At 37.1% G+C, this 72089-nt stretch overlaps 1 protein-coding gene, 1 long non-coding RNA gene and 2 pseudogenes across 2 annotated transcripts; 2 read left to right on the top strand and 2 right to left on the bottom strand.

Moving 5' to 3' along the window:
• Nucleotides 1-94, top strand: part of LOC18771892 — a 7017-nt pseudogene extending 6923 nt beyond the window's left edge.
• Nucleotides 32213-44295, top strand: LOC18769944 (annotated as a pseudogene).
• Nucleotides 65024-68866, bottom strand: LOC109950356. The gene is made up of 5 exons (XM_020568923.1): nucleotides 68805-68866; nucleotides 66254-68494; nucleotides 65851-66162; nucleotides 65672-65759; nucleotides 65024-65593 (listed from the first exon to the last, which is right to left on the bottom strand). Exons 2-5 carry the CDS (start codon nucleotides 68488-68490, stop codon nucleotides 65024-65026), a joined length of 3207 nt encoding a protein of 1068 aa, XP_020424512.1. The 5' UTR covers nucleotides 68491-68494; nucleotides 68805-68866.
• LOC109950290 lies at nucleotides 68998-70035 on the bottom strand. The gene is made up of 3 exons (XR_002272603.1): nucleotides 69948-70035; nucleotides 69780-69828; nucleotides 68998-69148 (listed from the first exon to the last, which is right to left on the bottom strand). It is a non-coding gene; the product is annotated as an uncharacterized LOC109950290 (long non-coding RNA).

Genomic DNA, 72089 nt, shown 5'->3' on the forward strand with positions numbered 1-72089 from the left:
GGAAGAGCTTGACCCAAGATTTAGCCACCGGACCCGAAGCAATGTCAGCATTTCTGAGGTGGATTCAGAATTCCCCTCTTATACAAACAACTAGGAGCTAGTGGATGCAAGTGGTACTATTGATATCCCTTTTCATATAAGGTCAATAAAATCTGTTCTATGTGGAATTCATCAATCAAATTACAAAATTACATTTTCATAACACATTCAGTTGCGGAATCCTGGCTGTTTTTTTCCCTCTTTGTCTTAGTTTTTCTCTCATGGCTTGCTTTGCTTCATTTGTATGTAGGGATAAAATTGTTGATTTTCAACAGATGAATGGAATGGAACCACAACAGCAATGAGAGCCAACACAACTAGGACAACAAGAGTAACGATCCTTCCTCCCAATGCAAGTGGCCTCATTATGTACTTTCTTAATACGTTGTTTCGAAGCACCGAGTATTAAGGAAATGAAAAATTACAGTAAAAAAATTTAAACATTATGTGACTATGATGCATCTCATGTTTTCAATAATAGTGGTTACCATGTCCCATTACTTCAACATTATATTAGACCTCTTAAATTGAAATATTTTTCTTTCAGACATGGGCTTAGCCAAGTTGGCTAGAGCGGATGTGCTCCTCCACTTTGCACCTAAGTTCAAATCTCCCTTCCCGTAGTTTAGATTAGATTAAAGTAGAATAATATCTTTTTTATAAAGAATATTGAAATATCTTCTTAAAACGCAACTTATTCATTTGTTCATTAGTGTTTGATCTATAGAAGAAACAACATATTATTGGTGTTGATACACTAATAAAACACTCTATCAATACGAGTGATAAACTAATAAAACTCTTCACTATAACAAAAGCTGGAAGAACTTACAAAGCAAAGCAGCTCAGTACTAATTAAAAAGAAAAAATCAAAAGTAAAGTATGTTTTGAATGCTGTTTTTGGGACCAGTTCTTTTGAAATGAGAGACCTTAGCCTTAATTTCATCAACAGACGAGTCTCGCAATTTTTATTTTTATTTTTACAGAAAAGATAGTATTTAATTAAATTCATAGGAACATTATAAGAATTAACATGTTAATGATGACTTTGTTAAAATCTTCGTGGAGAAACCAAGGGGGGCAAAACCCCAGGGTCAACACAGTTTTTACTTTCTTTTTGCTTTCTAGCAAACACCTCATAAGGAATAAGGTCTCACATTCCACAAAATTCTCCGAATTTGACAATATATTCCTTTAACTTTTTCTTCTATTTTCAGTTGAGCTATTGATGATCATTTCTATTTTCAGTTAGCTTATCAAACAGTACTATACTGTTTGATAAGTTACATTTCCTATCACTTACCCTTTGTACACTGATCTGGATAACCAGCCTCAGTGAGCCCCAGAAAAAAAAAGCCATATTGTCGCAATACATAGTATTTTTTCCTAAATATATACATATTAAAAAAAACACCAATAGCAAAAAAAAAAACAAGAATTTTATTGGCCGATATTCCAGTGCCCACTATCGTTCTTTTCAACATTAATTGAACCAATGAAAACATTGACTGGAGGAACAATGAACATGTAATTTGGGAACAAACAAAGAATTTCCTAATGTTCAATCTGTACAGCGCATGTAAACCTTTTATTCATAATGAACCACCGTATGCCTCTAGCACAAATATGCATGATGAACCAATAGTACAGGTTAAAGACACAACACCTCAAAAAAAAATAAAATTTTATTTTTTTATTTTCCATAGTTCAAATCTCCTTCATTCTTCTACGCCCCTGCCTCGGCCTCTGCTCTTTCAATTGTCTACGCCGCCTCCTCCTCCTCCTCCTCCTTGGCTTTTCTCTTCGGCTATCGGCTATTTCTATTAGGCCTGTTCCTCTTGCCTTGAACTTACATTGCCTAGTAAGAACATGCTTACCTAATCCTCCCTATGTTTGAGTATAAAAAAGAAAGTCACAGATCTATTTAAGCTAATCTTCCTATGCTTACCTAATCTCCTTGAACTTTATCAAAGCCTTTGTTTCCTCCTATATATCTATTTAAGTTAGCTTTTGTTTGAAAACTATATCTTTGCTCTCATTCTTTTGTTCTTTGAATCTTTTGCATGTATGAATTTAATTCTGAGCTGCGTCTACTTGTTTGAGTTTCTGTCTGTGGTGGCAGAGTTCTATAGTTGCCAAAAACTGACATTAGATTGTTGTTTTGTTCCCCTGGTCATCACAGTTTTCACGATACAGAGCTGAGTTAAAGATGGCGGTTATTGGAAGTGCAAAATTGCACACAAATATAAAGCTAAAGCTAAGGTAACTTCAGAGCTGTCATATAGGAATGGAGCAAGAATTTTATTATGATCCCCTCATTGAGAATAATGTAGATCATGGCATTATTGATACCATATTGCCGCATCCGACCAATGGTCTGTATGGAGGGATAATTTGGCTACTAAGATGTGTAATGAGTGGATGGCAAATAGAGCAACATAACATAAGTATTTGTTGATCATTTGAATGTACTTAAAAGAATTTTCGTGTTATTACTAATTTTGTGAATTTTTGGAATATTTTTATGGTATCTTCATGTGATTTCTTATTTTTAATTTTGCTTGCATGTTTTTTTTATTAAATTTAATCAATTCTGATATTAAATAATTTTAATAAATTTTAAATTTTGTTTGAAGTCCAATGCAGTCCAGCCCATACTTGTACCAAATAACGGACTGAATTTTAGTCCAGTGCAGTCTAGCCCAACTTAATGTACTAAACAACTTATTAAAGTCCATTCCAATCCAAGCCAAACTAGTCCAACACTCCAAGCCCAATCCTAACCAGTCCAATCTAGCCCACCAAACAGGGCCTTTATTCATACTAGCCTCCTTGCACGTGCGAGAGGCTTTTTTTCATCACACGCGCTATGCGCGACTTCCAAAGTTTCATAAATATTTTTTCGCAATTGTATTTATATAGATGTCCATTTCAAAAATTTCGTATTTTAATCGCGCACATATGATAAATCGTCGTCTTAAAAGTTTTCCTCTATTGCCCGTATTTTTCTAGAAGTCCATCGTAGCAATTTCTTTTTATTTTTTATTTTTTTATTTTTACATATTCGGTGAAACATTCAAAATACCAGAACATACCCTTGGTTAATTCAAACATTAAGAATTGAAATTATTAATTAAATGAGGATAATATGGTAAATTCACATTTTTTTCATATTAAAAAAATTAAAATTAAAAACAAAATCAGATAATAGATCCTACTTTTATGAAACATAACTACCTATGTTATCTTTTCTTAATTCTAAAAATAAAATTTAAAAAAAAAAAGAAAAAAGAAAACCAATTGGCAGGGGCTAGTATATATAGAAGATGAACCACCGTATGCCTCTAGCACAAATATGCATCATGAACCAAAAGTACAGGTTAAAGACACAACACCTCAAAAAAAAAAAATATTTTATTTTATTTTTTATTTTTTATTTCCATAGGTCAGATAATGAATCCACCAAAAACATTCTGGCTTAGTACAATAAAACACTGATTCATATAATCTTTTGTTTAGTTAACGTGCAACGAAGCATAATTGTCTTCTTTATTGCTCAAGTCACACCATTTTTAATGGTGTGGTTTGAAATCGGCAGAGTCTCCCTTGAAAAATGGACATTTCCAAAATTTTCAACCTGTTAAAACATATTTATCCATCTCAGCAAGCAGCATGCACAAGATAACATCATGTAATTAACATCAATGGCCTCTGGCCTTACAATCAAACCCTAACAGGGGCGACATCAGAGCATATCTAACAGAATTCAGTTTACAAACGTAAATAACGTTCAACATAAGAGAGATGATTCGTAAGTTTAAACTCGTCTCGAGGTTCATGACTGCTACAGCCATTTGATTTGAGGATAATCTACTGCCCGGGGGTGCAAAACTGAAAAGCGTGAGTGGCAAAAATAAGGTTTAGTTCACATTGAAAAGAACATAATGTAACCCCCACTGTTTAGAAAATGATGCCGAAAATCATATGCATTCAAAACCGATATAGTCATATGTATATATATATAGTTGAGTCAAATCTATAATAAAATCCAAAATCCCGTAATGATAGTTTATTACTCATCACATTCAAAACTTTCTCCATTATTCCCAAACTAGTCTCTAGAAAAGCGTGCCCATTGGCACAGCAAGCGGGGAAGTATTCTCACTGATAAATAAGAATGAACGAATAGATATATATATATATGTGTGTGTATATAGTATATATGTATATATATATTTATATACATATATAAATATCTATAAGTATGACACTATCAAGTTTGTACCGGCAAAACAATCTAACTGAGGGATTGTTTGACATGAAAGAATCCTCAATTGACCATGTGGCTAGGGAACTAACTGTCTAACTGTAACTAAGCTCACCAACACGTACATCAGAATTCTCAATACACATACTGTAATAACCAGATCCTAAATAAATATTTAATTAATAAAATATTCAAAGAAAAGAAAATTTTACCCCGGGAATATTTTAATAAGTTAAAAGTTGACTTTTTGTTCGGGAAAGATTTTGGGGAATTCAAGGGTACTATTGCGTAAATCATGTTGAGATTAGTCCATAGGCACGTAGTGGGCTCAAATCGAAGTTATAACAAAGAAGATACGATCAAAAGAAACCTAGTGAAAAAACCGTAATTATTTCAAAAAGGATTTTTAATACCCCATAATTTTTTTTTTATCTCTCTCTCTCTCTCGTGTGACAGAACCCCTTCCCCCATTTTGTTTTTCCAGTTCAACCGGTGGCTTCAAAGAGCCACCCTCTCTCTCTCTCTCTCTCTCTCTCTCTCTCTCTCTCTCTCTCTCTCTCTCTCGACTGAACCCCTTTGCCCTTTTTTTTTCATTTCAGCTGGGGGCTTCAAAGAGCCACCGCTAGCCCAACAGGCCACGATTGGCCATGGGATTTCACCCAAAATGACCTCCTCCTCTTCCTCTTCCATCCAGGCCTCATCCCAACCTTAATACACAATGCCGGTCACCGGAACACGCTAGGAAACCGGGCCATTTTTTCCAGATTTTTACAGAGCTCATTTGACATCCCTCTCAAAGGTGTCCTTGTGCTTGTTTATGTATGAGAAATTTATGTGTTTTGGTAGTCACAATAAGCGATATAAGTTTGGCCTATTTTCGACCTCCTATTCCGACCACTTCCCGTCGACTTTTTGGGGTAGGTCCAAGAACAAAAATTGCTCCACTCTGTGTGCTCTTCGTGTAAATATAAGTCTTGATTGGCAATTTAGAGTTTTTCCAATTGCCGAAAATTGATTTGGACACCCACATCGCGTGGGCAACAAATGGACCACTTTGTGGCTAGTTCGTGAACCCTAAAATGATCCCCTTGTCATGCCGAACACGACGGTATGCTCGGATATGAAATTGGTTATCGTTTAACCGTCGATCGGGTATTGCATATTAGGCATTATCCAGGTTCGATATGTTCGGACCGTTGGATCGACTCTATTCCAATTTATGTTGATCTAGACATCCCTAGAATCGTGTAGGAAGTCGTGGATCGTGAATTGTTGCCCCGGATGTTCCGATTCAATAACTTAAAGTTTGCGTTAAACGATAATCGTTTGAGCATGCGATCGCAAGTGATCCGACCGTCTGATTAGGGCCAAACTTGCAAGACGTGTATCCTAAACCTTGTGGAACTCTTAGGATTTTTCGGATCGTAAAATTGAGGTCGTGGGTCCTGTGGGCCTGGTTGACCCAATTTAGAAAGTTTGACTCTTGGTTGATCGTGAGTCTTTCGAGGTAGTTTCACCTTTGAGAAGTGCTAGACGACCGTATAAACAAGGCTTGACTATTTGTGGACTATTTTGATTAAGTTTGGATTATGAGTTTTTATTATAGTATTTTATGGTATTCCTGAGTGTTATTTTGATATTCAAAGGTTATTTTTCTATTTATTTATTTATTAATGTTATTGTGATTGTTATTAAAAAAGTACCTAACTGAGTGTTTTTGGATGAATTAATGCTTATGAGTTACTATGTAATCGTTTTTACATTCTAAGGATATATTATATTGTGATTAGTTGTTAAGAGTTGGAAATGGTTTGATAATCGGATTTCGACGTGAATAATTAATTAATTAAGCATCTAAGTACATGTCTATGTTTAATATATGTACTCTGTAGTTTAAAAAAATGATTGATTATGGACACTGGTTCTCAACAGTATACTCATTTATGTACTCTTTTTACTTAGGTTTTGTAAGAGAATTAGATTTAAAAAGGGCTTATTAATTTACTTTTCTGATTTTCAGCTTTTCTGCACTCTTAGAAGCTTTTTAAGGGAAAATCAACTTTTCGAAGGAATTTTGGTGCAAGGCCAATTGGAGATGAAAGCTAACATCTTGAAGTTCAATATGTGATTTTTCTAGAATTTTCCATTGAGCCAACTGGTACAGTATTACAAGTAAAGTTAGCCCACGTGCAGACAGGACAGTTTCATACATGTTACGTGAATATGAAGAAACGGATGTTTTTCCGAATTTTTCAAGTTACGTGCTATATATGGTTGGAAAGATAATGTATCTTTCTAAAATATATTTTTACTGATTTTTCTAGGAGGCCGAAGATCCCCAAATCGTGTGACAATTGGGCTGAGCTGTATTTCCCTATGGAGTTAGGAATTGTGATTTTTACTTTCCTATTTGGATTCCTTGTTTACCAAGACTTCTTGGACGACTTTTCAGTCAATTTTAGGGTTTATAACTTTGATATAAGTGATATAAAAGGCCAGCCAAGCCCCCATACAAAGGATTCACGTCCTAAAGAGATCAACCGCGCAAGAGGAGAAAGCTGCCAACGAGTTCTTTCTTTTCCTTCCTTCTTTTAATTTTCAGTTCTTATGTATTTATTTTTGAGTTCATCCAAGACCATGAGTAACTAATTTCTTGTTAGTTAGGGCTTAATCTTGAAGCCCTAGACATGATTTCAATTTTATAAACAAGTTTAATGAATTTTTAGTTTCTACAAGCGTGATGATTTTGGTTTCTCTATGTTATGTGAATTCTGATATTTTGTTTCTTTGAGTAGCTAACTTGGAAGCATGTATTGGAATTAAATTGTTGTAGAACATAGGTCAATTGCCATCTTGAATGTGTTCTTGTTTGCAACGAATAATTGGGTTAAGAACTAGTTATGAGAAATCGATTCTTGAATTCCTAATAACAAATGCCATATTTTAGGATTTTTGTGACCCTCATATTCTCTTTGATCTTAATGGATTCTTGTTGTTAATTTGAGTAAATGCCATACTAGATTTCAATTAAGAATACACGTATTGATGTAAATGCCATACACTTTACATACACTTAAGAGAGAATCATACAACTCGAGTCAAATGCCATGATCTTGTTGTGAGTGTCGTCATCATATGCTTGCTAGAAATTGATTATCCATTATTGTTTATAGATTGATTGATTGTTTGGAGGTGGATAGTAAGTCCTAGCTATTGTTCTTGATTGATTTTAAACCAATTTCTCTTAAACTCCAATTTAAATTCTGTTTTGTTTTCTTTTCCTTATTTTGTTTTATTCAGAAAATCAAATCAAAACCCCCTTGGTGTTGGTGTGTGTTTGGAAGTCCTTTGTTTTAATTTTCATTGTGTGACATTGATAAACATCTCTTTAGATCACAATCTCCATGGGATCGACCCTTGCTTGCTTACTATACTATCATTTGATTTGTGCACTTGCAAGGTTTTAATATTGTTGTTAAAATTTACCAACATAAGTCCAAAGGTAATTGAGAACTGATTTGATATACAAATTTGTGGAATAAGGGAAAATTTTATGACAAGTTTCAGATTATTGTTTCCAAACCCACCATAGGAGTGCCCCACAGTTGCCTTTGACATAGTTTTTTCATTTAAGATAATGCCCCACGAGTTTTGGGGACGTGTGAACCGTGTGGTGCGAAGATATGTGTTCTCGGGCTGACTACACAACTTGTCAATAAAACAAAGAGAAAGAAATATGTATGGCTTCATCTCTTGTTAAGGGTACGTAGGCAACCTAGAGTTGCTAGGTGCAGCCGTGAGACCAAGTGATTGAACAGCTGTCAGTTAAGTTATTTTGAAATATGTTAATGTATTTATGTTGTTCTAAAAGCTGGCATCAATTTCAGTTGGCAGAATGATTTATTTGATTTAAGGAGGCCTAATACCTTATGGATTTGATGTTCGGTTGCATGAATTCTATTTTTGTGCATACTGAACGGTTGTGGATATTTAATTTGCTTGTTGTACAAGTGAAAATATTGGGAAAAGAGCGAATTATAGGGAAGACTCTGCTTGAATTTTTGGCAGAAGTCAAATGTTAAAAGAAGTTTGAGTCAAAGTTAGAAGGGTAATTTGGTCAAGCGTGCCCAGCACCGGTACCTACCAGGTGTTGGACACGCACGGGATTCAGCTTAGATTCCAAAGTGGAATTTGAGTTAGGTCCTGTTAACTTGGTATCAAGGCGTTGGGTTAAATTCATGTAGACTCGGTACCTCGTGTGCATCTTTATTCTATTGAAGTGTTTGACGTGTCATTAAGTTATTTTGCTTTCTCAACATGGCTGATTTTAAGGCATCAAGAAGGGTCTGAAAAATTTGTTGAGGTTTCATATAAAAAAATATAGTATACACATTGAAAATAAACAGTTCGGGAGGAATTATAACTAGAGACAAAAAAAATATTATGTTGAAGATATTGGAGAAAGGTGTTTTTCATTGCAAAATTCTGCTTCTACTAAAACATTCATGATATTATTTACTTTGTTCATGACTAAGTGGATGATATCACATAATTCTGTTCAATTCAGGTAGGCATCCCCTTTTTGTTCAAACAAAAGGGCAAGCATCTCTTTTATGTGTAAAGTATGTGATCTTAGGTGGTTCTTTTTGTGGAAATTAAGTGCTTATAAGAATACTGTTTTATGATTACTCTTTTTTTGGTTGAAACTGTTGTATGATAACTAATCACTAATAATTGGTTAGTCTTCTAATTGATACCAGTTCTTCTAAGTATCACTGATAATTTTTAGTAGATCATGAACTAGACAGTGTTATTTCTATATTCTAATAGATGACTAATTTACTCTGATATATGATCTCCCTTACTAATTTTTGCCTCTTGAGAAAATAAGTGAAGGCACTACTACAAAAAGTGAAAAAGACGACCAGAAAACAACGACGGTCTAAGTGAAAACCGTCGTGGTTTTTAAAAAGACGACGGTTCTAAAAACACCGTCGTGTAATACCACCTTAGACAACTAAAAAATGGAGATTCAAATGGCTGTTCAAAAACAACGACGTACCTAATTAAACAACCGACGTCTATTTGAAACAGATTTCCGCAGTGTAAAATCAAAGCCAACAAAGAACGGCAGAAGTTATGAATCGACCTACGTAGAAAGTAAAGACGACGATTTCAATAAAAGCCGCCGTTTTTACTCATAAAATAACACGACGAGGTTTTCGTATAAGACGCCGTATAATTACAAACAAATCCACGGCTTTAAAATACAAAATATCGCCGTATTAAATTAATGTACAACGATGGAAAATATAAATATATCGATGTCATTCTCGTATAGTTCTACGACGTTATCTTTAAATCGTACTATAAAATTTAACGTCGTATTTATTCATTTTATACGTCGTACCTTTAATTTAAACCGTCGTCTTAATAAGAATTTTTGTTAACAATTTTTTTCTTTGATTTTCTTATCCTACGTCGGTAGATCTACTTAATGACAAGAATTGAAATAACCACGACGGTTTATATAGAAAACCGCCGACATAATCAGATTTTTCTGAGATCCCAAGGGTTACGAAATCTTACCAGATGGAACTCTGTTCCACATCATAATCTTAACAGATGACACAGATTTGCAATCAGAGAGACAATTTTTTGGAAGTTGATGATGTGTGTGCGTTTGTGTATCTACAAATATTATACCTAACGTCGTTGCAAATTTGCAATCAGAGAGACAATTTTCAACGACGGTTATATTATACCTAACGACGTTTAAAAAACAAATCAACGTCGCTCAACAAATATATTACGTCGTCTTAGTCTTACTTAAGACGACGAAAAACGACGACAGTAATACAAAAACAGTCGTTGTTTTTATATTCTTATTTTATTTAAATCTGTCATCCAAAAAAGAAACTTTACATATTCCAGAACATTAATTTCCTTCATTTTAAATTTCCTCCGGAAAAAAAACTCTATTTATAACGCACTGTAATTGAAAAATAAACTAAAAGGTCACGGGAAAAAAAATTCTATTCATAATTTAAAAATTCAAATCCACGTCGGTTATATTAAACCTAACGACGTTAAATGAAAAGATTCCACGTCGCAAAACAAATATTGCGTCGTGTTAGTTAAAAACGACGGCATAACAAAAAACCGTCGTTGTTTCAAACTGAATTAATTTAAAATTTCTTCGGGAAAGCAAAATCTATTTATAATTTCCTCGGGTTAGTAATATTGCGTCGTGTTAGTTTACAAATTCTAGAACATTAATTTCCCTCATTTTAAATTTCCTCGGGAAAGAAAAATCTATTTATCACGCTTTGTAATTGAAAACTAAAACTGAAAGAATTCGGGGAAAAAAACTCTATTTATAATTTAAAAATAAAATCCACGTCGGTTGTATTACACTTAACGACGTTTAACAAAATAATCTACGTCGGTAATTATAAATCTACCGCCATCTTACCTTAATATAGACGACGAGAAAAGACGACGGTAGAACAGAAAACCGTCGTTGTTTCAATTTCTTTAACAGTTTGGTCCTTTATCTTTCTGCAGGACTTGTATAGTTCAAAGCATTGACAATGTCTTCATCATATCTCCCAGCAACTACTGATTCGATTGCTCATGCTTTAGAGGGCATCTGAAGCCATTTCTATTCTTTATCGCATTCTTGAAACCCATCTTCTTCTTCTGAAGCTCTACGGATAAAGGAAGAGGCTATCACAAATCTGACGGATCTTCTTAGCCAAGAAAATCAAGCAGAGGATCAGGCACATCTGATCTTCAGATTTCCCTGAGAAGCGAACTTTCCTTCGACAGCGAGTGGAGGCTAGGCTTGCATCTCTTTTGATGGAAAGCAAGGAGTTTTCAGAAGCACTAAATGTCCTATCAGGCTTGATCAAGGAAGTGAGAAGGCTAGTTGACAAGCTTCTTCTTGTGGACATAGATTTGATACGAGTAAGCTCAATTTCTCTTTGAGAAAGACATCCAAATTATTGTCTTTGAGATGTGAGAGACAATGTCTCTGAGAGAGGAAGAACTTGGAACCCTAAATGTAAACCGAAAATGAATGAAAGCGACAAATTTATAGAATAAATTTTTAAAACCAACGGCGGTCCTTACAAAAAAACCGCCGTTTAAATTGTAAAATCAACGTCGGTATGACCGACGTATATTACAGAAATCCAAGTCGGTACATTAATAAAAACGACGTGTTAAATAATCTACCATGACGCGAGTTATTACTTATGTACTTTAATTTTTTAGTTTACTACGACGGTACCTACAACACTACTGTCGTATTTATTTACCACGTCCGAAGTTAAATGTACCGTCGTATTTTGTAATTTATACCTCGTAGTTATATGTAACCGCCGTATTATTTTTTTGAAATGGTTTTATATGTAAGCAACTTTTCGTCTACCTGACTTACACATGCACTGTTTCCAAACCCGATTAAAAATTTCAATCTCCCAGAGAAAATTTTTTGTCTTTTTTCCTTGTCAGAGCACTGTCAGAGTATCTCATCGTCTTCCTCTCGTCTTCTTCGTCGTCTCTGAACTTAAACATCGTCTTCCTCTTGCTTTCATTGCACGCAAAAGGTAAGCTTTCATTTTCACTATTTTGGTTGCTGTTTTGCATGCTCATACGTTTTTTGTTTGAAAAATCTTTTTACCTTTTTTCTGGCCAAAATCATTTTACTTCTTTCCAAGTTTGATAAAATATACAGACAAAGAGGGAAAGTTTCCAACTTTGAAGACAACTACCTCAACTAAATAAGACAACGGTAGCTTCTTATTTACGTGGTTAAATATATAGACCACGACGGTTCGTCAGTCGTTCTAGCGTCGTCTGAAAATTGACAAGGTTGTTTTTAAAATTATAGTCTTTTTTTTATTTGCTTGTTTAATTGCAGGTTTGATTTCTCTGAACAATGGTTTTTGTTTTTCCCTAATTTGATAAAATATAAAGAAAAAGAAAGTAGGGTTGGTATCTAATATAGACGACAGTATCTTATTGTTTTACGTCGTGTGAATGTTAATACCACGACGTCATATTAAAATACCGTCGTCTATATAAGATTCCAAAACTTTCTTTCTTGGCCTTGTATTTATCAAATTAGAAAACAAAAAACATGGTTCAGAAAAATCAAATCTGCAATCAAACATTCACAGAGAAAGAAAAAAGGGTTTTGGATCCTTATATAGACGACGGTATATTACTATTGACGTCGTGTGAACATCAATACCACGACGTTATATAAATATTTCGTCGTTTATAGTTAATTATCACGTCGTCCGGTAAATATCGACGTAATAAGTTATTATTACGTCTTATTTTATATTATTTCGTCGTTGTTTAATTACCTTGGTTTTAAATATTTATTACCTCTGAGATTATTTCATTGCGTCGTTTAAAATCATATCATACGTCGTATTTTATTAATAACCGTCGTTTGTGTTCTTAATCTTTTCCTGAAATATTTTCACTTGCAGTTTTGTCTGCAAAAATGGTTTCTCAAGACCAAAGTAAGGACTCTGGCTCCAAGAAAAATGGAGGTAAGGAGCTTGGAATGGTAACTCCTCAAGAGAAGTCTTCGAAGAAGATGAAGTTTGCTTCATCATCTGCTGAGACAGAACCAACCAGCACGACAACAATCTCTGATGATTCAAAGTCTGGTCGAGGTATGAGCACAATGCCTCGTGTTGTGAAGAGAAAACTTCAGAAACTCAGGCCAATTGTTGAGTACAATAAAAGGGGGAAAGGAATTGGCCAAGCACATAGTGAGATGCAGTCCTACATTGGTGTGTTGGCACGCTCCAGAGTTCCACTTGTGGACATGAAATGGGCTCAAATCCCCAAGGATATAAAGGAGCAGATTTGGGAAGCAGTTGACATTGCTTTTGTGGTAGGTCAAGGGGGCAAGAACTCTGTGTTAGCTTCTGCTGCCAAGAAATGGAAGGATTTTAAGTCTACACTAACGAGGCATTATATCCTTCCATACACCAATGACAGGGAGAGATTAAGCCAACCCCCTGAAACATATAAATTCATAGAGAAAGCACAATGGGATGCCTTTGTAGCTTCAAGGTTATCCAAAGATTTTGAGTCTGTGCATTCTCAACATGCACAGATTAGGGAGAAACTTGAGTACAATCATCGATTGTCTCGAAAAGGATATGCTGGTTTGGAGGATCAATTGGAGGAAACCATGCCTGGGGTAGAAATTGATCGATCTACCTTATGGAAGAGAGCTAGACAGGACAAACATGGTAACATCCCGGATTCAAAGGTGGCAGAGAAAGCAAAATTAATTGTAAGCCTACTCACTCTGTTTTAAATTTTTATTAAACCGTGAATAATTCTTATTACGTCTTATGTTATATTTTGCGTCGTGTGAATGATATTACCACGTCGAAATTTTTTAAAAAACGTCGTTAAAGGTCTAAATCAGGAATCACTACTCTGTTTTCTGTAATTATAGCATAAGATGTTGGTGGTTCATTTTCGCGTCATTTGTATTAAATTACTACGTCGAAATGTTTTAAACAAGGTCGTTAAAGGTGTGAATATTGAATCATCCCTCTGTTATCTGTAAATAAAGCATAAGACGTCGGTGGTTTATTCATTTCGTCATTTTAAAAAACTAACCACGTCGGTATAACTACCGTCGTGATAAATTATAATAACGTCGATTTATATGTTATTGCGTCGTGTGAAATTATATAATACGTCGTTTGTATATAAATAACCGTCGTGTGTTTTTTGTTCTTACTTTTTTATATATCTTTGTTTTAGGATGAATTGCAAAAACAAGTCTCGGAAGGCAAAGTCAGTGTATCTGGCAGCAATGATGTGCTGACCATGGCTTTGGGCCCCGAGCATCCAGGCAGAGTGAGAGGTGTAGGTGCTGGGATTTCCCCAAGGCAATATTTCAATTTACCCAAACCACAGAGGATGAGCTTTGACGACCGTTTAAAGGACAGTTTAAGAGTTCTCCTTCAAGAAGAGAATAAAAAGATGGAAGCTAAGGCAAGGGAAGAGGCTTTAAGGATGGAGGCTAGAACCAAACAATTGGTAGAGGCTGAGAGGGAGCATTTCCTGAGTCAGCTTTCCCAATTAATTCCCAATTTTGATCCAAGCATGCTTAAACCAAGAATTAGCCAAAGTCCCAAAAATCCAATGTCTGACAAAGCAAGCTGCTCTGGAGGTGATGTGAGATCCCTACATTTTGAGGATGATACTGCCAAAAATGGGAAACATCAGGAAGAAAAGGTAACATATCTGAACTTTGAATTCTCTGTTTTTTTAAAAACTATTAGACGTCGTTATTATTAATAAAACCGTCGTTTGAAATACATACCACGACGAGTTTAAAAATAAACCGTCGTTTGTATTTCAATACCACGTCGTATTTAGTTTACTTGTTTTACACGCCATTAAACGTCGTTATTTTTAAAACTTTGTGGTTTTTAGACGACGGTGTTAGTCATTCCCGACGTAATATATAAATCCCACGACGTTACTATTTACCATCGTTTAATAATTTAAGACGTCCATAATTCTTACATACTGTCTTGTGTTTTGTCTTACCACGACGTTTGAATTTAATTTTTTTACTTTCTCTACATTCTTTATTACTTAAAACAGAAAAATGAAGGAAATCAAGATGAAGAGAAGAATGAAGAAAAAAAAGATGAAGAGAAGGAAGAAGAAAAAAAAGATGAAGAGAAGAAAGAAGAAAAACAAGATGAAAAGGAGAAAGAAGATGAAGAAAAGCATGACGACCAGGTATGTTCACATAACTTTGCCTTTTTTATTTGTTTTTCAAAATTTTAGACGTCGATATTTTTCTTTAAACCGTCGTTTGTTTACAACTTAGACGGCGGAATTTTTTTCTAAGACGTAATAAATTATTCACCACGACGGTTTTTTTACCGTCGTTTAAATTCTTTTCAGACGACGTTTTATTCCTTAAACCGTCGTTTTTATTGAATTACCACGTCATTTTTTTTATTTCTTTAAACAGGTTATTAAAGTTGTTGATTATACAAATATGGAGGCGCCATCTTCTTTAAAATCCCTTTGTCGTTATGTGGAAACGACACTCGTGCCTCAGGATAAGACACTGAACTTTACAATTGATAAGGAGGTGTTTGGTCTAGAACGCGATACCTTCGTCCTGCTTGAAGATATTACACAATTTGCAGGCATGGAAGAAATAGGAGCTACTGTGGTTGCTGTATATATGAGGTTTGTCATTCTAAAATAATACGTCGTTGGTTTATTTATTGCGTCGTCTTAACTAACTAACCATGTCGTTAGTATGTACCGTCATGATAAATATATTATAACGTCGTTGTCTATTTCAGTACGTCGTGTGAAATTTTATAATACGTCGTTTTGTTATACATAACCGTCGTGTGTTTTTTTGTGCTGACTTGTTTATATTATTTTATATATTTAGGTACTTACATGATCTTTTGAAACAGGCAAATATGTGCAACATGGTTGGCTTTATCGACCCTGCTACAGTTAGTGCCAACTCTGGGACAGTAGCTGACAGATCACGATTGGTAGCAGCTCGACTTCAGAAGACTGATGGTGAACAGATTTTCATGATGCCTTACAATCCAGGGTTAGTCTCCTTAACAGGATTTTGTTTTTATGATTTTCAATAAATGACAGCGTATAAACTAACCACGTCGGTGTTTTATTTTATTGAGTCGTTTGAAACTACTAACCACGTCGGTAGTTATTTATCGTCGTGATAAATATATAATGTCGTCGATCGCTACTTTATTTCGTCGTGTGAAATATTATAATACGTCGTTTTTGTAAATAACCGTCGTTTTTATATTAATTTTGTGCAGCCGTCATTGGATCTTGCTGATTGTGAGAGCAAAGAGGGAAACCGTCTATTTTCTGGATCCTTTGCCCAGAAATCGTGTGGTCGATGAAGAGGGCAAAAACATCATGAACAGTGCTATAAAAATATATCATTCTCACATAGCCAGAGCAGGCCGTAAAGCAGTAATTTGAAAAACTCTATCAGGCACACCAAAGCAACCCAGCAGTGTCGAATGCGGGTATTATGTGATGCGCTTCATGAGGGACATCATCATGGATCCTTCCTTGGCGTTTGAGAAGAAGGTAAGAAGAAATTACCTTCATACATTTTACGTCGTTTTTTGTATTATCAACGAAGGTCATGTAAAATTACCGTCGTTGAATAGATATACTACGTCGGTTATGAAAAATATCGTCGTCTGTGATTGAATTTCTTTTTATTTATAAACCCTAATAGTCATTGTTTATGCAGTATGCCAAGGGAAAACAGGAAGCGCCATACCCCCAAGAAGCAATTGATGAAGTCCGGAATGAATGGGCAGAGTTTGTTTGCCTTCACATGGAATAGGGGAATTATTGAACACTTGATATTTATGTATAATGTACAAATTTTGTCTATAATATATAATGTAAAAATTTGTTGAGGTTTTCTTAAATTAAAAAAAAAACAAACATACAAATTGCGTAACCGACGTGTAATACTTTTCCAACGACCTAATAAAGTCAAAAACCGTCGTTTTTTGTTGTTTCGTTTTAAACAAATCCGACGTAAAAGGATATTTAGACGACGTTCTTTGAACAATTGAGTCGTTTATGGTTTACAACGTCTTCAATTTCTTAAGGGTTCAGGGTAGTACTTTGTAACGACAGCGGTTAAGTCGTGGAATATATATTTTACGTCGGATAGTTAAATATCCGACATGGTTTCTCATTTAAACGACGTCATTTTAACAACTTAGTCGTCTATTACAATTTACAACGTCTACAATTTATTAACACCGACGTGGTTTGTTGTTGTGATAAGAATATTTTATTATTTTTATATCAAAATATTCAAAATAAATTTAAAATAAATCAGAAAAATGCAAAGTCAACTCCTATGAAGTCATTGATATATTTTCTTCCCCCTAAACCTTGAAAAAATTCATTTTGAATAACAAAAATTTAAAATGACCATCCAAAACAAAATTGTTTTGATGAGTCATAAAATCACTTCTAGTTTTATGGTTTAGGGTTTAGAGTCTAGGGTTTAGAGATTGGGGTTGTTATTTATTGGGGTTTATTTTTAAAGTATAATTTTTGGGTAGTATAGGGTATATATTAGGCTGTAAAACCATAAATCCTTTTATAAACTTAAAATTTTAAATTATATAATTTAGTTTTAAGGGTTTAGGGTATTAATTTTTAACGACGGTGGTTGAGTCGTGGAATACATATGTTACGTCGTGCTGTAAAATATCCGACATGGTTTCTACTTTAAACGACGTCATTTTAATATGTAAGTCGTCTATTATAATTTACAACGTCTTCAATTTCTTAACCCCGACGTGGTTTGTTATTGTGATAAGAATATTTTATTATTTTTATATCAAAATATTCAAAATAAATTTAAAATAAATCAGAAAAATGCAAAGTCAACTCCTATGAAGTCATTGATATATTTTCTTCCCCCTAAACCTTGAAAAAATTCATTTTGAATAACAAAAAATTAAAATGACCATCCAAAACAAAATTATTTTGATGAGTCATAAAATCACTTCTAATTTTATGGTTTAGGGTTTAGAGTCTAGGGTTTAGAGATTAGGGTTGTTATTTATTGGGGTTTATTTTTAAAGTATAATTTTTGGGTAGTCTAGGGTATATATTAGGCTGTAAAACCATAAACCCTTTTATAAACTTAATTTTTTAAATTATATAATTTAGTTTTAAGGGTTTAGGGTATTAATTTTTAACGACGGTGGTTGAGTCGTGGAATACATATGTTACGTCGTGCAGTAAAATATCCGACATGGTTTCTACTTTAAACGACGTCATTTTAATATGTAAGTCGTCTATTATAATTTACAACGTCTTCAATTTCTTAACCCCGACGTGGTTTTTCAGTCGTCTTTATATCAAAATATTCAAAATAAATTTAAAATTAATCCGAAAAATGAAGCGTCAAAATAAACGGCGATACGTTCAGTGTTTCCGTCGTGGAATATTACATTTACGTCGGTTCTTGTAGAACTTTCGCCATGGTTTTTCTTTCGACGTTTTAAAGAGCGCGCTCTCTAAAAATTTTCGCGCGACCTAAATTTTTTAGATTTGGCTCTTATTCTTATACTTCTAACCCTGAACCCTAAAATTTTCAGATTTCGCACAACATAACATTTCGCTCTCTCACTTCTGCTCTAATTAAAAGTTGCACTCTCCAGGCTCCGTCGAATCTGTGAGCTCGTCCAACCTGTAAGTACAAACCCTATCTTCCCCTTGTAAATTCATTGAATGATATTAGGTTGTTTTGTTAAAGGGTTTTAGGTATATGCTTTGCGATCTGTTAATAATGTGCTTATAAGTATGGGTTCATGGATTTTCTGTTTAATGGGTTCATGGATTACATTATCTGTTATGTTGAATTGGGAATGGATTTAATTTTGTCGGATCTTTTAATCACCCTATGTTATGTTGAATTGGGAATGGATTTATTGTTTTCATGCTTGGTTTCATGTATATGTTGGTTTCGTGCTTGGTTTCATATATATGTTGTGTTCTTAATGGGTTTTGGGTTCTTGAAAATAAACTGAGACACGACGCCTTTTTAGGTATACGACGACGATTACACGACTTTTTTTTTAAACTACCGTCGTTGTATTACTTATACACGACGGTTTTTTCATAAATCGTCGTTTGTATTACTTATATTAGACGACGTCTGTTGAAAATCCGTCGTCTATATATGCCAAATACGTCTGTTTTTGTTTAAAACCCGTCGTCTCTGTTGTGTATTACTTGCTATTAGATCTTTGTATAATCTGCTATAGTGATGGTCATTACCTGTATTTTCACTTTATTATAGATAATAGGTTATAGTGTCGGAGATGGATAAGTCATGGATGCACTCGGATAGAAGATCGAAGGCATATGAGTTTGGGGTGGAAGCATTTTTGAACTTTGCTGTAGAAAATCTTCTAACTACAACACATATCCGTTGTCCATGTGTTAAATGTGTTAATTTGAAGTTGTTTGGGGTTGGAATTATAAGGGATCACGTATACTTTAATGGAGTTGACCAAAACTATAAGAATTGGACATTTCACGGAGAACCTTGGGAAGCAATACTAATGCTAGTAGAAATGTTGAAGAAGACGATGGCCATAGTAGGTACAGTTGGAGTGCCTTCAAGCCAAAAGATGGGAGTTTCAAAGCCATTATCATGTTGCACAGTGAGCGTAGTTGATCAGGACCTGTTGAATCAAGCACATCTATATGTCTTGGAGAATACGGAGGAAGTCCTACCTTATATCGAGTACGTATGAGTTTTATTCTTTAAGTTTCCATTTTAAATTATTTCTTATGTTTATCTTATATATTTGGGACCGTAATGCTTGAATTTTTCGTGTCATGTAGGCAACATATGATCCACATCAAGACTGCTTATCAAAAATTTAGAAAGAGAACAAAGTGGCTGCAGGATAAGCACAATAACACTTTCATTCAATGGCTACGCTTCAAGGTATATGTTGTTGAATAACATATTTCTCTTTTAATTTTCTTCTTATTTCTATGTTAGATTGAATTAAGATATGATTAATTTGCAGGTTCAAAGTGAACTTGAGGAAGACAATCATGGCGTATCAGAAAATTTAAGATGGCTAGCAGCTGGTCCAAACATGGCAGTGTCATTATATAGGAGCTATCTTATTAAAGGTATTAAATTCAATATCAAGGCACAAGATGATGTGCGGACAACTCAAAATAGTGGAGTTTATTTACTTGCACATACCATGCAAGTTGCTAGTGCCAAGGATAAAAACCCAATTCTCTCAAATATGGGTTTCTATGGTGTCATTCAAGAAATTTGGGACCTTGACTACCAAAAAAGTTTACAATCCCAGTCTTTAGGTGTGATTGGATAGATAGTTCTGGTCTTGTAGTCGACGAACTTGGATTTACCCTTGTAGATTTGAGTAAAATTGGACATAGGAATGACCAATTTATTTTGGCTTCTCAAGTCAAACAAATATTTTTTGTTGACGACCCGATGCATCGTGGTTGGTCGATAGTGTTATCAATGCCTAATAGAGAATATAATGATGTTATTGGTGATGAAGTCTTAGGTGATGTGATAATTGAGTGTGAGCCATTTACTAGAGGGATGCCAAATGTTGACATATTTGATGAACTGGTGGGTGAGTTAGGTGGTCAAAATATTCGAGATGGGTGTGAAGATATATGGATTGAATGATGCTTATGTAATTGGCAGTGTATGACATTAATTTTGTAATATATTGTAATGTGATTTCTTCACTTTCATTATACAGGTTTTGGCCACAAAACAATCAGTGCAAAAAATACTGGTTCCAGATTACATCATTATATTCTGCATAAAAAACGACGTCTGTTCAAATAAAACACGACGTTATTGTGAACCAGTTAGTCAGCATATTTTCCAATGTCTTAAAACAACGTAACAATGAAGAACCACGACGCTATTGTGAAGCAATTATTCAGGATATCACGTCGGGGAAGGATTAAGAACCGCCATGTAATTCAAAATAACACGACTCCATTCCCATAATACCGACGTCTAAAAAACGAGATATATAATCTGAACGTTAAAAAATACGACGTCATCATACATTTTCCACGTCGCAAGTTCTTTTATAAACGAAGAGGAACGAAATGAATTCCGACAGTAATTCATTATAATCGCCGTCTAATATCAATTAAATGACGTTATTTGTAATACGGCTCTCATCATAATCAACGCCGTCTATATGTTCTGTAATACGGCTCTCATTTATTTAGAACCGACGTTGTTTAGAAGTTCAACGTCGTCTATATTAATAAGTGCGTCGTGAGTAATGAATACATATAAATACAACGTCGACTATATAAATGCCACCGACGTTGTTTCGCATTTCAACGTCAACTATATAAATACATACGTCGTAAATAATGACAATGACAACTATTTCCACGTCATCTTTTTTAGAAAAATCGAAGTGGAAAATTTATTTCACGACGGTTGTTTGTAAATAAGAGACGTAGTAGATTTCAATAACGTCGTCTTCTCATGTATTTAAAGACGTCATATTTTTTCTTGTCGTGAAAATTATATTTAACGGCGTAGTGTTTTAGTTGTCGTCGTTGTATGTCTATCTTGCGGCCTTGTTCTTTTAATATGTGTCATATTTTTCCTTTTTAACGACGGTGATTTGTTTGAGTTGGTCGTCTATTCTCATCCTTGACTATTTTTTAGAACTTTAGCAGACAAAACACGTCTGTTTTTATTTGTTTTCGACGTTGTTTTATTTAACAACGTCTAATATTTATTGTCGTTGTTTGTTTCTGAAAATAGGACGTATAAATTTTGTAATATGACTCTCATATATTTGTAACCGACGTTGTTTCGTTGTTCAACGTCTACTCTATAAATACATACGTCATAAATAATGACACTGACAACTATTTCCACGTCATCTTTTATAGAAAAATCGAAGTGGAAAATTTATTTTACGACGGCTGTTTTTATATAGGCGACGTAGTAGGTATCAATAACGTCGTCTTCTAATGTATTTAAAGACGTCATATTTTTTATTGTCGTGAAAATGATATTTAACGGCGTCTTATTTTAATTTTCGTCGTTGTATGTCTATCTTGCGGCCTTGTTCTGTTAATATGTGTCATATTTTTCCTTTTTAACGACGGTTTTTTTAGAGAGTTGGTCGTCTATTCTCATCCTCGACTGCTTTTTTAGATCTTTTGCAGTACAAAGACGTCGTTTTGTATTTGTTGATGACGTTGTATATTTTAACAACGACGGTGATTTAGCGTCGTGGTTTATGAGGAAAAAGATGACGGTGGATTCCACGACCATTGAAAAACCGAATACACTACGGTGATTTACCGTCGTCTTTTTGCTTTTTTGTAGTAGTGAGGATGACTTTGCATTGAATTGGACTTGTCATTGTACATTGACTATTGATGTATGATCAAATAAGCATGCCCTTGATCCGTTTTCTTGGCGGGTTTTAAAAGATTAAACATCAGCAGAATGTAAAGAATGTGATAGAAACTTGCTGTAGTGAGGCTTCTTGCCTAGGTGCATATGATTGTAAATTTGTCAGTGTACGTAATTAGAAGGGATGAAGTTTGTTATTTCCATATTTGTAAGGGGGGAGTTCATAAGTTCTTATAGAGTGCCCATTTCCCATGCATATCTTCAAACCATTAAATACTGACTTTGATCTGTTGATGTGTAACCGTTCAGCTGAAATCGTTGGAGCTAAAAGTCAAAGTTTTGAATTTTATTTTTTATGTTTTGATTTCTGGTTGTAATGAGAGTCGTTGGATCATAGTCCAAGTGGCCTAGGATATAATTGTCAGATTAAGACAAGTGTAATCATCTCATAGGGTGATAGGATCAAACGCTAGGATTTAATCCCTATAAAGAAGTTAGAGAAGCTTCTTACTTCTCTCTTCTCATATGCAAATATACTATGAACAGTAAGGACAAGCTTTCTATATTTAAGAGCAACGTTCTCTTTCTCATACTCTCTCTGTGATCTCTTTCTTCCTCCCAAAACATCCAAAACACTAGAAACCAATTACTGAAACTATGAATTCTAACATGGTATCAGAGCCAGGTTCGATTGCTTAAACTGGGTGTGAATCTGTGAATAAGGAATCGGACTCGATTCGAGCTGTGTTGAGCTAAAATCCGACGATTGAAGCTATGATTTCTTGAATCCAATGTCTAACATGGCAGGATCGGGAACAGCTGAGCTTCGCACACCAGTTTTCAATGGAGAAAACTATGAGTTCTGGAGCATTAGGATGAAAACCATTATGAAATCTCATGGATTGTGGGATCTGGTCGAGAATGGGTTCGATGATTTAGATCTAAAGAATGAGAAAGATGAGGCTAAGGTTACTGAGAAGTCTACGACGGCTTAGATTCTGATGAAGGATGCTTGCGCACTTAGATTGATTCAAAGTGCTGTCTTAGATCAGCTCTTCCCCAGAATTGTGAACGAGAAGACCTCAAAGGGTGCTTGGGACATTCTGAAGCTGGAATTCAGAGGAGATAAACAGGTAAGAAATGTAAAATTACAAGGATTACGTAGAGATTTTGAATATACCCGCATGAAAGATAGTGAATCCCTATCTGTATATCTAGTTAGATTGTTTGATATAATGAATCAAATGAAGAGTTATGGTGAGGAATTATCTAGAGAGAGAGTTGTGCAAAAATTATTGTTTAGTTTGCCAAAATCGTATGATTCTATCTGCTCTGGGATTGAACATTCTAAGGATCTTAAGACTCTTGAAATTCAAGAGGTGGTTGCCTCTCTGAAGAGCTTTGAGCTCAAATTGGATCGATATACTGAGAATTCTACAGAAAGGGCTTTTACTAGTCTGAATATTGAGGAAAAAAAATCCTAAGAGTGGAAGTTTTTCTGGAGGTCAAAAATCTCAGAAAAATTGGAAGTCTAATGATGGAAACAAAACAGCCTGTAAACACTGTGATAAGCTGCATTATGGCAAATGTTGGTTTGAAGGGAAGCCTAAATGCAATGGGTGTGGGAAATTTGGGCATATGCTTAGAGATTGCAATGGAAATAAGGTTGAAGAAACTGGTACCTTGTTCTATGCTTGCAATGTTGCAACAGATGTGAAGGTGAATCACTCATGGTACATTGACAGTGGTTGTAGTAATCACATGACAGGAGATGAAAGACTCTTAGTCAATATTCAAAGGAACCTAACCTCTAAAGTAAAGATGGAAACTGGAGAAATAGTTCCAGTTGCAGGAAAAGGAACTCTTGTGATAGAAACCAAGTTGGGTAGGAAGCACATTCAAGAAGTAATGCTTGTACCTGGTCTTGAAGAAAATCTACTTAGTGTTGGACAAATGATGGAGCATGGGTACTATCTTATGTTTGGAGGGAATGTGGTGAATATCTATGATAATTGGTCACTAGACAATCTCATTGTTAGAGCTCAAATGATAGCTAACATATGCTTTCCTCTTATAATGATACCTGCAAGTGATTTGGCTTTAAAGGCAAGTGTTACACACAGCTTGCTGATATGGCATAAGAGATTGGGGCACTTGAATGAAAGGAGCATTAAAATGCTTGAGAATCAAGGAATGGTTCATGGTTTGCCACACTTGGAGCAGATTTCAGTCGTGTGTGAAGGCTGCATGCTAGGAAAACAACACCGAGATTCTTTTCCCTCATAATCCACTTGGAGAGCTAAGTGTCCACTAGAATTGGTTCACACAGACATCTGTGGACCAATGCAGACTGAATCTATCTCAGGAAACAAGTATTTTCTGCTATTTACAGATGATTGCACTAGAATGTCATGGGTGTATTTCATCAGAAACAAGTCAAGTGCATTTGAATGTTTTAGAAAGTTCAAGGCTATGACTGAGCTGGAAAGTGGATATAAGATAAAAGGCTTGAGGAGTGATAGGGGTGGAGAGTTTTTATCAAGCGAATTTAACAAGTATTGTGAAGAATTTGGAATTCAAAGGCAGCTAACTGTGGATACTCCCCTCAGCAAAACGGAGTAGCCGAGAGAAAGAACAGAACAGTGGTGGAAATGGCAAAATCCATGCTGCATGAGAAGGGTATTCCGTATGAGTTTTGGGCAGAGACTGTAAACACAGCAGTCTATCTACTAAATAGATGTCCTTCTAAGTCTCTCAAGAAGGTAACACCATTTGAAGCTTATACTGGCAGAAAACCAGGTATTGCACACTTAAATATTTTTGGATCACCTTGCCATGTGCACATCCCTTCAGCATTAAGGCATAAACTTGAAGAAAATAGCCACAAGTGTATCTTTGTGGGTTATGGACTCTGTGAAAAAGGGTACAGGCTATTTGATCCAAGAACTAGAAAGGTTATTCTGTCTAGAGATGTGCAGTTTGATGAGAATGGCTCATGGAAGTGGGAGAATGCAAGTACAGGGGAAATGACAGCCCCTGTGCCTATTGAGAATCAAAACCGTGATCCAAGTCAAAGCTTAGATACACCAACGCAACCGGATGAAGGAATCACAGTACATGATGAACCAAGTCAAAACTTGGATACACCAACTCAAATGGATGAAGTTATTACACTGCAAGATGAAGGAATAAGTGAAAGTCCTCAAGCTATTGATCACACACCAAAGAAATGGAGGAGTGTTAACGAAATCATGGCTCAGTGCAATATGTGCATTGTGGAACCTGAAAGTTTTGAAGAAGCTGATCTTGATGAGTCATGGAGAAATACAATGAAGGCTGAGCTGGAAATGATTGAGAAAAATAATACATGGAAGCTAGTGGACAGACCATTTGGCAAGCCAATCATTGGTGTCAAGTGGGTCTATAAAACGAAGCCAAATCTTGTTGGATCTGTGCAGAAAAACAAGGCCAGACTTGTGGCAAAGGCTACTTTCAGAAGCCTGGAATAGACTATAATGAGACGTTTGCCCCAGTAGCAAGATTGGATACTATTAGAACCTTGATAGCAGTTGCTGCACAGAAGAAATGGAATCTATACCAACTGGATGTAAAATCTGCTTTTGTGAATGGAGTTTTAAAGGAAGAGGTTTATGTTGAGTAGCCACAAGGTTTTGTGAAGGAAAATGAAGATATCATAGTGTATAAGTTGAATAAGGCCTTGTATGGACTAAAGCAAGCCCCAAGAGCCTGGTATGATAAGATAGACTCTTACTTCAACAAGGCAGGATTCAAGAAAAGTACTAGTGAAGCAACACTCTGTGTCAAAACTAGTGAAGCTTCAGGTATTCTTATCGTTTCACTCTATGTGGATGATATTGTCTATACTAGAAGCTGCCCAAAGTTACTTGAAGAGTTCAAAAATGATATGACGCAACATTATGAAATGATTGATCTGGGACTACTCTACCATTTTCTTGGCATGGGAGTAGTACAAACAGATAAACACATCTTTCTTCATAAGAAGATATATGCTTTGAAGGTTATTGAAAAGTTTGGATTGAAGGATTGCAAGTCTGTGGTAACTCCACTAGTTGCAAATGAGAGGCTGTGCAAGGAAGATGGCAGTGAGGCAGCAAATGAGAGCGAATACAGACAGATTGTAGGTATCCTGCTATATCTGACAGCTACAAGACCAGACATAATATTTGCCTCTAGCTTGCTTGCTAGATTCATGCATAATCCTACTAGAAAACACATGGGAATAGCCAAGAGGGTATTGAGTACATTCAGGGCACACTTGATTTTGGAATTGAATTTATAAAAGGGAAGAAAGCTACCTTAATAGGGTATTGTGACAGTGATTGGGAAGGAAGTGAAGATGATAGAAGAAGTACTTTAGGATATGCATTCACACTAGGATTTGGTATGTTCTCATGGGCATCAATTAAACAGAACACAGTGGCCTTGTCCACTGCAGAGGCAGAATATGTTAGTGCTGCTGAAGCAACATCACAAGCTAAACGGCTAAGGTTTGTACTTGAAGATTTTGGAGAGCAGCAAGTGGAAGGCACACCAATTTTGTGTGATAACACCTCTGCCATAGCAATGGCAAAGAATCCAGTTTTCCTCCAGAAAACCAGACACATTAGTCGAAAGTTTCACTTCATTAGAGAAGCTATTCAAGCAAAAGAGATTGAACTAATCTACTTCAAAACAGAAGATCAGATCGCAGACATTCTAACCAAGGCTTTATCCAAGAATTGTTTTGTGTATCTAAGAGATCTACTTGGTGTGAAATCAGTCAAAGGGTTAGAAGGGAGTGTTGATGTGTAACCCTTCAACTGAAATCCTTGGATCTAAAAGTCAAAGTTTTGAATTTTATTTTATATGTTTTGATTTCTGGTTGTAATGAGAGCTGTTGGATCATAGTCCAAGTGGCCTAGGATGTAATTGTCAGATTAAGACAAGTGTAATCATCTCATAGGGTGATAGGATCAAAGGCTAGCTTTATGTTTATATTACTTGTGGGCTCTAATGTTGCGATCAACAAGAGTGGAAATTAGAATCATCCATTTACTAGGTTGCGATCAACAGGAGTGGAAATTAGAATCATCTCATTGAAGCTCAAATAACTTCATTTACTAGGTTTACTTGCCAAAAACCTATGAATCTGAGTTGAAAACGAAGGATGCAATGGAATAGCATCATCCAATTCAATGGTCATTGTCATATGAACTTACTAAATTGTATTTACTTTATTGTTGGATGAATATTAAACTCAATAGTCGCTATATAGGGTCACAAGAACAATTGTTTTACAGGACTTTCTAGGAAAGTGAATCAATGACCTAGGTTGCGTAGGTTCAATAGCTTTCCATTCGTTTAGAGGAAACTTTTGCTTGAAGCATGAACTTTCCACACTCAATGTGAAGATTACCTTGCTTCTGTGAGCATGCAATCTATTTGACCAAAAAGAAAAGAGAGCGAAAAAGAAAAGGACTTCTAAAGCTTATCACTAGTCATCCGATCGCATGCAATAATAAATCAATTTATTGGAACGTTGAACACATCCCGGAAAATTATATCACCTTTTGGAGAGGGTGAGAGTGGAAGGTCTACTCCTTAGAGGGTTTGAGCGAGGTACTAAACTATCGCTTCTATTGTAAATAATCTTCAAACTCTTATAACTGCAAATAGTGAATAGTCTCCTTCCCTTGGTTCCACTATGCCAAATTTCACTTTCCGCAACACTACATAGGCATCGGTGAAAATGAAATACCGATGCTGTTAGTATATTAGGCATCGGTTTTGTAAATAATAAGACTAAAAGTATATAAAGGCATTAGCACAAATATTTGGTTTTTCCTACCGATGCCATTGATTATACTTAGCATCTATGATAGAAATATACTGATGTGTAAAATTGTTGGGCGAAAAATAAATTTAAGCGCCAATTAGCTCCGATGCCAAAAGCCTATAGTTGACCGCTACAGTGATTTTTCCCTAAAAAATTTCAGTCCCTTGTGAATATTTCACATTCCCCCTTCTCACCAAAAATTTCCCTCTTTCTCTCGATACCCACACAGAGAGTGAGGTTTGGTGTTGGTACGTGTTGCCTTGGGGTCATTATTGTGTAAATCTTATGCGGTCAATTTATGCTACTTAAATTCTATAAGATTCGATTATTAGAATTTCAGGTGTTTTATTGGTTTAATTCAATATGTCTTTGTTGGGTAAAAGTGCTTATAAACATGGTGAGGTGGATGATGATTACAAATCGATAAAAGGATCCTTTCTGGCATTACTCTAAAAAGAAAAACATAATTTCCATTTTTTCTGTCAATTCTAAAGAAAGGGGAAAATAATAGGTTGATGGGGATAACTGAGCCAATAGGAATTCTGGAAAAAAATGAAGTTTGTGTTATCCTTAACAGCGAACAAATGTCGGGAGAGGTACTAGAGTCTCGGCGTTTAAGTTTGCATTTTGGTGATATTCATGCTTTAAAGGCCAGCTTTTGGAATGTGAGTGAACCTCGGATCGCTTCATCTTGTGGAGTTTCGGGAAACATGGAAAGTTGAGTTCCAGTCATGTCAAGTTGAGGAGGATGCTACTTGGGAACTCGAGGAGAGGTTGCGGGCCCCGTACCCATATTCCTTTGAATGATAGGTACGAAATTTCAACGACGAAATTTTTATAAGAGGCGTAGATTGTAATAACTTGAACCTAAATAAATATTTAATTAATAAAATATTCAATGAAAAGACAATTTTATCCAGAGAATATTTTAATAGGTTGAAAGTTGACTTTTTGTTGGGAAACGATTTTGGAGAATCGAAGGGTACTACTGTGTAAATCATGTCGAGATGAGTTCGTAGACACATTGTGGGCTCAAATCGGAGTTGTAACGAAAAAGATACGATCAAAAGAAACCCAATGACAAAATCGTAATTATTTGAAAAAGGGGTTTTAAAACCCAGAAATTTTTTCCCTCTCTCTCTCTCTCTCTCTCTCTCTCTCTCTCTCTCTCTCTCTCTCTCGCGACAGAATCTCCTCCCCCATTTTTTTTCCAGTTCAGCAGGTGGCTTCCAAGAGCCACCGCTGCCACCAAAAGCCACATTTGGCCACGGTTGGCTAAGGGATCAGGCCCAAAGTGACCTCCTTCTCTTCCTCTTCCAGCCCCACCTCATCCCAGACTCGATGCACCGCTGCCGTCACTAGAAATCGCTAAGAAAAATGCCTGTTTTTAGCAAATTTTCAAGGAGCTCGTCCGGACACCTTCGACCTCCATTTTCTTTGAATTTGGTATGCTTTCTCATCATATCGAGGTGTTCTAACTGCTTGTTGTGTTATTTAGGAGAAAGTCATGCGTTTTGGTAGTCAAATAAGCGATAGAATTTTTGGTTGGTGTCAGCATCCAATTCCGGCCACTTCTGTCGACTTTTTGGGGTAGGTCTAAGAACTGGAGTTTTTCCGATCACCGAAAATTGAGATGGACAGCCACGCACTGCCAGTGCGTGGGCCTCTTTGTGGCCAGTCCTTGAACCCTAAAATGATCCTCTTATTGTCACGAGCACGACAATATGCTCGGATATGAAATTGGTTATTGTTTAACCGTCGATCGAATATCGCATATTAAGCGTTATCTGAGTTCGATATGTTCGGACAGTTGGATCGACCCCATTCCAATTTATGTTGATCTAGACATCCCTTGGATCATGTAGGAAGTCTCTGATCGTGAATCGGAGCCCTGGATGTGTTGATACAATAACTTAAAGTTTGCGTTAAACGATAATCGTGCGATCTTGTGATCGCGAGCGATCTAACCGTCCAATTTGGACCAAACTTGTTGGACGTGTATCCTAAACCTTGTGGAACCCTTAGGATTTTTTTGGATCATAAAACGGAGGTCGTGGGTCCTGTGGGCCCGATTGATCCAATTTAGAAAGTTTGACCATCGGTTGACCGCAAGTCTTTTGAGGTAGTTTCACCTTCGGGAAGTGCTAGACGACCGTATAAACGAGGCTTGACTATTTGTGGACTATTTTGATTATGTTTTGATTATGAGTTTTTGTTATAGTGTTTTATTGTATTCCTGAGTGTTATTTTCAGATTCGAACGTTATTTTGCTATTTATTTATTTATTAATGTTATTGTGATTGTTATTAAAAAAGAACCTGACTGAGTGTTATTGGATTATTTAATGCTTAAGCTATATAAAATAAGCTATTTAATACTATATAAATAAATGCAAGATAAAGATAAATAAACATAATAAAATAAAATAAAGTAAGTTAAAGATTTATAAGCTCCGAACACCCTTGTATCAAACTCACGTAAAATCCATAAATAAATATATATATATATATATATATCAACAACTTAATTAGAATCCATATATATTTTCATCTATCGCTTGTAAAACAAAAGTGACGCTTAGGAAAATAATGATAACCATATAAAATCCTTAATTTAGTTTAAAAGCATCTCATAACTTAAATTCTCTCCACCTAGGCGTACCCCCATTTCTGATCCGTCAATTCCTTTAATACTGTCAATTCCATCCTCACAAGTCTCGGAAACATAAAGTTAACCGACCCGCATTCCTCGCAGGTGTCAGAATAACACTTCAATCTGAGCCGCAATCCTCGCAGGTCTCAGAGATAACACTTCAATCTGAGCCGCAATTCTCGCAGGTCTCGGAGAGACCACTTCAATCTGAGCTGCAATCCTCGCAGGTCTCAGCAATAACACTTCAATTTGAGCCGCATTCCTCGCACCACACGGTTCAGGCGTCCCCGAAACTCGTGGGGCATTATCAAAATAACCAAACTGTTTCAAAGTAACTAGGGGCACCCTTGTGGTGGGTTTGAAAACCATAACCCTTCATTTATATCAACTTTCAATAAACTTTTTCTTAACTATTCTTAAAATATATATACATTTATATGCCACAATCTGATGAAAGCCAAGTGCTATGATTCATCCTTTTCAACTACTGACTATATACATTAAATACTTAACTAGTTTGTTCACCATATCGCTCACTGATTAACATACCATTCAAATACTACATTTACAATCTTACAACACAATTAGTTATATGAATATATAAACAGGTGGTAAATAAACAGATAAATAAATACCCATACTCTTAGGGGTTTCCTCAGCTTCATTTAAGTATTAATACCAAACACTGAAATAACCCTTAGATATACCCTCGCATAGTGGAATATGCTTCCAATTATGTGTGCCCGCTTTTCCCAAGGTTTAAAGCGGTCTAAAAGTGCCTCGGGACTTAAAAGCGATAAAGTCCTCAAAAAGTCAAGCCGGGTCCCATCGGGTCCACGACCTCAAAATTCCGATCTGAAAGTCCCTAAAGGTTCCAATATGCCTAGGACACATGTCCTGAAAGTTTGGTGTCGATCGGACAGTCGAATTGATCATGATCGCATGATTGGAAGGTTTCTATAACCCTAGCCCTAGGGCTGGCCTTTTCGGAGTATCCGGGACTCCGGTTCACGATCCTTCAATTTCTACATGATCCTGGAATTATCTAGATTGACATATACGAGGATAACTACGATCCAACGGTTCAAATGTATCGAACCCGGAAATTGCACAATATGCGAGATCCGATCGGGGCTCAAACGTTGTCCGAATTGAGATCCGCGAATTCCTACACGCTCCTGACAGCTAGGAGATCATTTTAGGACAGAAAATAACTCACCCACGAGCCTCAACACGCGCAGGCAGTGCGTGGGTATCCAAAGCGATACCACTTGCCGGAAAATCTCAAAATCAAGGGCCAAACTTCCTACCCTAGGTTCAGGACATCAAATGGAGCCATTTTTGTTCTTGGACATACCCCAAAAAGTCGATGGAAGTGGCCGGAATCGGAGGTGAAAAACCAGCCAAACTTCCATTGCTTAAAGAACTACCAAAATGCGGAAATTTCAAAACTAATGCAACTAGCAGGAAAAACAACTCGAGAGGTTTAAAATCCATACCTGGTTCATAAAAAATGGTGGTCGAAAACGCTCAAAAGAGCATCGGAAATTTTCTACAAATTCCAGCACGTTTTCTGCTTTTTCCGGTGACTAGGGGCAGTGGCTGCGGCTGGGAACGGTAGGGAAAGGAAGAGGAGGCGACAGCGGATCTAACGTGACCAGTCTCGTGGCCGATGGTTGAGGGTGGTGGTGGCTGTGGCTCAAAGAGCCAACCAGCTGTGCAGTGGGGGAGGGTTGCGCGTGACCGGGAGCGAGAGAGAGAGAGAGAGAGAGAGAGAGAGAGAGAGAGAGAGAGAGAGAAAATTGGTCTTTTTTAAAAACTAGTTTTGCAAAATTACAATTTTGACCCTACTTGAATTTTGACCGTGTCTGTCTCATTACAACTCGGATTCGGGCCCACTACGTGTTTATGAACTCGTTACAATGCAGTCTACGCAACGGTGTAAACAAAATCTTCAAATTCCTCCCCGGTCAAAAAGTCAACTTTTATACTAATAAAATATTCCAGTGCAAAATAGTCTTGTACCTGAATAAATTAATAATTAAAAATTTATTTAGGACCGGGATGTTACAAGTGGAACATAAGTAGGAAAGCCACTAAGATTACACAAGATATTCGTCATCTCCAAAAGAAAGAACATTCAATAATAATGTTGCCCATCGTGCACCTTCACCGATGATATGGTCAACATTCAAAGAAGGTTTTAAGGATTTTAAATCCAAAATGACATGTGTGAATAGCGTGATAGAGGTTTTGAAGAATGAAGAAGTTAAAATAATTGGGATTTGTGGTATGGGGGGTGTGGATAAAACCACAGTGGTGAAAGAAATCATCATAAGATTGGCAGGATTGAAAGTATCCGATAATGTTGTGATGGCAGTTGTGTCCCAAAGCCAAAGCATTCGGAAGATTCAATCCGAAATTGCAGACGAGTTGGGATTTACATATGACAGGGAGGATAGCGAAACTAGAAGAGCATTAAGGCTCTACTTAAGACTCAAGCAAATAAATAAGATCCTGATTCTATTAGATGATGTGTGGACAGAGCTCGATTTTAAGGCTATTGGACTTCCTTATGGACCTCATAAAGAGTGCAAAGTTCTGTTGACCTCGCGAAACTTGGAAGTGTGCAATGCAATGGAAAGTCAACAAATTTTTACAATCCCAGTTTTAACACCAAAGGAATCATGGGAACTCTTCCGTGAAATCATAGGTAAACCCTTGGACTATCCTGATTTGGCCAAACGAGTCACAAAGAAGTGTGCAGGTTTACCTATTGCTATTTTAACTGTTGCGAAAGCACTAGAAAATAAGAGGAAGTATGAATGAGATGATGCCCTCAAACAGCTACAAATTTTAGCTCATGGAAGCATCTCTTCGATGAATGACAAAGTTTATTCAAGCATACAATGGAGTTATGATAGATTGGAGAGTGATGATGCGAAGAATTGCCTTTTGCTTTGTCCTTTATTTCTTGAAGATTATGATATTCCAATTGAGTATTTGGTTAGATATGAATAGGGTCGAGGGTATTTTGGTAACACTGATTCAGTGGAAGAAGCAAGAAATAGAGTGCATTATTTGGTTGACAAACTTCAAAGAAGGTTTTTGTTGCTAGATAGCAAATTGAAAGACCATACCAAGATGCATGACATAGTTCGTGATGTTGCCATACAAATTGCCTCAAGAGATCCACATAGATTTCTAATAAGATGTGACGCTGAAAAGAAAGGGTGGCCAAAGATGGGGTTACTTGATCCTCGCCTTAATTAGGGATTCGGTTAAATCCCTAATCCCTAAATGCACCAACCACACCAACCTCACCAACTAAACCAACCACACCAACCTCACCAACTATACCAACCACACCAACCTCACCAACTACACCAACCCCACCAACCTCACCAACTACACCAACCCCACCAACCTCTCCAAGGCCACTATAAATACTCGGTCACGCACAAGGATGAGGTACGTCAGAACTACTGCTAAAACCTGCCAACGATACAAGCCGGTCCCTAACCTGCCTGCTGAAGTCTACCATCCGCAAAACAGTCCATGGCCATTCATGTAATGGGCCATCGACTTAGTGGGTCCTTTGCCACCGGCACCTGCAAAGAAAGAAATGATGATCGTCGCCACCGATTACTTTACTAAATGGATCGAGGCCGAAGCTCTATCCTCTACTAAAGAAGCCGATGTGGAGCGATTCATCTGGAAAAACATCATTTGCCGGTTTGGCTGCCCACAGTCGTTGGTTACAGACAATGGCTCGCAGTTCATTGGCAAGCAGATCACCACCTTCTTTGCGAAATACAAGATCAAGCAACACCTCTCTACCCCGAGGTATCCACAAGGAAATGGGTAGGTCGAGGCGTCTAACAAAGTCATATTGGACTGCTTGAAGAAAAGGCTAGAAGGCGCTGAAGGGAAATGGGTGGATGAACTCCCCGGAGTACTATGGACTTATCGCACCACCAAGCGAAGATCGACTGGCGAAACCCCATTCTCTTTCGCCTATGGGGCAGAAGCGATCATCCCCCCTCACATCACAGTCCCCTCCATAAGCCTTTAGGTGGGCATTGTTGATTAGAACTCCGAGCAGATGAGGCTCAACCTTGACTTACTTAAGGGCGAGCGTGAGAAGACCATTATTCAGGTCGCCTCATATTAGCAGCAACTGAAGTCTTACTACGACAAAAGAGCCAAGGTCAGACAGTTTCAACCAGGCGACCTCGTGCTAAGGAAGGCTTTCATCACTGCACAAAGGCAAGGGTCAAAAAAGATGAATCCCAACTGAGACGGCCCTTATGTGATCAGCCGGGCCTGGGGCAGAGGAAGCTACACACTGGATACCGTGGATGGAAAGGAAATACCACGACAATAGAATGCTCACCATTTCCAAAAGTATTATCCGTAATGCTTCCTCCCGGCTGCTAGAAGTTCTAAATTTTTGTACCCAGTTCTTTCCATTTTCGAATAAAAGGACTGTAATCTTACGAATATCAATATAAGTTCAACTTCTCATTCCAAAATGTCTCATCTGTCTACAAAACACAACAGTTGCACATAAGGAGCGTCCTAAGGGAGACGCAGGGCGGCGACTAAAAGCATCCGTTTGGAGATGCAGCCCGCTAAGAAGCGTCCTCAGGGAAACGCAGGGTGTGCTAGGAATTTCCTATGGGAGATATCCAAGTTCCTATCCGTTTCCTAAGGGAGGCAGGATAGACACACAGTTGCCCATAAGGAGCATCCTAAGAGAGACGCAGGGCGACGACTAGAAGCGTCCGTTTGGAGACGCAGCCCGCTAAAAAAGCGTCCTAAGGGAGACGCAGGGTGCGCCAGGAGTTTCTTAAAAGGAGGTCTTCATGCTCTATGCGGGAAATATCCAGGTTCCTATCCGTTTCCTAAGGGAGGCAGGATAGACACATAGTTGCCCATAAGGAGTGTCCTAAGGGAGATGCAGGGCGACGACTAGAAGCGTCCGTTTGGAGACGCAAGCCGCTAAAAAAAGTCCTAAGGGAGACGCAGGGCGCGCCAGAAATTTCTTAAAAGGAGGTCTCCCTGCTTCCTGCGGGAAATATCCAGGTTCCTATCTGTTTCCTAAGGGAGGCAGGATAGACACACAGTTGCCCATAAGGAGCGTCCTAAGGGAGAAGAAAGGCAACGACTAAAAGCGTCTTTCGGGAGACGCAGAACAACGATCAAGGCATCCTACGGGATGTGCAGAACATGTCCGGAGTCCCTTAAGGGGGACCCTGACACTCGCAAACTTCCTAAGAGAAACCATCCTACGGGACATGCAGAGCACACCCGGAGTCCCTTAAGGGGGACCCTAGCACTCACAAATCCCCAAAAGGAAATGTGCAATCAAACCACAGGCTGGTTACTCAAGCAGTTCACAAGTCAAGTATGCAAATTGAAGTTGGAAAATATAACTGAAATTTTCATAACAAGCAGACCAACCGGCCAAGTTCAACAAAAAGAAGATGGTTAAACAAGACCAATTATTCTAAACCAAAAAAAAAACAATAAATTAGTCTTCATTTACTCCAAGACGCCAGCAGGAGACCTCTGATCCGCAGCCACCTCGGCATCCGCCTGATCAGCTACGCCTTCAGCAACTCCATCCGCCTGCTCTGCGACATCTGTCATCAACTCATCCATTGCATCCTCATCTGCTCCATCCTCTCTGGCTGCTGCATGAAATAAGTCAAGACAGAGCATCTCAATGTCTACATCGTCAATCGCATAAAGGGAGTAGTCCCATTTGCACAGTGCAGGTAGCCCAACTTGTACGCATCTATGGTGGCTTCAGACTTGGATTTTCCAGCAGACTTATAGTAGGCACGAAATTTGGCCAGGAGCTTGTCATAGTTAAGAGAGACGTCAGCATTTTTGCGCCCAAGATGAAAGAAGGCATCTTTTCGACTAGCCAAGTCAACAGCAGCTGAGCTGAGCTCGGAATCCTTCTCTGTAAGAGAGCTTTTCAGCTCAGTTATCATCGCCCTCAAATCAGACGTCTTCTTCTCATAACGGGCCTGCTCGACAAAAAGTTTGCAGCCCAACTCAGCATTCTTCTTCTCCAGCTTGCTGAGCTGGGCAGAAGAAGGGCCAACAGCAGACGAGTTCCGGATAATCTCAGCCGCAAAAACCAATCCCTTTTGAATCAGATGGAATGTTGCTTCCCTTTGCTTTTCTAAGGAAAGGCTCGAAAAAGTGTCAAGATCACCAGCTTGACGGATGTGATCGACCAACTCAGCACATGAGGACGGGTTTGATAGGAAATTTGTCTTGAGCAGGTCAGACACGCGTGTATCCCCTGCAGGGCAGGACCTATTCACCTTGGGATCAACCGCCGATGCTAAAGAAGAACCCTTCGCCCGAGCAGACGACTCTCTCATCTTCTTAGTCTTAGCCAACCTCACCTCCAAAGGAGTCAGTGATGCTGAATCAACTCCAAGTTTGATTGCCCGTGACTCAACAACCGGATCATGAACAGACTTCCTGCTTCGATTGCCCGACTGATGTAGACGACTCGGACTCTGAAGAGAAATATCTACGTCTCTTTGGGGCTCGGCAGAGCAAGAAGGAACTATCTCATGAAGTAGGTCATGATTGTCAAGCTCGACAGTAGGAACTTGAGTCTTCTCAGCAGAATGGGACTTTGGTTTCTTCCTCGATGGAGACCCATTCTTTGCGTGCGAAGAAGTAGCTTCATCTCTCGAAGATTTGGCAGCAACCTTTCTCTTTGAAGTGGATTCAGCCAAGCACTTCCCTTGCCTAGCAGGTAAATCATCAGGGTCAGGACCGTTCTGCTTCCACCATTCGACATCCTCGGCAGGGGGCAAACCACCGTCTTCCTCCCGATACTCACTCAATAGCCAACGCCACTCGCGAAACCCTAGAGGGATGTTCAAAGCACGACGGACCTTAGCCATATTCGGTCCAAGCTCCAATTGCTTGCTGATGTCACTCACTACAAGCGGAAGACAAAAGTTAGTTAGCCACGCTTCAAGAAATTCAAATAAAAATGAGTAGATCAAAAACCGCAAAAAGACATACCATCGCAGTAGGTGATGGGAACAAGTGGGCCATCACCAACGTCGCCTTCCCACCGTCCGCTGACTTCTAACACATCGTCATGCCAAGCGTGATCTCCTTGACTAAGACTGTCGAACAGCTTGGCCTTGTAAATGCGAACTTGGGCATACTCATCGAAGTGCCTCACTTCGAAAAAATAGAAGAACTCCCGCACCGTCAGCTCCAGCATGAAGAAACGGCTCAAATTTTCAAAACATATGACAGCCCGGTAAATATTCGGAGTACACTGACTCGGAGCACATCCCATGGCGCAAAACACCTCCTTGAAAAACTTTGACATCGGGAACTTGAAACCCAAGGAGAAGTAAAAGGGATGGAACGTGATAACTCTAGCATTTGGAAAGTTCGCATCCACGCAAGGCACGGCGTTAGTCAAAGGCTTCACCAACTTGACATGCACATCGTCAGGAATCGCAGAAGCATAAGCAGCTCGCCACCTCTGGAGTTGACCTACATTCATAACCCGGTGTAGGGTGGCCACAAACCTTTTCTCGTGCACCTCGGAACCTCCCCACAAATACAAAGGCGCCTGAGAGCTTGGAGCCTTGCTACCATCTCCAGAAGACATGATAGGTCAACGGGGAGCTGCAAAAAGAAAAAATTCTACAAGTTAGAATACAAGGAAAAAAAAAAGACAGCAGCAAAAATTAAAAAGATAAAATAAAAAATAATTGAGCTACTGGGATCAGCCCAAGCCAAAGGAAGCCAGCCCAGCAGTCACCACAGGCCCGAGCAGCACACCAGGCCCGCCTAGCCCTTCTGGCCCTCTAGCTCCAGCGCCTGCATGCGCAAGCCCACGCCAAGTGAAAAGCCCACACCTCCTTGCACGGGCTCCAGCTCAACACACCTAGCACGAGCCCACGTCTCGCCAAGCCCAGTGCTGCCTCTCCTAGCGTGAGCCCATTCCGCGCACCAGGTCTGGTGCCTCCAGACTGCCAGTTCGAAGCCCAGCGCACACCTGCTCGAGCCCACCAGCCTCCAGACTTCCATGCTCGAGCCCAATGAGCACAACCTCAAAACTACCAGCCTCCCAAGGTCCCTAGCTATGCTCCAACCCGCGAACACGCATCACCAAACATGCTCAGTGCCTCACAACTCCAATGACCAGCTAGAAGGCATGGTCCAAGCTGCCAAAAATCGAAACAAAAGGGAAAAATATGAACAGCCCAAGTTAAATTACCTTGGGTGTGCAGAGAGGGCAAAGTCTCAAGCACGTTAAAAAAAAATCTCCAAAGTTCTCTCTCTCACTGGCGAAGTTGGAAGAATGGATTTTTTATGTGAAGAATAAATTGGAGGAGCCCTACATTTATAAGGAGCAAAATCCCTTGACCTACAATGAATCTCAAAACCTTTCCAAAATGGGAGTTCATAAAATTAGCAATTCGAACACCTCCTCCGCTCGGGAGCCCAGATCCACGAAGGAAGCCCAGTTACAGCCCAACAGACAGTTTACATCTCCTACACGCCACCACGCGACATGCAGAAGCTGGGGGGCATTTGTGGGAACCAAATTAAACCTAAACCCTAGGTCAAATGATTAGGCCAATCAATTTGGGAATTATTTGACCTAATTAGGAGTTACCTAACCTAATTGGGAATTACCTAGTCAAATTGGGGGTTACTTGATCCTCACCTTAATTAGGGATTCGATTAAATCCCTAATCCCTAAATACACCAACCTCACCAACCACACCAACCTCACCAAGTACACCAACCACACCAACCTCACCAACTACACCAACCCCACCAACCTCACCAACTACACCAACCCCACCAACCTCTCCAAGGCCACTATAAATACTTGGTCACGCACAAGGATAAGGTACGTCTGAACTAGTGCTAAAACCTCTATAGAGATCTTTTCTCACAGAGCCTAGCTACCTCCTCTCTCTCTCTCTCTTTCTCTCTCTTACATAAGGCTCCGGCCACCCGGTTTATATTATAAACATATCTCCGTATCCTATTAGCTATTGTTTCCTATACGATTCAATTGAACTAATTTAGGCATCGGAGGGCCCTTGGCCAACAATCCCCGGGTGTGGTCCCTGTATTTGTTCTATTTTGCAGGGAGAAAGAGGCGGCAAAGAAGAAAGGGGAATCTTTCGAACCGAATATTCTCGTAGGGAAATTTGCTCCCACAGTTGTCTTTTAACAAATATATCTTATGTTATTGGAAGATTGGAAAATTTAGAGATCCTCAGCTTTCGTAATTGAGTTAACATCTCAGAGTTGTCGAGGGAAATTGGACTTCTTAAACATTTAAGGTTGTTAGATATCACGGATTGTAATTGTCTTGAGAAGATTCCACATGGTCTCTTATCGAGCTTATCTAGTCTTGAAGGGTTGTATATGGAAAATAGTTTTTGCAAATGGGAACAATCAGCAGCAGAAAGCGAAGATAAGAGGATGGCAAGCCTTGTTGAGGTGATGTCTTTGTCTAATCATTTGAAGGTTTTAGTCTTAGAGATACCCGATTTCAACTTCTTTCCAAAAGACTTTTCTTGACAATCCAGACAACAATAAGATTCCACATATCCAACAGAAAGTTTCAACCATTGTTTATTGGAGGTAGACTTCCATCAACGAGTAATGGTTGTTATGCATTCGAAAATAAGTTGGATATTGTTAAAAGTGATGCAACGGAATTTATGGATATTCAAATTGTTCGACTCTTATTTAAGAAATGTGAAGATTTAATCCTGGGTGAAATTAAGAATTTAAGGTATGTCCTCAATGAATTAGACCAAGAGGGATTGCAACACTTCAAAATTTGAACAATTTCGGGCTGCCCTGAGATAGAATACCTTGTAAATGGAGCAAGTTGGACTCAACAAACAGCCTTCCCTCTCATCAAATCAATCCAACTCGAGGGGATGCCCAAGCTAAAAGCAATATGCCACGACCAACTTCCACAGAGCTCTTTTATCAACTTAAGATCTCTTTGATTATATGATTGCCCTGTTTTAAAATGTCTTTTCTCTATCAGTAGCAAGCAACTTGGTTCAACTCCAAAGCTTACTTGTTTATGATTGTTCCCAAATGAAAGAAATCGTCTCAAAGGAGTGGAGGGAACATGAGACGGCATCGGATATCATAGCTTTCCCTAAATTAACAAATTTGATACTCCAATATCTATCTGTGGAATTCGTTGATTTCTACGAAGCCAACAAGCTACATTCCAACCATGAGGTATGTAGAATAGTATAATTGTTTTGTTATTATTTCGATGCTATATAACTTATTAATTCGATGCTTGAATAGTATAATTGTTTTGTTAATTGTTTGTGCCTCAATTTAGTTTGACTGTTTTAGGCTTAAACCTTACAACTATTCTGAACTTAACTCATTTTCTTCCTAAAAACTAATAAATGAGGAATTTAGTTTACCAAAAATTAAAAAATAAAAATAAATAATTGAGCCAATATTGGCCCACGTGCAGACCACAAAGAAAATCATCATTATCCATTCCATAGATTCCTCTATACATTCCCCCAGCTTGTTATTAAATGTTTCTTTAAATATTAATAATTATGAATCTTTTTAGGTAACAACGCCCAAGGATGAAAATGTGGTAGGAACTTCTAGAATCTTTGAAAGAGCGGTATTTCCATCAAAGTGCATTTTATGGTTACAAAATCTAGAAGTGAAACTAGCATTTGGTTATTATGGATAGGCCATATGGTTACGGATGGGCCAGCATTTTTTCATTTACGAAAATTGGACATATGGTATTCTCCATGTCAACACCTTTGGAAGAACATTCCGCTTGGATTCCAGGGCTTCCAAAACTTCAGACATTTAAAAATGAATTATGGTCGTGATCACCAATATTTGTTCCCACATTCAATTGCCAGGCTACTTGTGAATCTTGAAGAGCTCAACATAGCGAAATGCTAGAAAATGGAAACTATAGTCAGATCCACAGATGAAAATGAAAAAGAGGATCAGACGGGCATGACTTTGTTTCCCAGACCTGCTTCCGACTCTTGAGAGTCTTTGTCCTGATGCTTCTACTACTTTATGGTCAGCCGCCAAAGTTATGTCTGTGAAAAGATGCAACAAACTGAAGACATTGGCTTCAGTAATTCCACAAATAAAAACGTTGGAGAAAGATTCAACAGCTCATCACAAAGATAAAGACAAAGGTATTTTCATCAGGAACTTGTGGATGTACACCTTATTCATGTGGCCCAATGACCAAACCTACTTCAAGAACAAATATTGTTCAAATATTGCCACGTCCAGTCAATCAAGAGGTAAGCATTTCAATTTATTTCTATGAACCTCTACCCTAGAGCTACAATTGAGAATGACAATGATATTGCTATATTGAAATTATATAAATTATATACAGTTGCTCAATTGATGTTTGATTTTCTAGGTTACACCAACAAATCTTGATCAAGACTCAAATGATTACGATAATCTAGAACGTCTTTGTGTACTATCTTGTGAGTCATTGGAAGTTGTTTTCCAACTCAAGGGACCAAAGGCTGTGGAAAACCATAATGTTGAAGCATTCAATAAGTTGTGTTACTTGTCGTTATACGAATTGCCAAGTTTAATGCACGTATGGGAAATGGGCGGTTCACAACATATCACAGGCTTCGGAAACTTGACATTCTTAAGTGTATCCCACTGGCAGTTTGCGATATTTGTTCTTGTCAACTGTAGCCAAGCTCCTTGTCAGTTTAAAGGACTTAAAAGTTGGGAATTGTGAGAAGATTGAAGACGTTATTGCAAAAGTAGACACTGAATGTGCTGATCAGGAAATTACATTTCCTCGACTGAATTCCATGACGCTTGAAGATCTACCAAACCTCATTTGTTTTTCTACTGAAGCTTATACTTTGAAGTTGCCATCTCTGATGGAATTGAAGGTTATAAGATGTCCATATTTAAGAACATTTACTTTGAAGGTTGTCAACACACATTCTGTAATTCAAGTGTACACAGAGTTGGGAAAGTCTGAGTGGATGGGGGACCTCAATAGCACTATAGGGAACATTCACGAAAAAAGGTATGCTCCTGAATGCTTACTGGTGTTTAGTCAATAATAGAACAATTAAAGTGTTTCTTTTTCAAACCTGATTGCATCTCAATGATACACATTCTTTTTTCTTGAATACAGGGAAACGAGGTAGGTGACCGAATTCTAATGAGATAGTAGAGATATGATGTTAACACAGAGAAGTACAGAGGTGAGTATATATATGTTGCCATCTCCAACTTCTATATTAAGTAAATCTTATTGCTAAAAACAATATGCCATATTATGTCATATTAAGGAAAGAATTAAATTGAGTTAGCATGATCAAATTAGATTCTAATGATATGAACAAAAAAAAATTACGTGTGAAGATTGTTTAAGCTTTGATTTGACAAGAATTTACAATCTATCATTGCGATATAGTAGACGAAAACAAAACAAATAACCTAATTTTGATGTGGTATCTCTTTAGAGAATCTCCAAACGGCTCCTCCCTAAATGAGATTCTAAGTTAAAATTTAGAGTGAATGTCAGGAACCCAACTCCAAAAATGCTCCTGTCTTGATCCTAAAACAAGGAGACCCATGGGTGCTCTAAAATATGAGGGAGAAATATACACTTATATTTGTACATCGTTTTCTTCACCCCCTCTCTTTTGTTGAACAAAATACTTCCTCTTGCAAGCCAAATCACACAAAGGAAATCATTAAGAAGGGATTTCTAGAAGGCTAGGATTTACTTTAACTGGGTTTCTGACAGGTTTCTTTAATGTATTTTGCATCTCCATCTAATGATATATAGGAATTGAAGGAACTTTTCTGTTTTTAGTGATATGATCATGTTTTTGTTTTGTTAAATTATACTGATAGGAATACTGGTCAGCATGGTCACATTCTTTACTGATAGGATTCTCACATTTACTGCATTGGATGAACACTTTCAATGTGGTGTAACTTATTGTGTTTAGAAGTTCATGCATCCATCTCTTTAGCTCTAGAGTGTTTTCTATATTGCCTCTTTTTTTTCAGTTGACAAAATTTCGTATTGAGACTGGGCAACATTTGTCACTTTCCATTTTAGTATAAGCTATGAGTATTGTTTTTCTGGTTTAATATTGTTTCCCTATTTTCAGCACATTGATGAGGAGGTTGAGTTCTGTTCTGAAGAATTTTATGAGGATGTGCATATAGAGTTAGTTCTTAAGTTTGGAATAGCAAGTTGCAATTCCACATCTCAAACCTCATCAATTCTTGAGAAACAATCCCATTTCAATTCCAAGTGTGTTGAAGTGTATTATAATTCATGTACTGGATTTCATTTGTGTATCATTCAAATGTTTGAGCAGATCTGATGGTTAAAGCATAAGTTCATGTATTTTTTAGAGTTATCAAGGATTGATGTTAAATTGTCTCTTCAAATAAGCAGTTCTTGAAGATCCCTCTGCTGCAAATTTTTCGACTTTTTAGCCGAATACAACATCAAAATTTCATACTCCTACGTATCTTTCATTACTACTCAAAGTTACTAATCAAAATAATTTCATCCCTTGTGATAGCGCATCTTCAGCCTACTGGGATGATTGCTGGAAGTTGTAAATACCCACTAATTAATTTCTGCTCAGTTAAGGGTTCCAATTGATTCACGAGAAGCTGCACTGCACGAAAGCAAATGTAGGTTTTAAATGCAGAGATATAAAACAATTAGAAAGAGATAGGACAAAAATGAATACATTATGCCCCCATGGTATTCAAATTTTAATTTTGAAATTTGATGACACATTCTATAAGTTGAAAGTTCAGCACTCAAGAATTTCATTACTTGCAATCATGGAATAAATGTATTGTTCATACCATGGACACGATTTTAAGGGCATAGCCAAGTGACTCACCACATCGAATTTGCATGCGATGTAGGACGTTACAGGTTCTGATTTTGTGGGGGCATTGATGGAGGGGAGGATGGAGAAGACGTTTTGTGCAGGAAGCATGGACAACGGTGGCCAGACGACGTTTGATCACCAGGAAATCAAACGTTCATAAATGGTTATTGTAAGGACAGACTTAGGGATTTCAAACTGGAGTGGGCTAAATTTACCTTACGCACACACCTGTTAAACTTGACAGTACGAATAAATTTCATTGATAACAAAAAAATACACCTAATCAGACTGACATAAAGAGTTTTTCCACTCAAAACACATCTACTACATATCACTTTTCTATTTTCTACGTGCAGGGGTGTGTAAAGTGAAGAGGGGTTATAAGCTACCAAAAAAATAAAATAAGTGGGGTTGTTTTCGATCAAAACATAAAAGAAGCAGCGATTGTTTGTACAGTGCAGGGCTGTCCATTGGGTGGGTTAGTTATATTAGTTTAGGCTTGAAAAGACAAAGTCACCTGGACTATAGCCTAGGTTAGTCAAAGGGTAAGTCCGTCCCCGGTAGCAACTAGCCCAAGTTAGTCAAAGGGTAAGTCCATCCCCGATAGCAGCTGAAGAACATGAGAGAGCAAGAGAGAGGAAGAAGAAGAAGAAGAAGGGCGCACTATTTAAATCAATTTTTTCCAAAATACAAAAAATGCCATGTAGCTCTGCTAACCATAGTTTTTTCATTAAGACTCCGATTCGAACCTAGTAGAGGTTTGTAAGCAATTAATGCATCTAATTCTCTTTCACTTTGTACTTTGCATCAAGTTCTCCTTCACTTTCCATTGCCTTGCCATGCAGGCACACTTGGTATCATTCTCGCTTTTTATATTTTATATTTTATTTTAACATTAGTAGTATTGGAGAGGGGAAAATCGAACATATGACCTCAGATGTAACTTGTAAGGATAATTACTCTTAACCACTTGAGCTTCAACAAGTCCCTTGTCACTTTTTATTCTTAGGCATATGTCCCATACTAGTTTTTTTTTTTTTTTTGGTGTGTGGAAAGTATCATAAAATTTGAAGGACTAGCATTTTGATTATCCAAATTAGTCAAATTTTTTTGCAGAATTTGAATTTGTCTAATTTCTAGATACATCTTGGACTTAATTATTAGCATTTCCAGCACATATATAAATCTTAGTAGTAATTTGGCTTATGGATAATGTAACAAGGAAATTCAGGTTTGCTTTTAAGTCATTATTTATTCATTATTCTTTTAAAAATATATGTCTTACTTGGAATCACCTCCTCTTGAAGTAATGCTCGATCTTTATATTTCCCTTCTCTATATATAACTTTCTCCATTTGAGTTCTCTGCTTCCATTTCTCATAATTAAGTTTTTTGTATAGTCTTCTCATTGATTGCCTCAGTTCTCTTGATTTTTCATTCAACATTTCTCCTAATAGTTGATCTTCGCTGTAGAATCTCTGGTTGACTTATATTAGAGGTACGTACATCTTGGAAACTTTCCTCTTTGCACTATGGGCGTTGGTTTTATTCTGGTCCAAAAGAAGAAACACGCGCGCACACAAAGTAGATAAGTTATGTTTGCATAAAGTATTCAAATCTATGGTTTGGTTAATAATTCATCTTCTCAGCATAAAAGTATATATATGCATATATATTTGCATTATGGGCTTTGTTTGCTTGAAGCCACTCTCCATTATAAGAACTAACAAAAAATTATCTCACTTAGTATGATTAGGTTGATGAAACTTTTGCTCAAAATATGCTTTTCCTCCAATACCATAGAAACCAGCAATATATAGGGATGGGATCCACTGTCTCCATTTTTCACGTCCCTTCGTGTCTTTTTTATAATTTTTTTAAATGTGTCCAATCACTTAGCTCCAATTAACTTGAATGAAATTTAAAAACTAAATTTTAAAAATTAAAAAAAATTGCAAAAACAACCCTTGCAGCCACCAACATCAACAACCCACCCAACTCGTGACAATCACCTACCCCCATCTCACCAGGCGGCACTCACCTCTCCTCCTCATCACTGGCCAACCTGATAGGACTACACCAACCAAAACTCTATTCCAAGTCAATCCGCATGGCCCAATCACCATTATTGGTGGGGCATGCTGTGATTAGAAAATAAGTCAATGGACTGGGCCGGTCCACGGCCTAATATGGGTTATGTTTGGCCTGAGCTTACCGGTCTATGTTTGGCCTGAGCTTGGTTCAAACCCGAACCAGCCCACTTAACTTTTTTTTTTTTGCTGTCAAGGCCCACTTTACATAAACTATCTCTTAACCTCCTTCCCCTCTTGATATCTACATGTATGGACTTTTTGGTGGCTTCTTCTTCCAACAAATCATATATTTTCGTATTAAATAAATATTACAATAAATCCTGAATTTTTAGTCCTATATTAAATCCTCAATAAATAAATACTACAATAAATCCTCAATTTTTAGTCTCATATTACATATAAAAATGTATAAACATATGATTTTTTTTCTTTTTTTGTATAAATTTAAATGGGCCGAGCATGGGCACTACCCAAGCATGGCACAGGCACGACTCAAGCATGGCACGAGCACGGGCCTATTTAATGTGGACTTAGGCTTGGAGCCAAGTCGAGATAAATGGTTTTGATAAATGGACTAGCATGGCACAATCCGCTTAATTAAATGGGTTGGGCCAACTCAGCCTGAATAACATAATAACACGAAATTAAATGAGCCGACACAGCAGGCCCATTTGACATCTCTACTCTTATATATAATAGTTTTTTTTTTTGGGTCAACTTATATATAGTAGTTGTATTTATTGACCAATAGGTAATCTTTTTGGACCAGTGAATGAATGAAAACAATTTCCCTTTCTGCATATTCTTCTTTACTTTTGAGTACTCTACCAAATCTGGCATCAGAGCCATTCCCTACTCATGGGCAAAAACAAAAACTCCGCCACTGATCTCGCTGCCTCAAGCCAAAAGTTGGACCCTACCTATTAGCGTTGGTAATAGGTCGTGTCGGGTTCGTGTCATGTAAGGATCATATACATGTTAAAAGAATACTTAATTCTAAACCGATTCATTTAATAAATATGTTGTGTCGGATTGACTATCTAAGTGGTAGCAACTAAAAACAATTATAAAAATTAAGAAAAATTAAGAATAAACAAAGAAACAGATTGGCGGGTTGGCGGGTTACCTAGGTATTTTAGCGGTTGGCAGATTCACCCATTTATTTCGCGGCTAGCCAAATTCAAGATGCCCAAGAATGGATTTCCTCCATCCGAGGGTAAGAAGAAACTTATCAATCCTCATTAGCTCATCTCCCAAAAACCATGGATTCCTTGGCTGCCCACTATGCCTCCGTTAATACCCAAACCTGCACCATCGAAACCACCCTCCTTGACGAAATATGACAACTGCGCCTGAATCACATTCCGCCACCAATCCCACGTTCCGCTACCACTACCCCAGCTGCTTCCTCGACCCCTCCTTCCTCCCACCCCCAACTAACATTTGGACACCTCTGTGATCCTCTAACATCATCACCACTATCCCTAACGCGCCCACACACCGCCGCCATCCCAACCACATCTATACTTTCCCCACCCACTAATCGACCCAACTATACTACCCTCCCTTTTCCTTCAACTTCCTTTTCCCCTCCACACTTACATATATACCTGCATCCACAGTCACATCCACCTTTCCACCACTCTCCCATGAAAGCCCTAAAACTCAACCTTGACCAGTTTGACGATATTGAACTGTATGGATGGATAGCCTCTGTCGAACACTTCTTGGACTATTATGAAGTTCTTCCTGCCGATAGAGTCTCGGTTGCCGCTGTTCACCTCACTGGAGGTGCCTCTTTATGGATGTGTTTGTTTGAACAACGATATCCCAAAGACCCAAGGCAACTTTTTGTTGATATTTTTCTTCAACATTTCGGCATTGGAGATTCTTCAGACTTTGAAGCAGCTCTGACCCACCATACTCACACAGGCTCCTTGGAAGACTACCATAGCCAATTTATTAAATTGTCTTGCCAAGTCCACGGGTGGTCAGACCTGTAACTCAAAAATTTCTTTGTTCGAGGTCTCAAGCACATGATTTTGGACTAAGGAGAAGTCTATATCATAGAAATGGATCCACATTGGTAATTCAAAGACTAATTCTTTAAATATAGGCCCTTACAACTCTTATATCCTAAACATAAACCCACCTATATTTAAATATGCAACTAAAACCCAAATTTAAAATAGGTTGTCCTGTAAGATAGATATGCCCAAGTATTATTAACTAAATTACTCTATATGTCATCTACCTTTATATTTTGAAGCATGTCATTAAGTCCTTGATTTCTAATTAATATTCCTTGATTTCTAGCATATCAATATTTATAAAATCCCTAAAATTTCGACACAAAAAATACATAAATGATTTTATAATAGATCATCCCTACAAATTTTAAGCTTGAGTTAATAAAGTTGACTTAAAGGAACATTATTTATATATTTTTAAAATAGGTAGATTATTCACACACAAAAAATGGTATGCATATTATAGGTAGATTATTCATATATATAAAAAATAGGTAGATTATTCACAAAAGATAGGTAGAATATTCATTAAAAATGTAGGTACAATATTTAGGTAACAAAAAAATAGGTATGTTATTTATAGGTACACAAAATAGGTACAATTACAAAAGATATGTATACTATTAAAAAAAAAATATAGGTACAAAAAATAGGTATATTATTCATAATAAATAGGTAGAAAATAGGTACAAATAATAGGTACATTAGTTTATGCTAAAACATGATAGGTATATTAAATGTTTCTTCATAAATGTGACATTAGGGTTTATAAATAAAAAGAAATTCAATCACAGACGACGATATTTTTCATAACCGACGTAGTATATCCATTCAACGACGTTAATTTTACATGACCGTCGTTGATAATACAAAAAACGACGTGAAATGTATGAAGGTAATTTCTTCTTACCTTATTCTCAAACCCCAAGGAAGGATCCATGATGATGTCCCTCATGAAGCGCATCACATAATACCCGCATTCGACATTGCTGGGTTGCTTTGGTGTGCCTGAGAGAGTTTTCCAAATTACATTTTTACGTCCTGCTCGGCCTATGTGGGTATTATATATTTTTAAAGCACTGTTCACGATGTTTTTCGCCTCTTCGTCGACCACACGATGACCTGGCAGAGGATCCAGAAAATAGACGGTCTCCTTCTTTGCTCTTACAATCAGCAAGATCCAATGACGGCTGCACAAAATTAATATAAAAACGACGGTTATTTACAAAAACGACGTATTATAGTATTTCACACGACGAAATAAAGTAGATAACGACGACATTATATATTTATCACGACGACAAATAAATACCGACGTGGTTAGTAGTTTCAAACGACTAAATAAAATAAAACACCGACGTGGTTAGTTTATAAGCTGTCATTTATTGAAAATCATAAAAACAAAATCCTAAGGAGACTAACCCTGGATTGTAAGGCATCATGAAAAGCTATTCACCGTCTGTCTTCTGAAGTCGAGCTGCTACCAGTCGTGATCTTTCAGTTATTGTGCCAGAGTTGGCACTAACTGTAGCAGGGTCAATAAAGCCAACCATGCTGCACATATTGGCTTGTTTCAAAACATCGTGTAAGTACCTAAATACATAAAATAATATAAACAAGTCAGCAAAAACAAACACGACGGTTATGTATAAAAAAACGACGTATTATAATATTTCACACGACGTACTGAAATAGATAAGGACGTTATAATATATTTATCACGACGGTAGTTAGTTAAGACGACGTGGTTAGTTAGTTAAGACGACGCAATATATAAACCAACGAGTTATTATCTTAGAAGTACAAACCTCATATATACAGCCAATACAGTAGCTCCAATTTCTTCCATGCCTGCAAATTGTGTAATATCTTCAGGCAGGAGGAAGGTATCGCGCTCACCACCAAACACCTCCTTATCAATTGTAAATTGGAGTGTCTTATCCTCAGGCAGGAGTGTCGTTTCCACAAAACGACAAAGGGTTTTTAAAGAAGATGGCGCCTCCATATTTGAATAAGCACCAACTTCAATAACCTGTTTAAAGAAATAAAAAAAATGACGTGGTAATTCAATAAAGACGACGGTTTAAGGAATAAAACGTCGTCTTAAAAGGATTTAAACGACGGTGAAAAAACTGTCGTGGTAATTCAATAAAGACGACGGTTTTATTAATAAAGCATCGTCTGAAACCATTTAAACGACGGTGCAAAAACCGTCGTTTAAATATTTTATTACGTCTTAAAAAAAGTCCGCCGTCTAAGTTTTAAACAAACGACGGATTAAATAAAAATATCGACGTCTGAAATTTTGAAAAACAAATAAAAAAGGCAAAGTTATGTGAACATACCTTGTCGTCATGCTTTTCTTCATCTTCTTTCTCCTTTTCTTCTTCCTTCTCTTCATCTCTTTTTTCTTCTTCCTTCTCTTCATCTGGCTGATGTTTCCCCATTTTGGCAGTATCATCCTCCAAATGTAGGGATCTCACATCACCTCCAGAGCAGCTAGCTTTGTCAGACATTGGATTTTTGGGGCTTTGGCTAATTCTTGGTTTAAGCATGCTTGGATCAATATTGGGAATTAATTGGGAAAGCTGACTCAGGAAATGCTCCCTCTCAGCCTCTACCAATTGTTTTGTCCTAGCCTCCATCCTTAAGGCCTCTTCCCTTGCCTTAGCCTCCATCTTTTTAGTCTCTTCTTGAAGGAGAACTCTTAAACTGTCCTTCAAACGGTCGTCAAAGCTCACCCTCTGTGGTTTGGGCAAATTGAAATATTGCCTTGGGGAAACACCAGCACCAACTCCCCTCAGTCTGCCTGGATGCTCGGGGACCAAAGCCATGGTCAGCACATCATTGCTGCCATCTACTCTGACTTTGCCTTCCGAGACTTGTTTCTGCAATTCATCCTAAAAAAAGATAAACAAAAAAACACACGACGGTTATTTATGTACAAACGACGTATTATATAATTTCACACGACGCAATAACGTATAAACCGACGTTATTATAACTTATCACGACGGTAGTAATACCGACGTGGTTATTTATTTAAAACGACGAAATGAATAAACAACCGACGTCTTATGCTATAATTAAAGATAACAGAGTAGTGATTCCTATTTAGACCGTTAACGACGTTTTTAAAAAAGTTTCGACGTGGTAATATCATTCACACGACGCGAAAATGAACCACCGACGTCTTATGCTATAATTACAGAAAACATAGTAGTGATTCCTATTTAGACCTTTAACGACGTTTTTAAAAACTTTTCGACGTGGTAATATCATTCACACGACGAAAAATATAACATACGACGTAATAAGAATAATTCACAGTTTAATAAAAATTTAAACAGAGTGATAGTAGGCTTACAATTAATTTTGCTTTCTCTGCCACCTTTGGATTAGGGATGTTACCATGTTTGTCCTGTCTAGCTCTCTTCCATAAGGTAGATCGATCAATTTCTACCCCAGGCATGGTTTCCTCCAATTGATCCTCCAATCCAGCATATCCTTTTCGAGACAATCGATGATTGTACTCGAGTTTCTCCCTAATCTGTGCATGTTGAGAATGCACAGACTTAAAATCTTTGGATAGCCTTGAAGCTACAAAGGCATCCCATTGTGCTTTCTCTATGAATTTATATGTTTCAGGGGGTTGGCTTAATTTCTCCCTGTCATTGGTGTATGGAAGGATATAATGCCTCGTTAGTGTAGACTTGAAATCCTTCCATTTCTTGGAAGCAGAAGCTAAAACAGAGGTCTTGCCCCCTTGGCCTACGACAAAAGCCATGTCAACTGCTTCCCAAATCTGCTCCTTTATATCCTTGGGGATTTGGGACCATTTCTTGTCCACAAGTGGGATCCTGGAGCGTGCCAACACACCAATATACGACTGCATCTCAATATGTGCTTGGCCAACACCTTTCCCCCTTTTATTGTACTCAACAATTGGCCTCAGTTTCTGAAGCTTTCTCTTCACAACACGAGGCATTGTGCTCATACCTCGACCAGTCTTTGAATCATCAGAGATTGTTGTCTGGCTGGTTTGTTCTGTCTCAGCAGATGATGAAGCAAACTTCATCTTCTTCGAAGACTTCATCTCCTTCGAAGACTTGTCTTGAGGAGCTACCATTCCAAGCTTCTTGGAGCCAGAATCCTTAGTTTGTTGTTGAGAAACCATTTTAACAGACAAAACTGCAAGTGAAAATATTTCAGGAAAACATTAAGAACACAAACGACGGTATTAAAAAAATACGACGTATGATATGATTTTAGACGACGCAATGAAATAATCTCAGACGTAATAAATGTTTAAAACCATTATTTATATAACGTCGTGGTATATATGTTCACACGACGTCAATAGTAATACACCGTCGTGGTAAACTATTATTTATATAACGTCGTGGTATTTATGTTCATACGACGTCAATAGTAATACACCGTCGTGGTATTAACATTCACACGACGTAAAACAATAAGATATTTTGTCGTCTATATTAGATACCAACCCTAGTTTCTTTTTCTTTATATTTTATCAAATAAGGGAAAAACAAAAACCATTGTTCAGCGAAATCAAACCTGCAATTAAACAAGCATATAAAAAAAGACTATTATTTTAAAAACAACTTTGTCAATTTTCAGACGACGCTAGAACAACTGACGAACCGTCGTGGTCTACCGTCGTCTTATTTAGTTGATGTAGTTGTCTTCAAAGTTGGAAACTTTCTCTCTTTGTCTGTATATTTTATCAAACTTGGAAAGAAGTAAAATGATTTTGGCCAGAAAAAAGGTAAAAAGATTTTTCAAACAAAAAACGTATGAGCATGCAAAACAGTAACCAAAATAGTGAAAATGAAAGCTTACCTTTTGCGTGCAATGAAAGCAAGAGGAAGATGATCGATGTTTAAGTTCAGAGACGACGAAGAAGACGAGAGGAAGACGATGAGAAACTCTGACAATGCTCTGACAAGGAAAAAAGACGAAAAGGTTTCTCTGGGAGATTGAAATTTTTAATCGGGTTTGGAAACAGTGCATGTGTAAGTCGAAAAGTTGCTTACATATAAAACCATTTCAAAAAAATAATACGGCGGTTACATTTAACTACGTCGTTTTTAACTAACACGACGCAATATTTTTCATTCGACGTGGAATCATTTCATTTAACATCGTTAGGTTTAATATAACCGACGTGGATTTTAATTTTTAAATTATGAATAGAATTTTTTTTCCCGTGACCTTTCAGTTTATTTTTCAATTACAGTGCGTTATAAATAGAGTTTTTTTTCCGGAGGAAATTTAAAACGAAGGAAATTAATATTCTGCAATATGTAAAGTTTCTTTTTTGGATGACAGATTTAAATAAAATAAGAATATAAAAACAACAAATGTGTAAGTCAAGTAGACGAAAAGTTGCTTACATATAAAACCATTTCAAAAAAATAATACGGCGGTTACATATAACTACGACGTATAAATTACAAAATACAACGGTACATTTAACTTCGGACGTGGTAAATACATACGACAGTAGTTTGTAGGTACCGTCGTAGTAAACTCAAAAATTAAAGTACATAAGTAATAACTCGCGTCATGGTAGATTATTTAACACGTCGTTTTTATTAATTTACCGACGTGGATTTCTGTAATATACGTCGATAATACCGACGTTGATTTTACAATTTAAACGGCGGTTTTTTTGTAAGGACCGCCGTTGGTTTTAAAAATTTATTCTATAAATTTGTCGCTTTCATTCATTTTCGGTTTACATTTAAGGTTCCAAGTTCTTCCTCTCTCAGTCTCTCATGTCTCAAAGACAATAATTTGGATGTTTTCTCAAAGCAAAATTGAGCTTACTCGCATCAAATATATGTCCACAAGAAGAAGCTTGTCAACTAGCCTTCTCACTTCCTTGATCAAGCCTGATAGGACACTTAGTGCTTCTGAATACTCCTTGCTTTCCATCAAAAGAGATGCAAGCCTGGCCTCCACTCGCTGTCGAAGGAAAGTTCGCTTCTCAGGGAAATCTGAAGATCAGATGTGCCTGATCCTCTACTTGATTTTCTTGCCTAAGAAGATCCGTCGGATTTATTGTGATAGCCTCTTCCTTTATCCGTAGAGCTTCAGAAGAAGAAGATGGGTTTCAAGAATGCGATAAAGAATATAAATGGCTTCAGATAGCCTCTAAAGCATGAGCAATTGAATCAGTAGTTTCTGGGAGATATGATGAAGACATTGTCAATGCTTTGAACTACACAAGTCCTGCAGAAAGATATGTTAAAGAAACTGAAACAACGGCGGTTTTCTGTTCTACCGTCGTCTTTTCTCGTCGTCTATATTAAGTTAAGATGGCGGTAGATTTATAATTACCGACGTAGATTATTTTGTTAAACGTCGTTAAGTGTACTACAACCGACGTGGATTTTAATTTTAAATTATAAATAGAGTTTTTTTTCCCGTATTCTTTCAGTTTTAGTTTTCAATTCCAAAGCGTGATAAATAGATTTTTCTTTCCCGAGGAAATTTAAAATGAGGGAAATTAATGTTCTAGAATTTGTAAACTAACACGACGCAATATTTGCAAATCTGTGTCATCTGTTAAGATTATGATGTGGAACAGAGTTCCATCTGATAAGATTTCGTAACCCTTGGGATCTCAGACAAATCTGATTATGTCGGCGGTGTTCTATATAAACCGTCGTGGTTATTTCAATTCTTGTCATTAAGTAGATCTACCGACGTAGGATAAGAAAATCAAAGAAAAAAATTGTTAACAAAAATTCTTATTAAGACGACCGTTAAAATTAAAGGTACGACGTATAAAATGAATAAATACGACGATAAATTTTATTGTACGATTTAAAGATAACGTCGTAGAACTATACGAGAATGACGTCGATATATTTATATTTTCCGTCGTTGTAAATTAATTTAATACGGCGATATTTTGTATTTTAAAGCCGTGGATTTGTTTGTAATTATACGGCGTCTTATACGAAAACCTCGTCGTGTTATTTTATGAGTAAAAACGGCAGTTTTTATTGAAATCGTCGTCTTTACTTTCTACGTCGGTCGATTCATAACTTCTGCCGTTCTTTGTTGGCATTGATTTTACACTGCGGAAATCTGTTTCAAATAGACGTCGGTTGTTTAATTATGTACGTCGTTGTTTTTGAACAGCCATTTGAAACTCCATTTTTTAGTTGTCTAAGGTTGTATTACACGACGGTGTTTTTAAAACCGTCGTCTTTTTATAAACCACGACGGTTTTCACTTAGACCGTCGTTGTTTTCTGGTCGTCTTTTTCACTTTTTGTAGTAGTGTTAGATGTCTGTTTTTTCAATATGTGAAAAGGACCATCATGTTTTATATCTTGAATTCATTTTTTCTACAGAACCTGCTGTATTCAAAACCTGCATAATGAAATTAAAAAATATAATACATTGCAATTTAATCCATAAATAATGTCATACATTACAATTTACAGCATAACTAATTTCATACATTGCAATAAGCATTCAATCCCTATATCTTCACACCCAGCTCGAACATTTTTATCTCAAACTCACGCGCTAGGTCATCAAATGTCTCAATATTTTGTATCCCTCTAGTACATGGCTTACACTCAATTCTAATATCATCTATGACATCATCACTAATAAAATCATTATATTCTCTATTAAGGATTGATAGTACTACTGACCAGCTAGGATGCATTGGGTCATCAACAAAACATATTTGTTTCCCTTGAGAAGCCATAATAAGTTGGTCATTCATATGTCCAAATTTACTCAGATCTACACGGGTAAATCCAACTTTGTCGACAACAAGGTGAAAGGACCCGCACCGAATTTCTCAAAACCCGAGGCGAACCCTTTGGAATTCCTGACACCACCCCGATGCCAGGCCCACTTACTAAAGACCGAGACTTCCTGCCGAAATTTCGGCAGAGTCTCCCCTATAAATTGGACATTTTCCAAAATTTCAACCTACATAAAAACGCATTTAATAATCACAACTGGCAGCATGCACAATATAATTTCATGCAATCCACATAAATGGCCTTCGGCCTTCCAAAATTCTCAACCAACTACCAAACCCGCTAACCAAACAATTCAAATATGAATTATGACTAACATTTAGTCTGCGGCTGCACCTAATAACCTTAGGCTGCCTACGTACCCTCCTTGAGGGATCAAGCCACACGTAGTTCTTCCATAAAATCCAATTCCACACTTAGGCGATATCTTAATTCGTTTCTCTGTATTTCACATAATCTCCCTATACGCCGGTACAACCAACGCCGCGTGTGACCATGCCATACTATCATAATATCTCCCCATACGCCAGCACAACCAACGCCACGTATGAGGTCTGTCTCAACGCCGGATAACCTACGCCACGCGAGACCTGCACATCATATCACATATCTCCCCATACGCCGGTACAACCAACGCCAAGTATGGGGTCTGTCCACACGCCAGATAACCTACGCCACGTGCGACCTCAACACAATATCACAATATCTCCCCATACGCCGGTACAACCAACGCCACGTATGGGGCCTGTCTCAACGCCGGATAACCTACGCCACGTGAGACCTGAACATCATATTACAAATCTCCCCATACGCCGGTACAACCAACGCCACGTATGGGGTCTGTCCGCACGCCGGATAACCTACGCCACGTGGGACCTAACTTTCACTTGGTGGTACTTGTAGTGTAACCAAAATCCGGGGAGGTACCTAAGGTAGTGCGTATAGCACTCCAAACTGATATTCTAGACTCTTTTGTACCCTTGTACAAACATATATAAATATATATTAATTCTAATATTGTGTAACCCTCCACAATGGACTAGCACCCGATAATCCCCCATGGAAAGGTGAGATTACTCCGGGAGACTCATGGTCAACCAAGGGTCAAACGGATCTGCGGGGCCCACGACCTCCATATTCCGATCCGAAAGTCCCTATGGGTTTTACAAGGTATAGGACATTCGTCCTGCAAGTTTGGTTCAGATCGAACGGTCGGATCGCTCAAGGTCGCACGATCTGACGGTTAATATAAAATATAAACTTTAAATTATTATTCGGAACATCCGGGGCTCCGATTCACAATCAGTGAATTCTTACACAATCCTAGAAATACCTAGATTAACATATATTAAATTTGGAACCATCCAACGGTCCCAACCCATCGAACCCGGATAACGCACGATAGGCGATATCCGCTCGGTAGCCAAACGATGTCCGAATTGAGATCCGCGAAATCCTACGCACTCGTGACAACCTAAGGATCTCATCAAGATACAGTGCCACTTTTTCTACAGTGCCCATGCGCCTCCGCACCGCCGGCAGCGCGTGGGTACCCAAAGCGATAAAGCTTCGCCGGAAAATCTCAACACCACGGCTCCAAACTCCTACCCTAGGTATAACACCCTATTTGGAGCCACTTTTGTTCTTGGACCTACCCCAAAAACTGGCCGGAAGTGGCCGGAATCGAGATCCCAAAATCGGCCGAATTTAAATTCGAAAATCGAATTGGCTACGCTAAGAATCAATCCAATCCTACCCAACCATCAGCTAGAGCATGAAAAGTAGGTGAGAAACCATACCTTGCTCGTCGAATCGGTGGCCAGAGGAGGGAGATCGACGGCTGCGAAGATCGGACGACGCCGGCCGCTTCTTCTTCATTTTTCGGCGAAACCGCGGCTGCTGGAGGCGGGAGTCGGCTGGGGCTGGAAGAGGACGACGCCCCGGTCATTTTGGTACCGGCCCCGTCCACAGCCGTGGCCGGTGGCCGGAGTTACGAAGAGAGAGAGAGAGAGAGAGAGAGAGAGGCCGACGGGAGAGAGAGAGAGAGAGAAAAAAAAAATCTGATTTTTTATAAAAATCCCATTTCGAAATAGTTACGATTGTGCCACTGGGTTTCTTTTGACCATATCTCTCTCGTTACAACTCTGATTCGAGCCCACTACGTGTCTATGAACTCGTCTCAGTACGACCTATCCAAAAATACTAGTCACTGCCCCAAACTCTCTCCGATTAAAAATATGACCAAAATGCCCTTAAATATTTAAATAATTTAAATAAGGGTTAAATTTGGAGTCGGGGTGTTATTGTAAGATCCCACATCAACCAAATGGAGAGAGGGTGATGTGCCTTATATGTGCACACCTGCATCCATCTAGCACGAGGCCTTTTGAGAGCTCACTGGCTTCGGAGTCGTAGGAACTCCGAAGTTAAGTGAGTTGGGGGCTAGAGCAATCCCAGGATGGGTGACCCACTGGGAAGTTGCTCGTGAGCTCCCATAAACAAAACCGTGAGGGCCAGAGAGGGGGGCCCAAAGCGAACAATATCTTGCTACGGCGGAGTTGATCCCGGGATGTGACACAAGGCCAGAAGTGTTATCTATCCAATCACACTTAGAGAATGAGATTCTAAACTTTTGGTAGTCAATGTCCCAAATATCTTCAGTGACACCATAAAAACCCATAATTGAGACAATCAGGATTTTCTCCTTGGCACTAGCAACTTGCATAGTATGTGCACGTAAATAAACTCCACAATTTTGAACAATTCACACATCATCTTGTGCCTTAATGTTAAATTTAACCCCTTTAATGAGATAGGTCTTATATGATGACATTGACATGCTTGGACTAGGTGCTAACCCCTCAAATTTTTTGATATGTCATTGTCTTTCCCATTGAGTTCACTTTCAACCTGCAAATTAATCATATCCAATCTTAATTCAATCTAACACAAAAAAATATATAAAAAAAAATAAGAGTCTAATATAAGTTTCAAGACATATACAAGTACAACTTGGTTGCAGAAATAAGGATTTTAATTCGTCTCTTAAATTGTTTTAACCTTGTTGATTTTTGTAGCCTTTCTAAAGGGCAGTAATAATGTTACATTTAGGTATGCAATTTGGCTGATATTTAAACAATATTTTTAAGGAGACCAGAAGGTCAATCATCATTGCCTAATAAACCAGATGACCCTTTAGATATTACACTTGCTCCTGCTTCTAAAAGGAATTCTGCCATTGGATATAAGCCTTCTGAAGCAGTTACATCAAGTGTGTTCGCTGATCATAATTTTTCGCATCTGATGATAAAGTTATTGTCCTTAGGAAGTTATTTTATATGATTTTGAAATCTTGAGTCCATTGCTTTTTCCTGAACGCCTTAAATTTATAATTAACGCACAAAATTTTATATGATTGCTGGTCATATTTTTTAAATATATTGAAATCATTCAATATCTAGTCCCTCAGAGGACCCATTAGCATAATGGTTTGGAGTAATTAGTCTTCCAGATAAGGTCCTTGGTTCGAGTCCTAGCATCCGTGTTGTATGTGTGAGTTTAATATATTATCACCCGTCAAAGGTTCTCAAAATATATATATATATATATATATATAACAACAATATCTCAGAGGAGAATATGCAGGGTTTTGATGGTGAACTAGAGCAGTTGAAATGGTTTTCATACGAATTTAGTATGGAAACAAGGGTGGAATTTTTTTTCAAGTCAACCTATGATAGCCTGATGAATAAAAACCCTAAAATTTTTGTTAGAAATGAGAGACGAGGGTCAAGAGGTAAATTACTTCATTCTTTCTCTTATCCATTCAAAAATAACTATATGCATTTAGATCTGTGCACTAGAAGCTAGGTTATATTTTTTAGGCTTATTTACTGTAGTGCCACCTAAAACTATAGTCAAATTTCACTTTGCCCCCTGAAAGTTAAAATGACCCACTTTACCCCCTTGACCGATGTTTTGCATTTCACTTTACCCCTTATCGTTAAATCTGTCAAAAAATCTGTTAAAAATACTGACATAGGATCAATGGGACCCACAATTTTGTTGAACTAAGTGCCATGTGTGCAAAAAAAATTAAAAATAAAAATATAAAAATATATATTTTAAAAAACTTAATTTAACTATTAAAAATAAAAATAAAAAAAATCCTCAATTCTCCTCCTCTCTCTTCTTCCCTCTCATACTCAAAACCCAGCCTCCTCCGTGAACCAAAACTACGGCACCCATCTTCTAACCCAAATCATCATTACCCTTCTCAAAACCTTACTGTGCACCATGACCACCCCTCTCTCTCTCTCTCTCTCTCTCTCTCTCTCTCTCTCTCTTCTTGGACCAGTAAAAAATCCTTGTATGATACAACTGTTGAAGAATACACGAGTCCCACATCGGAAACTTAACAAAATAGAAAGTCTCATATAATAAATGGTTCCACTCCTAATAATACCGAGACCTTTTGTGATAAAACCCCACATCTACTGGGCTTTGTAGGTGGTTAAGTTGGGACAATATCGGTGTTGTTAGTAGTGGGCCACTGGGCCGTCTTTCTAAATTTAACATGGTATCAGAGCGGGTTGGTTGACTGGGCCCGATTAAACCCAATCAACCCCAAATTAAAATAATTATAAAAAAAAGTGACCGGTGTGGAATTGGTTGCACGTGTGGCCTACTAAAAAGTAGTCCCACGTGAGGAGGAGTGTTGAAGAATACACGAGTCTCACATCGAAAACTTAACAAAATAGAAAGTCTCATATAATAAATGGTTCCACTCCTAATAACATCGAGACCTTTTGTATAAAATCCTACACCTGCTAAACAGGTGGTTAAGTTGAGGACAATGTCGATGTTGCTAGTGGTGGGCCAAAGGTCCATACCTCTAAAATCTTAACAACAACTAGGTCCTTTGTTTTGAGAATAAAAAATCCTAAGAAAACAATGAAACCCTTTTAATGAAATTTGGGTTGGGTCTTCCCAATCCTAGAGGATATGAAAACGGATGGAGGATTTGACTAATTTTGAGTGATGTCGAAAGTCTGATTATTCAATTCGCTTATTTGAAAATCCAACACCCTCTCTTCCACTTTCCACTACCCGGAGAAAGCAACCAACTCACCATCCCATCTCCCCATCCTCCACACCATTATTTCCCTTCCCCATATGCAATTTCCCAAAACCCACATCAGATATATTCTTAGCAACCAACACTAAATTTCAATAAAAAAAAATTTAAAACTACATAAAGAAACTGTAGAACAACCCATAAACTCAACTCAGGGGTGGCCTTAAGGGTGTGTAAGTGGTGTCACCGCATAGAGTTCTTGATTTTTTAGGGCCCCCGAAATTTTTTATGTGTATAATATATTTATATATTAATAAATGTTATATTAAGGGCGCAACTTCAAAATCCGCTTGTGTAGATCATAATTTTAGTTCTTTTTTGATTTTTTTTTTTGTAACAACAATTAATAATGATAATAATTAAAAAGGCAAACACGTTATTTTCTGTAAGTAATAATCATCACCAATATCTCTCCTTGGCTCTCTTTTTTAATCCTTTGACAATTTTTTTTTTCAATTTCAAGGATTTCAACACAAAAAAATTGATAAATGTCACTCAAAAGCAAATAGTCATATTTAAATCTGAATTCAAATTCAAGTATGTATCTAAATTTCAATTTATATATACTAAATAACTTACTTCATTATCATATGTTGCACTGTGCTCCTGAGTTCGATTCACGTAAAAGACAATCTTGAGGCAACCCAATATAATACTCCCTCATTTCCCTCCCTATCGAATGACACAAATAAAATAAAAAAGATCAAATTGCAAAAAGTAGAATAAAAACCATAGTTGAAAATTTATTACGTACACGACCAGTAAAATTTCTTTAAAAAACAGAGTCATATGCAAATGTGACCTAGCTAGCAGCAAAACCACCATAATGACAATTAGGGTCAAATTAAAATTTTGGTTTTTTTATTTTTTATTTTAAACTTATTGTTTTCGTTGAAAGATAAAAACAGCTCTGCTGTCTGTCAATCACATAATGTTGCAACCATTGTTTAAAGCAGCTTGTCCAATGTCAACACTAACATTCAATATCATAGCTACTTTCACAACCACATGTTGAAATAATAAATACCCGATCACAAGGAATTAGTCAGTAATTATGTAGGCAAAGGTCATGCTCCCTATTATTTAGTTAAAATTTAGCTAAAAACACACAAAAGTTATTTTAAGAACTCTATAAAATTTGAACTCCAATCATACTCCCTAAGTTAGGAAGTCATAAATACTATAGTTATTTTTTAATTCAGTATGATTGGTTATCATCTCTATTAAAAAAAAATAGTTTGTATTAATTAAAAGTTTAAATATGCATAAAACAAAACATCATTAAATTATAAGGAGCCACTAGGAGTTCTTTCTCTCACCTCAAATATAGGAGTTCCTAGAGGTCTCTTTATTTTAGGAGGCGAATAGGAGCATGGTTGGAGTTCTATTTTTCTAATACCTCTCTAAAATTTGTCTAAGGAGGTGGTTTAGGGACCCCCATTGTGGATGCTTTAAGTGCGAGTAATTATAGTGTACGTAGTATGAGAGTATGTCACATGGTATAACTCGTTTGTTTGAATATATAAGTGGATATTTATTGGTATTATATCATAAAAGTGGGAAATATTGACCATATCGCTCATCCATATTATAACACGTGGACGAGTTACATCAGCCTTGCTATGCAGTAAAGCGTACGTACATGTGGGTTTTTGGCAAGTCATTAGACACAAACAAGTTTAAACACTTAAATCAATCTCAACCACATGATTTCATTGAAATACAACGACTAAGCACCTCATTCCTCAAATGATGACACTGGATCTCTCAACTGCATGCATGGCACTATATATATATATATATATATATTCTTCAGCAAGTATATTCTAATTGCCCCAATAATATCTATATTCCTATCTGCAAACATTGCTTGTCACATGCATACGTCCCCATCATTGACTTGACGCTAGCTCTTCAATTACTCATGTAGAATTTATTTTTTTTCAAGTGCCCATAGAGATAAGACTTCCTTATATAGGGCTCACCTCAATTAAAAATGTAGTTAGTAAAGTGGTACACGATTGTTTTTATATATGCTCGGATATTTAATTTTGCAAAAATAATGCATCCAACTATCTCAACTAAAAAAGTTGCATCCAATTAATGATGTTCTTAGAATATTATACAAAATAAATTAGGTGCTAAAAAGATATTTATTTTTGCAAAAATAATGCATCCAACTAACTCAACCAAAAAAGTCGCATCCAATTAATGATGTTCTTGGAATATTGATACAAAATAAATTAGGTGTTAAAAAATTATTTAATATCTGAATTTGATCTATTACGACAAAGACTCATCATCACTATCATGGTGATTATTCAAAAGGTGTAACATCCCTGATACAATTTAATTGATTTAATCAAATTTAATTCTTTTGTGAAATTTTCATTTTTCCCTTGGGAGTAGGGGTACTTTGGTCACTTTAAGAAAAAAAAATATTTATTGTATGGCATTACGTAATGGTGTAAGTTTGTGTTATCTTATGTGAGGCCCCACACTACAAAAAAAAGGGTCATTACCGACAAACATTTTCCGAGGGCCTTGAAATTTCCTCGGTAATAGTGTTTTTTCCGACCAAAAAATGTTGTCCGTTGGAAATATGTCACGAGCCTGAAATTTATTTCCGACAAAGGAAATACCCTCGAAAAAAGTCTCCATTGTCGTCGGAAATGTAATTTATTTGGCGGGAAGACTTGGCGCCAATTTTATTAACAACCAAAAGTACTCTTGACGGAAATAGGATGATTATTTCCGAGGGCTTTCTCATTCCGTCGGAACTGATTAACTATTTCCGAGGGGCTTCTTATTTCGTCGGAATTGCTTGAATATTTCCGAGGGCTTCTTATTCCGTCGGAATTGCTTGAATATTTTCGAGGGCTTCTTGTTTCGTCTGAATTGTTTGACTATTTTTGAAGAGAAATATGTCTTCTAGGTAAAATGTTGGAATGTCAATTTCCCATTAGAATAAGTATAAAAAAAAATTGATTGATAATCACCAATCAGACTCCAAAATAAATAACTAAAAATAGTCAATCCAAAAAAAAAAAAGATGATTACAAAAAAAAAATAGACAATCACAATTACTTGACAACTCATCCCATAGTTGTAAGTTGAATCACATCCCTTCTTCAATCAATTTCATTGTCTTCAACATCATTTTGGATGGCATGCATGCTTTGACTTTGAGTCTCTGCTTCTTGGTATGGCTCAATCTCATCATTAGTCATCTCATAAGCATTTCTTGGATTTGTTTCCACTACAAAACTCCAAATTTTATTTTTAACCCCCTTCACATAAAAAACTTGGGTTGCTTGACTTGCTAATACGAATGGCTCTTGAGTATTTAGCTTGCGTGTTGTATTAACAGTGATTATTCCATAACGATCTATCTTGTAACCTGTTCCTTTTCGTGCTGTGTCATACCAATCACAATTGAACAATACAACTCTATTTCCTTCTGTGTAACGAAGCTCCACAATATCTACTAAGGTTCCATACCAAGGCACATCGTCAACCTGATTCTCCCCCTTAACCATAATTCCACTATTTTGTGTTTTTTTATTCTCATCACGCTGCAATGTATGAAATCTAAAACCACTAATATAATAACCAGGATAATAAGTTACTCGCCTTTCAGGACCTCGAGCCAAAGAAAGCATTTGTTTACTAACTTTACCATCGTTGTATAGTTCTGTGACCTGCATAGAAAGGAAAAAATATTTTTAAAGAAACATCTATGACAGTCAATTATTTTTCCAATACAATATTATCCATACCCTTTTAGAAATCCAGTTTGAAAATTGAAGCCTATGTGACTCCTCCACATTATCAACACTAGACTGGATTAGAATGTTCTTATGTTCTCTGCATACATAACAAATGATTATATTATATCTAAATAAATAGTAACATATATTAAATACACAAAGAATTTATAGTGTTGAAGAATTCTTACTGGACAAATGGCAAAGCTTCATCACAATTTTGCAGGACATAATGAGTGGCAGCCTTATGAAGTTCAATGCTCATCTCTCTAAGTACACCTTTCCCAAAAGCTCGACCAGGTGTTGAGAAAATAGATAACGGAGATGTATCATATGACGGTTGACCTCCATCATCGTTTCTATCTCTTTTATTAAACTTAGTTTCAACTCGATGCAAATAGCGAGAGCAAAATATTAAACACTCGTCTCCCAAGACACCTTCGGCAATAGACCCTTCTGGATGAGCCTTATTACGAACATAAGTCTTTAGTTTATGCAAATACCTAATTGTGTCATAAATACCGAAATTAGAGAATCATACATCAGCAGTTAAACAAATCGTGAATAAAACTAATATATAAACATTGAGATTACCTTTCCACCGGATACATCCACCTGAATTGTACTGGACCGGCCACCTTTGCCTCCCATGCCAAGTGGCAAGTTAGGTGAATCATGATGTCAAAAAAGGCAGGAGGGAATATTTTTTCCAACTTGCATAGAGTTAGCACAATTTGATTGTCAAGAAGATTCAAGTCATCTTCTCTTAAAACTTTAGCACACAATTCCTTGAAAAAGTACGATAATTCAATTAAAGGCTCACTTACATCTTTGGGCAATAAATCTCGCGCCATAAACGGAAGTAATCTCTCTAAGAACACATGACAATCGTGAGTTTTCATACCAGAAATATTACGTTCTGAAGCATTCACACATCGAGATAAATTTCCAGAGTACCCATCTGGAACTTTCAACTCCATTAACCATTGACATAAAGCTTTGTTATCATCATTTGACAATGTATAATCGCCTGGGATAAAATAGAGCTTACCATTATCTCCTTCTTCTGGATGATACCTCTGTCTTATACCCATTTCTTGAAGATCAAGATGAGCATTTAAAGAATCTTTTGTTTTACCATCAATGCTCATCATTGTGCCAATCACATTCTCAAATACATTTTTCTCAATGTGCATGACATCTAAATTGTGACGCACCAAAAGTGTTTTCCAGTACGGCAATTGGAAAAATATCGAATGTTTTTTCCAATTATGATCTTTTCCAAACCCAAATATTGTATGCTTTTTCCCATCCTTGCCATGTGTTATTTCTCTTAATTCACTAAGTTCATTTATCACATCATCACCAGATGGTCTCTTAGGTGCAAGTCTTCTTTCCCTTGTATTATCGAATTGGCTTCCTTGATTACGCCATACGTGGTCAGACGGTAAAAATCTTCTATGACCCAAATAACATGTCTTAGACCCATGAGATAACCGACGATGCGAAGTATTAGATGCACAATATGGGCATGCCAATTTGCCAGACGTACTCCAACCTGACATGTATGCATATGCTGGATAATCATTTATAGTCCAAAGAAGTGCAGCTCTCATCTGAAAATTCTGTTTTACATATATATCATAAGTTTCAACACCAATTTCCCACAATGTTCGCAATTCATCTATCAATGGTCTCATGTATACATCGATGTCATGGCATGGACCCTTGGGCCCAGGAATAAGTAAAGTCATGAAAACATAAGGCTCTTTCATGCACATCCACGGAGGAAGATTATATGGATATATGAGAACCGGCCAAATACTATAGTGCAAATTCATGTTCCCAAAAGGGTTAAATCCATCTGTTGCCAAACCAAGTCTTACATTTCGAGGTTCCATACCAAATGACTCATGAATTTGATTAAACGATTTCCAAGCCTCAGAATCTGCTGGATGCCTCAACACTCCATCTTTTACACGATCCTTAAAATGCCACCTCATATCTACAGCTGTCTTGGATGACATGAATAATCTTTGAAGTCTTGGTGTGAGTGGAAAATATCTAAGCACCTTCCATGGAACCCTTTTACCTTTCTTTTTGCTACCCTTTCCTTGTCTCTTCCATCTCGAAAGCTTACATGTAGGACACTGCGTTGCATTTGCATGCTCCTTATAATAAATGATGCAATCATTATTGCATGCATCTATTTTATCATAATGAAGACCTAAATCTGAAATAACTTTCTTTGCACCGTTGGTGGTTGTAGGTAACTTCTCACAAAAAGGAAATGCATTTTTCAACAATGTTAGCAACATACCAAATGCTTTGTTGCTCATAGTACCGATACCCTTTATATGCATCAGGTTCACAACAAAAGACAAATTAGAATACGACTCACAACCTGCGTACAATGGTTGTTCTGCCTCTTCTAACAATTTGTAAAACTTGTGCGCATCTCCATTTGGATCTTGTGGACAACCTTCTTCTATTAAACCATGCATATCATCGTCTTGCTCCATACTGGCCACATCATGTCCATCATTGTCACTGTCACTTTCATCACTTTCATCATTATCCTCATCCTCACCCTCACCCTCACCGTGCAAATACCATGTAGTATAAGTTAGTTTAATTCCGTTATAAAGAAGATGCTTGTGTACCTCATACCTCAGATGTCTATATCTATTACTGCATTTAGAGCAAGGACAAAAGATCTTAGAATCATCCGGCTTAACATGGTTGTATGCATAATTGAGAAAACTTTCAACTCCTGCAAAATAATCTTCTGAAGACCTTCCAGATTGCATCCAAGATTTATCAATAGGCATTTTTCTGATAAAATTCAGATTTATCAATAGGCATCCAAGATTTAAAACTGCAAAATATTAATAGAACTCTGTTCCCAAAAATTCAGATATTAAAACTATATCAAAGACATCAAAATCAAAGCCACATTTATTACTCATGTTTTTTTTTTATAATTTATGCAAAAGTTAGGAGGGGAGAAGAGAATAGTCTTTGATTTACTTGCAAGTCATAAGTGTACATATTCACATATCAACAATTTGTACTCTACTGCCCATCGTGCATATAAAAGAAGAGTCAAAATAAGAGCCAAGCCACACAAAAAAAAAATGATTACCTTACCTTAGCTTTTGGACCTACAGCTTCACACAGCTCATATAATTGATTTGCAACAATATAACGAACGCGCCAAGACTTATCCTGGTCAAAAGAACCAAGTTTACACGTATAATGGCAAGAGCACATCAACAAATAATATTGGCAAGAGCACATCAACAAACAATAAAGGCGTTGGCTATAATTAAATTTTCTTTCAAGTTTCAAAAAGCAAACTATAATTAAATTTAGATAAGATAAAGTAAGCAAATGAGATAAACCTCGGGTAGGATTCCTGTCTTTAGGAAGGATCTCAATATAGCAAGCGTCTCGAAAAGAGGTGATTACACAAATTTTGGCTCCAAACTACAGAAGACTCTGTAACTGTTAGAAAGCAACCACTGCGGGACTCAGCAATATAAATAAAGTGGGAAAGAAAAGAAAACATAGGAATAAACAGAGAAACCAAAAGATTTAACAGATACAAAGAAACAATGTTTTTTTAGTTATTTACTTCAATCTCACAAAAACTGCATTTTACCACTATCAAATCACAACCACATACGAAAGAGCAGCTTCTAATTACAATTTATCGACTCGGGTCATGATTCTGCAGATGGTACTATATTTAACTCTAGAAAATGGAAAAGGAAGAAGTTCTTTGCAAACCTATATATGAAATCTCACAAGACAAGGTGCAAGAGCAGAACAGATCATAAGTGAGGTTCAAGAGACCAAGTTTTCCATGTAAGTGGTGTTTAATTTTTTTCCCATCTATTACTTCTTCTTTTTATCGAATTTCCCATCCATTACTTGATTCTTATGATTTGTAATATGATTCATTTCTCATCTATAAGGGGACACCGATGTGGCTACATCATACATAAGATGAACTACTAAACCTTGACATGATAATGGTGAGGCAAAGAAGAAAGCAAGTATTTTCACTTAGTGACCTCAAAAGCACCAGATGTAAAAGGAGAGGATTTGAACTTACTCGATCTGCAGCTGCCTGAAGGGTAAGATGATCTCCCCACTCCCCGGCTCTAGTTCCATTTAGTATTTTGTAAAAAATTGAATTAACTTTTAGTAACAGTTAGATACATGACAACATATCTTAAATTTTGTAGTAAAAAATCAATAGGCATGAAAGCAGAAATCTAACTTCTTCATCTTCTTCAGGTAGTGTCTGTACTTCATAGGGACATAAGCTTCATAGAGTTTTCTGTGATGCTTTAGCTGAAACATAAAACATTTTTAAATAAATAATAAGAAATACTTAATATAAAGAAATTTTTTTACATATACAGTGAATTATAGATGAAGCTAATAAAGAAAGACAGAGATGGATGGATGAAGGTAGGAAAACAGAGCAAAAGGATAATTGAATTAAATTAGATACGTACCAAGACAGTTGCCGACATGGAAAGTGGCGTGAGTAGCCCATGCTTGGAGGTTGGAGGAGAGATCCCAACCCGAAGCTCTGCCAACAGAGTGGTTGGTGTTGATCGCAGCAGCAAAAGCAGAGACGCAACGGAACCACATGCATATGAATATATCACCACAACGTGTGAAGTTATGGAAGTCTTTTTATCTTTTACTCTTTTTGCTGCTGTTGAAGGTTGAATGCTATTAGGGTAAACTAAAACTTTCAGATGAAAGAAAGGGAAAAAAAAAAACGTTAACCTAAAACTTTCAGACGAAAAAAAAAAGGGTAAGCTAAAACTTTCATATGAAAAAAGAAAAAGAAAAAGGGTAAGCTAAAACTAATATTGGTAAATTATATAAATAGAAATTTGTATTCTGCTTTTTTATTGGTTTTCAACAGCAGCCACAGAAGAGAAAAAAAAAGTGGGGGAAAGCCCAAAAAAAAGTGGGGGAAAGCCCAAATTAATTATTTGTTTGCCGCTCAAGCCTCTTTTTTAATGTAGGTTTTTTGCTAACCCTAATTGTTATCAGTTTTCAACAGCAGCCACAGAAGAGAAAAAAAAACTTCCATACGTCTTCTCCATACGTTTCTCCCTAAACCCTCTTCTCCTCAGCAAACGGAAGCCATTGAGCCATACAGGTAACCTACTATATTTTTGCTAATATCCATGTATTGTTATAGATATAGAAAACGTCAACTCACACGGTGCTGGAATTCTGGTACAGTGTACACTGATTTAAGTGAGATATATTGTGTTGAAGTGGAAGAATCTACCTTGGGTTGGGTTGAACCTGTAGAGAACTAAGAGTAATTTTGGGTTGAAGTGGAAGTTGGGTAAGTTTCTACTTTCAAGTTTGTGGCCTTGGTGGGTGTGTTGGATAATTCTGAGTTTGAAGAGGATAATAGTCATTTTATCTCGAATTTGGGACTGTTTTGGTGTTTAAAGTTTATTAGAACTGAATGTCATTTATGCAGAAATCTGAGTATGTGTTCTGTTCCGGACAAAATGGCCTAGTTCATATTTACGTTTTAAACTGGGGTTTTGATGTGTGAAAAATAGACATTTCGATGAGTATTTCAAAACTGATTTCATTCAAATTGGAGTTAAATTAGATTTTTGACAAATTTTCGAATTTGGAATTATTCTGCAGAAAACAGAAAACTCTGCAGCCTAGTCTGTTTTGGATTTCTGTCTTTGACTTGCTTCCTCTTCTCCTCAGCAATTCACACCTTTTCTTTATCAAATGACATGGGTTCTTTTGATTTATGTTTGTTTTTAATTATGACAAATCAAACAAGCCATGACATGGGTTCTTTATGTTTGATTTATGTTTCTTTATCAAAGTACTATTTTTTATTTATGTTTGTTTTTAATTATGACATGGGTTCTTTTGTGATTATAAATGGCAGCCATGGCAAAAAAGAAAAAGAGCAATAATAGAGCATCAGGCACTGTACATCCTCAGTCATCTAGACTCTCCTCAGATCGCCATATTTCCAATGACTCATCACATGATAACGAAATGCAAGAAACATGTATTATTTATTTTGAATTTATTTTGTATATATGTATTTCAATTATATGATTAGTTCTCAATTAATTTCTCAATTAATTTCTAATTTTTTTGTCTATTATAAATTGTAGCCAGGGCAAGAAAGAGAAAGAATCAGAATAGAGCATCCGACATTACACATCCTCTACTGACCAAGATTGTAATAAACGTATATGCTTAGAACGTGAAGAAGAGCATGAGAAATTAAAGGAGGAAGTGAAGGACTTGAAAAGTGTGCTGTATGAATTGAAAGATCTAGTTCAAAGTATGAGGGAAAACAACTCAAATACTTATGCACGCTCAAGACAATCTGCTCCAATGGTGA

Source organism: Prunus persica, chromosome G7 (assembly GCF_000346465.2).
Source record: "Prunus persica cultivar Lovell chromosome G7, Prunus_persica_NCBIv2, whole genome shotgun sequence".
In the NCBI taxonomy this organism is placed as follows: Eukaryota; Viridiplantae; Streptophyta; class Magnoliopsida; order Rosales; family Rosaceae; genus Prunus; species Prunus persica.

Bases quoted from the DNA above. Each gene is read 5' to 3' on its own strand.
- LOC109950356 (XM_020568923.1), bottom strand. From the start codon at position 68,490: ATGCCTATTGATAAATCTTGGATGCAATCTGGAAGGTCTTCAGAAGAT. The intron at 66,163-66,253 runs GTAATCTCAATG...TGACACAATTAG, and splicing joins TGGATGTATCCGGTGGAAAG to GTATTTGCATAAACTAAAGA. The intron at 65,760-65,850 runs GTAAGAATTCTT...TTATGTATGCAG, and splicing joins GAAGCTTTGCCATTTGTCCA to AGAACATAAGAACATTCTAA.